Below are 72,089 nucleotides of genomic sequence, written 5' to 3' on the forward strand. Positions count from 1 at the left end.
CTTTTGGATGCTTAGCTGATTGGTTCACCCCTCATGTCATGACAACACACTTGAAGACTTTGAAACCCTTAGATGGATTCTTCTGACAGCCAATGGACCAATATTGATGTCACAAGGAAGCTAAATAGGTACTGCAGACCAGACCCCCCCACACTACAGACTGGAACAAAGAAGGCTTGTGACTTGATCCATTATGTGAAAGGAGTTTCAGGTTAGTAATTTGGGGGCGGATTGAGATAAGGTATTTTTTAATCCTTGGTATTTTTTAATCCTTGGAGATTGGCTTTATATAAATTAAAACACACTATGTAATCTTTAGAGCTACGTATGTAACACAGAGCAATTTCACTGATTGCAGAACTCCTTTCTCCCCCAAGATGGCAATGTTAGCTATACCTTGTTTGGATAGTGACTGGTTTTATGCAGGAGCATTCTAGAAGATGTACTTTAGAGAAGGATCTTAGCCACAGCCATCCCTAGGAAGCAACTACAATAGCCACGTACACATGAGAGCAGGAGGGGGTCAGATAAAAAGGAAAGACGGGGAAAGAGTGGGGCAGATGAGGGCGCACAACAACTGGAGAAGGAAGGGATAAGGAGTGCTCTGCTGTGTTTGGCTGTCATCACCCAGATCCGCCGAGGAGGCTGCCATCCCACCTGTTGCTAACATCAACCAACTACAGGAAAGGGGGCCCACCATTTATCATACCATCCATCATCAGGGACCACCAAGAAAGGAAATGATAGAGGGTTGCAAACCCACAATTAATCTGCCTCCTTACAGTCACTTACCCAATACCTTCTGCTGTGTGAATTGCCCATACCATTCTAAACAACCCAGTTGTCTGTTTGTTCTTCAGAGTGCTGACATTGTGCTCTCCATTGCCTCCAACTATTACAACTATCCATATCTTGGTGCCTGGCTGCTACTTTTGCCCTTGGGGTCACAATGCATGCTGAAATCTAAAGCTCCTACAAGCAAACCTGTGAGGTTAATTGTTCAGCCATTACTGTGTTCAAGCTGGTTGACTTTAACGTGCCAATATATTCTGTTATATTTTTATGACCTTAACCTGCCAATACAGTCTGATAATCTTTTTTAGAGTCGTGAGTCTATTTTCTGTGTGCCTGCTGAGGTTAACAGAAAGGTATACTGGTGGTGTCAGTGAGAATGAGGCCTCACATAAGGCTGGACAAGAGCAGAGGACCCAAATTACCAGCGACTCCTGCAGGGGTAGTGCTACATCTATAATAAGTAACTCAATTTATTTATTTCAAGTACTTCTATAGCGCTGTCAATTTACGCAGCATATTACATATACATTGTACATTCACATCAGTCCCTGCCCTAAAGGAGCTTACAATCTAAGGTACCTAACTCGCATTCATACATACACATACTTGGGGCAATTTAGACAGGAGCCAATTAACCTAGCAGCATGTCTTTGAAGTGTGAGAGGAAACCCACGTAGGCACAGGGAAAACATGCAAACTCCAGGCAGGTAGTGTTGTGGTTGGGATTCAAACCAGCGACGCTTTTGCTGCTAGGCGAAAGTGCTAACCACTACAAGCAGACTACAGGCGAAAGACTACACAAGGGGAGGAGTCCAGCGACGTAGGTCTACGTCGCTGGACAGGAACTAACCACTTTGCCCGCAGTAGAGCTCGAGTGAGCGGTCGGCAAGTGGTTAAAGAAAAGTTGGTGGTGAGAATAATGAATAAGATGAATTGGAATGATAAAAACATCACTTATCTATACAATCTTTTAAAGCAAGGAGCACAACAATCAAACATTCAAAAGCCTAATATAAAATCAGATAATTCCAATTTCAAGTGGCTGAAAAATTCGGATTTATGTTACGTGAGTTATAACAAAACTGGTGCTCCTCCTCCTATGGGGCTCTGCTTTGAAGACATGTTTTCAGAAAACGAGCTAATGCAAATGAGAACAAATATGTCTTGCCTTTCTTGGCAACTAGTCCATAGTACAGCAATACAGGTTAATATAATAAGCCCACTAGTGGAACTAGTTATGATTTCTAAAAAAAAAAGTATGTAAGCCCTAACTGTGAACTTTTTCTATTTTCTCCCTTTTATTCTGTTAAATATACCAATAAAAAAATGTTGTTAACTGGTGTTACTAACAGAATTACTAGAAAATAAAGGAGAACGAGCCTGACAAGTAAAACGAGTGCAGTTATAACATGGAAGTACTGGTAATAAAACAAAATATAATTTTTATTCTTGCGTTTAAATACACTTTTAACCTTTGGATCCTGCCAATCAGCTCTCATTCACAATTCATTACTGAGCGTCTTAGGTAAATTTGTATGGGTTTTAAAAGGAAGGAGAGACTGTGAGGTTGGTGAACCTAAACCAATAGTCTTTTATAGGTAAATATAACAAAGCCAATAAAATCCGAGAAGACAGATGATATTTGGGACACATGATGTTTATGAACCCCAGATTTGATATATAAAGCAAAGTTCCACACGTTTTTGTGTTTATTAAAGGCTAGCAGCTACAAAAGTTGTTATCTGCTGACTTTTAATAAACACACACTCACCTGTCTCACGATCCAGCGTTGCAGCTGGCGGTATACTCAGATCTCTCCCTCTTTTTGCCACGGCGCCGGCATCACTAGTGTGGACACCCTGGCTGTGACAGCTTGTGGCTTCACAGCCGGATGCGCACTCTGCATGTGTGAGTCGCGCTGCGTGTCCTGAGTGGACAGGCAATCTTCTGGGACCTGTCAGGTGTTCCATAAGATTGCAGGGAGGGAGGGGGAGAGGATAACTTCCTGTCAAATCTAGGTACCCGCTCCCCCCCCTAAAAAAATGACATGCTTAATGTGGCATGTCAGGGGGCCAGGAGGCCTTAAAGCGGAAGTTTCACTTTTGGGTGGAACTCTGCTTTAACTTCTGCTGTGATACTGAAGATGATCGTATGGCCATGGCAGCAGTTAATTACAGTGGGTACGGAAAGTATTCAGACCCCTTAAATTTTTCACTCTTTATTATATTGCAGCCATTTGCTAAAATCATTTAAGTTCATTCTTCTTCCTCCTGAATGTACACATAGCACCCCATACTGACAGAAAAACACAGAATTGTTGACATTGTTGCAGATTTATTAAAAAAAAAAAACTGAAATATCACATGGTCCTAAGTATTCAGACCCTTTGCTCAGTATTTAGTAGAAGCCCCCTTTTGATCTAATACAGCCAGGAGTCTTTTTGGGAAAGATGCAACAAGTCTTTCACACCTGGATTTGGGGATCCTCTGCCATTCCTCCTTGCAGATCCTCTCCAGTTCTGTCAGGTTGGATGGTAAACGTTTATTGGACAGCCATTTTTAGGTCTCCCCAGAGATGCTCAATTGGGTTTAAGTCAGGGCTCTGGCTGGGCCATTCAAGAACAGTCACGGAGTTGTTGTGAAGCCACTCCTTCATTATTTTAGCTGTGTGCTTAGGGTCATTGTCTTGTTGGAAGGTAAACCTTCGGCCCAGTCTGAGGTCCAGAGCACTCTGGAGAAGGTTTTTGTCCAGGATATCCCTGTACTTGGCCGCATTCATCTTTCCCTCGATTGCAACCAGTCGTCCTGTCCCTGCAGCTGAAAAACACCCCCACAGCATGATGCTGCCACCACCATGCTTCACTGTTGGGACTGTATTGGACAGGTGATGAGCAGTGCCTGGTTTTCTCCACACATACCGCTTAGAATTAAGGCCAAAAAGTTCTATTTTGGTCTCATTAGACCAGAGAATCTTATTTCTCACCATCTTGGAGTCCTTCAGGTGTTTTCTAGCAAACTCCATGCAGGCTTTCATGTGTCTTACACTGATGTAGCACCCTTGTCTTTATGCAAGGTTGCTGTTAAATTTAGTTTGCTGAGCCTTAACTAGCTTGGCTGTAATTATTCTGTGGTTATAATTGGACTTCCCTTCTAATCTGTTTGACTGCGTTTCTCCCTTCCGTCAGTAGGTGGCACTGTGGCCTCTGGCACTAGAGTGAGACTTACAGTTAAGCAAACTGTTAATGTCCAGGTGTCCCTCAACCAATCACAGTGTCACTACAGCATTGTGGGGGATCTTATAAAAAGGATGGGAGGTCCAATGATCGGTCTCTTCCCGCCCCTACCCCCCTTGGGGAAGGGTGTGTGCTGCTGTTGCTGCTGACTAGGCCTGAAGCCTGAGGCCTAGTCAGATACCTGGGATTCTGCTGAGGAGAGCCAGCGACCCACAAGGGAAAGATCATCCACAGACATCCAGTAACCTGTGTGAGTAACCTGCTTGTATCTTATGGAGGACAGCTGTCCAGACAGTACAGACCACCAAAAAGGGATTGGATCTGGTGGAGAGAAGTTGTCTCCCAGATCGATCTGAAGCTCATGGATGCCTAATAATTCTCAAGGTCTGCTATCCTGTACCGCTGTCTGAACAACCTGTCTTTTGCAATAGGAGTCTGCCTAATAGACTGTTCTTAAAGGGTGTCCTGGACCCTACCCCTCTCTCCCCCGGTTTATTCTTGTCCTGTTGAGAAGAAATAAACTATTCATTTACTTCAGCATAAAAGTGACTGGCGCCCAACCTTTATTTTACCTGCATCACTACCCACCATGCCTGACAATCCACACCCACAGGAGGTATGTAGCCCCTCTCTGCCTCTGAAGGTCATCACTAGGCCCTAGGGGGTCCTGGGGGGTCCGCTACACTGAGGAGAGGCTTCCGTCGGGCCACTCTGCCATAAAGCCCCAACTGGTGGAGGGCTGCAGTGATGGTTGACTTTCTACAACTTTCTCCCATCTCCTGACTGCATCTCTGGAGCTCAGCCACAGTGATCTTTGGTTTCTTCTTTACCTCTCTCACCAAGGCTCTTCTCCCCCGATAGCTCAGTTTGGCCGGACGGCCAGCTCTAGGAAGGGTTCTGGTCATCCCAAACGTCTTCCATTTGAGGATTATGGAGGCCACTGTGCTCTTAGGAACCTTAAGTGCAGCAGAAATATTTTTGTAACCTTGGCCAGATCTGTGCCTTGCCACAATTCTGTCTCTGAGCTCTTCAGGCAGTTCCTTTGACCTCATGATTCTCATTTGCTCTGACATGCATTGTGATCTGGAAGGTCTTATATAGACAGGTGTGTGGCTGTTACAAAACAGTGAAGCATGGTGGTGGCAGCATCATGCTGTGGGGGTGTTTTTCAGCTGCAGGGACAGGACGACTGGTTGCAATCGAGGGAAAGATGAATGCGGCAGGGACAGGGATATCCTGTACAAAAACCTTCTCCAGAGTGCTCTGGACCTCAGACTGGGCCGAAGGTTTACCTTCCAACAAGACAATGACCCTAAGCACACAGCTAAAATAATGAAGGAGTGGCTTCACAACAACTCCGTGACTGTTCTTGAATGGCCCAGCCAGAGCCCTGACTTAAACCCAATTGAGCATCTCTGGAGAGACCTAAAAATGGCTGTCCACCAACGTTTACCATCCAACCTGACGGAACTGGAGAGGATCTACAAGGAGGAATGGCAGAGGATCCCCAAATCCAGGTGTGAAAGACTTGTTGCATCTTTCCCAAAAAGACTCCTGGCTGTATTAGATCAAAAGGGGGCTTCTACTAAATACTGAGCAAAGGGTCTGAATACTTAGGACCATGTGATATTTCATTTTTTCTGCAACAATGTCAACAATTCTGTGTTTTTCTGTCAGTATGGGGTGCTATGTGTGCATTCATGAGGAAGAAGAATGAACCTAAATGTTTTTAGCAAATGGCTGCAATATAACAAAGAGTGAAAAATTTAAGGGGGTCTGAATACTTTCCGTACCCACTGTATATTTGGGGTCGGCCAGCTTGCCTAGGTAATCTAACATGTCGTTGTCCTGGGTCCCCTTAACGTGCTTCCCAAGTTTGGTGCCCCTTTCACTTATGGTTCGGGAACAGTGCCATTTCAATTTGACCAAGATTTCCCTTAGATGCCAGTGTTAAATGTTAAAAATGGGGAGCAGTGCCATGTCAAGCTGACCAAGATTTCCCATAGAGCTAGTGTATTTACATGCATTGAGAAGTGAAAAAAGGTATTGCTTCACTTTAATTACATTTTCGTTTTACATACAGTACATGCTCCGGTCCCATTGTGTACTTAAAAGTGGGGCATGCCTGTATTGTACTAATGGTGTTATTTATGCATATGTGTTAACATAGGAATTATATTGTTTTAGCACTATCACCAAAAATAAAAGTGGAAGAAAATCCGGAATTTTGAGGCATCACTAGAATAGGAATAGAGGAGAAATGCAGTCTTTTGATATGTGGATCTAAGTATGGCAATGATACAAAAATAGAAGCCAGGGTTGCACAGAAATATCAGCAAACAGCAAAAATCCATAAATGTGCAATGTTAACTGTCTAAGGGTAGATGTCTGTAGAGCGTAATCTTGCTGTCCTTATTGCTGGTATACCATCTTCTTGGCCAACATCCGTGCCATGTCTAGCTGCTGGAGCCAAGGTTTTTCTTTAAATTCACTAAAAAGAGTAAGTTGACATTGCATTACATGACTGTAAAAAAATAAAAACCATTGCATACTGAATGATAAATAGTTATTCCAATTCATTATTAACAAGCTTTATTTATACCTTCCACCTGTAAAGAGTATGTACTGGGCACTGGCCACTGGACACTGGGCACTTTAACCCCCTTCCTGCCCAGGACAATTTTCAGCTTTCAGCGCTGTCACATTTTGGGATGACAATTGCACGGTCATGCTACATTGTACCTATATGAAATTTTTATCATTTTGTTTAACACAAATAGAGTTTTCTTTTGGTGGTATTTATTCACCAGTGGGTTTTTCATTTTTTGCTAAATAAATGATAAAAAAAACCCAAAATCTTGGAAAAAAAAAGGTTTTCATAGTTCTAAAAATTTGCAAACGTTAATTTTTCTCCTTCACTTATGTGCGCTGATGAATTTGCACCGATGGGCACTGATGAGGTGGCACTAATAGACTGCACTGATAGGCAGCACTGGTAGGTGACACTGATGAGGAGGCACTAATAGACTGCACTGATAGGCAGCACTGATAGGTGACACTGATGAGGAGGCACTAATGGGCACTGATTGGCAGCACTGGAGGGCACTGTTGAGACTGCATTGAGAATCAGGACACTGTTAATCAGCGCCCTGATTATCAATGTAGATGTCCCTTTCACACAAGCCATTTATCAGCTCTCCTCTCCTCGCACTGTCAGCATGAAGAAAGGAATGCCGATAACTGGCTTGTGTTTACATTGTGATTAGCTGTGATTGGACACAGCTAATCATGTGGTAAAGGGTCTATGTGATTGGCCCTTTACCCCTATCTGTGATCAGCTGTGTCCTAAGGACACAATCATGGGAGGACATCATATGACACCCTCCCAGAACTAGACAACCACGCTCTAGCTGTCATTTCGCTATATTGCAGTCGGGAAGCAGTTAAAAACTGATCACAGGAGAACACACTGTGGTCAGTTCTCTAGCAGTCCCGGGAACTCCATCTGCTCTCCTTCAATAATGAGACCTGTCCTGGACCTCCCCCCTTCACAGCCTTTTACTGGAAAGATCAGTGTGCTGCTCCCCCCCCCCCCCCCTTTGCTCTTATGTAACTGAGAACAGAGGGAATGTGATCACCTATAAAAATGGGGGGGGGGGAAGTGTTTATAATAGTTTCTTTTTATATCTATACACAAATGTTTTCCATTTCATATCTATTTAAAACAGAATGGGCTACAATACCAAGCAAAAGACAGACAGCAACCGAATGGGCGGTTTTACAAGGTAAGAGTTTACATACGCTTGCAGAGCTGTTCATCCCAGTATTCTTTTTTGTAAATTTTTATTTGTGTATTTCTTCCAGATTTGCAGTTATCCAGATTGGGACAACTTCTTCGCTCTCTCTCTCTCTCTCTATATATATATATATATATATATATATATATATATATATATATATATACACTATCTCACAAAAGTGAGTACACCCCTCACATTTTTGTAAATATTTTATTATATCTTTTCATGTGACAACATTGAAGAAATGACACTTTGCTACAATGTAAAGTAGTGAGTGTACAGCTTGTATAACAGTGTAAATTTGCTGTCCCCTCAAAATAACTCAACACACAGCCATTAATGTGAAAAGCGCTAGCAGCAAAAGTGAGTACACCCCCAAGTGGAAATGTCCAAATTGGGCACAAATAGCCATTTTCCCTCCCAGATGTCATGTGACTTGCTAGTGTTACAGGGTCACAGGTGTGAATGAGGAGCAGGTGTGTTAAATTTGGTGTTATCGCTCTCACTCTCTCATACTGATCATGGAAGTTCAACATGGCACCTCATGGCAAAGAACTCTCTGAGGATCTGAAAAAAAGAATTGTTGCTCTACATAAAGATGGCCTAGGCCAGTGGTTCTCAATTCCGGTCCTCGGGACCCACTAACAGGCCAGATTTTAAGTATTACCTTGGGGGATGCAGACTAGAATACTGCAATCACTGAGCAGCAAATGAGATCACCTGTGATGTAATTTAGTTATCTTGCAAACCTGGCCTGTTGGTGGGTCCCGAGGACCGGAATTGAGAACCACTGGCCTAGGCTATAAGAAGATTACCAAGACCCTGAAACTGAGCTGCAGTACAGTGGCCAAGACCATATAGCAGTTTAACAGGACAGGTTCCACTCAGAACAGGCCTCGCCATGGTCGACCAAAGCAGTTGAGTGCACGTGCTCAGCAGAGGTTGTCTTTGGGAAATAGACGTATGAGTGCTGCCAGCATAGCTGCAGATGTTGAAGGGGTGGGGGGGGGGTCAACCTGTCAGTGCTCAGACCATACGCCGCACACTGCATCAAATTGGTCTGCATGGCTGTCGTCCCAGAAGGAAACCTCTTCTAAAGATGATGCACAAGAAAGCTAGCAAACAGTTTGCTGAAGACAAGCAGACTAAGAACATGGATTACTGGAACCATGTCCTGCGATCTGATGACACCAAGATAAACGTATTTGGTTCAGATGGTGTCAAGCGTGTGTGGCAACAACCAGGTGAGGAATACAAAGACAAATGTGTCTTGCCTACAGTCAAGCATGGTGGTGGGAGTGTCATGGTCTGCATGAGTGCTGCCGCCACTGGGGAGCTACAGTTCATTGAGGGAACCATGAATGCCAACATGTACTGTGACATACTGAAGCAGAGCATGATCTCCCCTCTAGGCCACAGGGCAGTATTCCAACATGATAACGACCCCAAACACACATACAAGATGACCATTGACTTGCTAACGAAGCTGATGGTAAAGGTGATGAACTGGCCAAGCATGTCTCAAGACCTAAACCCTATTGAGCATCTGTGGGAGATACTCAAACAGAAGGTGGAGGAGCGCAACATCTCTAACTCTAACATCCACCAGCTCCGTGATGTCATCATTGAGGAGTGGAAGAGGACTCCAGTGGCAACCTGTGAAGCTCTGGTGAACTCCATACCCAAGAGGATTAAGGCAGTGCTGGAAAATCATGGTGGCCACACAAAATATTGACACTTTGGGCCCAATTTTTACATTTTAACTTGGAGGTGTACTCACTTTTGTTGCCAGTGGTTTAGACATTAATGGCTGAGTTATTTTGAGGGGACAGCAAATTTACACTGTTATACAAGCTGTACACTCACTACTTTACATTGTAGCAAAGTGTAAATTCTTCAGTGTTGTCACATGAAAAGATATAATAAATAATGCCTCATACACACGTTCAGATAATCGGACGACTTATTGTTCGCATTTTGTTGCATGATACTAATATCGAATTCAACAATGCATATAAACGTAGGATTTTTTTCGTACGATTCTGGAAAAGCTTCCTGGTTGCTTAGCTACGTATCAGATGGTGCAAAACAAAAACAATGGCAGCCAGGCTTTTTCCGTGCTATTTTAGTGTTTCTGATCATGCGCGGTTTTTGTCGATCGATTTTTAGCAGACGCATACTGTACTGATTAAACGATTGTCGTTCGCTAGGCTATCGTATGACAGAAGTTTTCGTGTTTGTCCCTTCGGATTTTGTTGGATGAACTGTCGTGATCGGCTGTCGAAAGCTGTGTACTAACGATCAGATTATCGTGCGATCAAGTCGAAAGCGATTATTTTCGTACGATTATCTGAACGTGTGTATGAGGCATAAGTCTCTTGGAAGCCATCTTTCCTGCACTATGAACACAGCTGTAAAATGTACCTTCTAGGTGGACAATGTGCTTTGGGAGGTGGCATTGCTTGGGAGGACATTTTGAGCTGCAGGGATAGGCTAAGCCACAGGTACACAGAAAAAAAATAGAATGGGAGTGGAGTATTGGTTTAAAAACCTTCTGTAGTCGCAGCCAAAGTTGCAAAGATAAGAAAGATTTTAACATTGCATCCTATAGTACTCATATCACAAGGAAGACACAGAAAATCAGTGTATAAACTAATATTTCTGTCGCTGCGACTTGAGTCACAGCAATTAAGACAGCACCCATTGAAATGAATGTGTTTTGTCTTGCCATGCCACTTTCTATATTGCACGTCACAGCTAGTCACATGAGAAGTCGCAAGCACTGTGAACCAGAGTTAAAAACTAGACAATCGTGATTGATTAGCTTTATAATTCTCCAAAAGCAACTCTTATCATTATCAAAGAGTCTAGATGTATTTTATTTACTTCCACTAGATGGCCTAACTGTCCCCCCTCATAGTTAATGCTATCATGTGTTGCTTCAAGCACACTGAAGCAGCTGTACTGCCCTCATCAATTCAATAGAATATTTCAATTCACATTGAACACAGGGGGAAATAACCACTTAGCAGTGTACTAAGAAAAATGATCCATGGCAACCATTCCCTAACTGGCATTTATTGTTTTGCATTATTTAAATGTAATGCTTGCTTTAAGATAATTTACTTAAAAGTGTAGTTTCAACAAATATTGATACACTATATTGTTAAAAGTATTGGGACGTCCGCCTTTACACGCACATGAACTTTAATGGCATCCCAGTCTCAGTCCATAGGGTTCAATATTAAATTGTCACACCCTTTCCAGCCATAACAGTTTTTACTCCTCTGGGAAGGCTGTCCACAAAGTTTAGGAGTGTATCTATGGGAATGTTTGACCATTCTTCCAGAAGTGCATTTGTGAGGTCAGGCACTGATGTTGGACGAGAAGGCCTGGCTTGCAGTCTCCACTCTAAAGGGTGGGTCAACTCAATATTGAACCCTACAGACTTTTGCTGGCCATACACTAGCCTAAAAATCGTTCAAACTCGTTTTTGAATAATGAACACTCGGCCATGAGAGCAAACGATTTTTCCATTATGTAATGACAGAGTTTTGATCGATAAATAATTCATTGGACATAAATGATTCTGTTTTTCACTTTTCGCCACTTGTTTTTCACTTTTCTCACATTTCAGTTTATCGTGCGCTCTGTAGAATATTCCAAACTGTTCCTTTGATTTTCAGCTCTGAAAAAGTTAAAACCAATTTTCTATTTGTGCCCATTAACTGGACGAAAAATGAACAAATGGCAGATTTTCAAACAATTTTTCGGCTAGTGTATGGCCAACTTAAGACTGGGATGCATTTAAGTTCATGTGTATGTAAAGGCAGCTGTCCCAATACTTTTGACATTTCAGCCCTTCATGGTTACTGGTAAAGTACAGTACCCATAGACTCCAAATGTAGAGTTTATCCACTAGAAATGCCAACTGCCCTGACCATTACAAAGAGAATAGCCACACTCCCTTGGCTTTGGAGTTTGCCCCTTTGGAAAATTTCATTCTGACAGTCGGAATCAGCTGTCAAAAGTAGTGTACACACGATCCAAAAATGGTACGTTCCTTTCTCGGACCAAACGTTTTGTACGATTTTCAGATCGTGTGTACGAGGCTGAAGACAGGTAAAGACACAAAGGATAATTAGTTTTTTTAACCACTTCTGGAACGCCCATCGCAGTCTGGCCCTCCTGCACGAAACAACGTAGGTCTACGTCAGTCGTGCGCCTGCAGCTAAGGGGCGAGCGCGCGCCCCTGGCAGCGCACTCCCGCCCCCACTCGGCAGCGGGGACTCCGATGCATGGGGAAGGCGGCTCCGATTGCCGTCTGGCACCCGCAATCGTTCCCCGCTAAGAGAGAGGAACGGTCAACTGTTGTAAACACAACTGACCGTTCTTCTCTCTGGAATGATCATAGAGCTCCTGTGATCCTTCTATATAGGATCACAGGTCTCTATGATCATTTCACAAGTCTAACCCCCATACAGTTAGAAACATGCCCCTAGGTACACATTTAACCCCTTGATCACCCACAGTGTTAACCCCTTCCCTGCCAGTGTCACTACTACAGTAATAGTGCATATTTTTAGCACTGATTACTTTAGTAATATCACTGGTCCCCCCAAAAGTGTCAAAAATGTCAGTTAGGGGTCCGATCTGCATGGTGCGATTCAGTGCCGCACGATTTTAAAAAAGGGTCAGGGACTTCTTTTACTGCGTTTCTCGTGGCTGGGGCAGCTCATTGAAATGCGAGTCAAGGTCAGGCCCATGTATTTGCTTCACATTGACTAGGAAGTTTACATGGTAAATGTTTCATTTTTCCATTAGTTTAGGCATCTTATTGGCCAGGCAAAAGCACCTGTGATATCATGATTTCCCCTAATATGTGAAGCGGAAACAAAATAGGAGAGAGCTAGAGATATGCCAATAGATAAACTGGCACAAGAGTTTTCTGACTCTTTTTATGGTGTTAAGGTTAGGCTGTGAAATATAAACTTGTGATATTTCCACTTACTTAGCCTCCAAGAAAAGCCATACACAGTCTGATTACTACTTGTTATGTAAGCATCATTTCAGATTCTCTGGCAGTGAGATTTCATGTTTTCAAAAACTCTGAAACAGCAGTTCCACAGATTGTCTATCATGCTGGAGAATTTCAGAGATTGATATTTTCATGTTTTAATATAGAGATGGGCTCAGGCGTGTTCGGGGTCCCACCTGCCTGATCCCACCAGGAAGCCGAGACTGCACACGACTAATCACAGGCAGTGAGACATTTCCTGGTCTGTGCAGCTGCAGATGTGGAAATGTATCACTGCCTGTGATTAGCCATGTGCAGTGTCTGCTTTCTGGCGGGATCAGGCAGGTGGAATCCTGAACACGCCCAGGCCCATTCCTATTAGAGAAGTAACTGATCTGTTCAATGTGTTCCAAACAAAATATGCTTCAGTTCACAAAATATTCTGTCACATTCATCAATGTTCCTTGGGATAGCCTAGGCCAGTATTTCTCAACCATTTTTTTAGTTAAGGCACCCTTTAAAAGATTAGGTCATCATTGGGGACTTGTTACATGTTCCACCCGTTTTTAAAGTGGAACATGTAACATGTTCCCACTGCTGCAGCCTCTCCCTGCATCATTCATTCACAGAGTTCTGTGAATGGGAAAACTACAACTACCATCATCCCTTGCATCTGTCAGCTTGTAGTTCTCAATTAACTACCAGGGCACTGTTGTGTGCTCTAGGTAGTTCATTGATGGTTCCTGTCATTGTTTAACTCCCTGCCCCTACGAAATATGTTGATCACGGGTGCAATGCTTTAAAGGCTCTTAATAAACAAATAATTCATGCCCATTTTTTACCTGCAAAAAGTTGTGCATTTATTTGTTTTTTTTAAAGGTGAACTTATCCTTTAAATTATGCAAAATCTCAAGGTAACTTATTTTAAATGTAAAAAACTAAAATACTAAACCAAAAAAAAGTGATTTGTTACTCCACCTTTACAAACTGGCATTGACTATTATTCTAGCATTTGTCTTCTCCCTCAGTTTCTCTCCCTCTCTCTGCTAACGTGACCCCAGTGCTGACAACAAGGGACGGAGCAGGGGCAAACAAGGATGCTGTGCTGGTGCCTGAAGTCCTTATCAACCAATGATATTGGCTGTTAAGGTGCCAGTGGTTGACCCACATGGTGCCCAAGGTTGTAATGCTGCACCATAAAAACCTTTGACTTTGTGTAACAAAACAGCAGGCTTGATCCACTTGCTGGCTGGTTGACTATTTTTGGGACAATTTTTTTGTTTTTTTTGCCAAGACATCTCCGAAGAGCCCAGAAGGCACCCTGGTTGAAAACGGCTGGTCTAGGCTTAGGACACTTTTGACCAAATTGTGGCCCTTTGTTATTTTGCTGCAGTCATCTCTAGTAGCCTCATGAAACATGTTCCCAGACTCTCATTGTCTTCTGCAGCATGTCTCCAACCAAAGCTTAGCATTTTCTCTAACCATCATTTCCTCTACTATGTCTGCAGTTTTTTACAGTCCTCTCAAGCAGTCCAGGTCTTTGTTGATGGGCTTAGGTTGAGTCTCCTAATACCTCATAAATTGATAACCATTGGTCTGAGGGATGCCCAGCCATAAATATACTGCAAATGATGCATTTGACTATTGCTCATTAAAATAGCCATTGCAGATTTAATTTATGATTGTATATCAACATGTATAAGCATGGACAGATCACTCACTGCAACTGTCTTCGGAGAGATATCTACTAGGGATGATCGAACCGATGGTCGACCCGAACATTGGCTGTTCGAGGTTCGGCCTATTTCCGAACTTTTTGCTGAAAAAGTTCAGAATTCGGCAACCAGAACCGACCAAAATGCAATGGTACAGGAAATGGGCTTTAAAAGCCCGTGATTGGACCAGAACCATCAGCAAAAGCCAATTGAGGGGGCAGGAGAATGCTAGGAATGTGATTGGAGTGACTAGGGGGTCCATAGGCCAATCATTAGTGAATACGCCCCCCAGTATATAAGATAGCCCCTGCCAAATTCCTAGCATTGTAATACAGGGACGTGGAAGAGAGTGGAAGCAGTTCTGTGACTTCTGCTACAAAGTGTCATTTAGCAATTTTTAGTGTGAGGAAGGGGATATCTAGTGTAATTAGGGTGCTATTTTCCACTATAGTTAGATTTAATAATCTAGTTTCTGTAGAGAAAGTGTTAAGTGTAAGGGGACCGTAGTGTAGTGTAGGGTTAACTGACTCTGACTGCTATCCCTTCCATGTCAGGGTGACCGCTATAGAGAAAAGATTGTTTCTCTTAGGTCACTTACAGAACAGCGATATGGCTTCTCGCCTGTCTCCCTGCTTTTTGCTGCAGGCGTTTATAGGGCTTTTTTGAGGACATGTTTGGAGTCAGGCATTACATCTGAACTTCTGTGTAGGGGTATATATACATACACCCATGTATGTATATATACACATACACATATATAGGTGTGAAAGTAGCAGAACACTATGCTTGCGCCAATGAAATAATTAACAGGCATATGTTTCTGCTCCTATCACACCTATATGTGTGTATGTGTATAAATACATATAAGTGTGTGTGTATATATACCCCTATACAGAAGTTCAGATGTTTTGCCTGCCTCCAAAGACCCCAAAAAAATGCCCAAAAAAAACGCCAGCTGCAAAAACACACCTGGGCGTTTTTGTAACTGGTGTTTTTTTGGGCATTTTTTGGGCGTCTTTGGAGGCAGGCATAACATCTGAACTTCTGTGTAGGAGTATATATACATACACCCATGTATGTATATATACACATACACATATATAGGTGTGAAAATAGCAGAAACCTATGCTTGCGTTAATGAAATAATTAACACCAATATGGCTTCTCTCCTATCACACCTATATGTGTGTATGTGTATAAATACATATAGGTGTGTGTGTGTATATATACCCCTATACAGAAGTTCAGATGTTTTGCCTGCCTCCAAAGACCCACAAAAAATGCCCAAAAAAAAACGCCTGCAACAACACACCTGGGCATTTTTTTTGGTGCAGGCATTTTTTTGGGAATTTTTTGTGGGTTTTTGGAGGCAGGCAAAACATCTGAAATTCTGTATAGGGGTATATATACATACACCCATGTATGTATATATACACATACACATATATAGGTGTGAAAGTAGCAGAACACTATGCTTGCGCTAATGAAATAATTAACAGGCATATGTCTCCGCTCCTATCACACCTATATGTGTGTATGTGTATAAATACATATAAGTGTGTGTGTATATATACCCCTATACAGAAGTTCAGATGTTTTGCCTGCCTCCAAAGACCCCCAAAAAATGCCCAAAAAAAACGCCAGCTGCAAAAACACACCTGGGCATTTTTGTAGCTGGCGTTTTTTTGGGCATTTTTTGGGCGTCTTTGGAGGCAGGAGCGGAGACATATGCCTGTTAATTATTTCATTTGCGCAAGCATAGGTTTCTGCTACTTTCACACCTATATATGTGTATAAGTATATATACATAGATGGGTGTATGTATATATACCCCTACACAGAAGTTCTGATGTTATGCTTGCCTCCAAAGTCCTCCAAAAAATGCCCCAAAAAACGCTTGCTACAAAACCGGCAAGGTGTGAAAATAGCGGAGCCATATCCCTATTCTATATTAATTCTAATACAAACAAACTTTTTTTTCTGGTTCTGGACATGCTACAGAGCTAAAACTTCACAGGTACACTTTTTAGACCCCCCAGACACCAAACTAAATCCAAATCCAAAGAAATCTCATTTTTTTTTTCAATAATTTTTTCAATAATTGGCTCTCTATCAAAAATGACAATTTTTAAGAATTTTTTTTGTGTGATTAATAGTCCCTGGGGCATGACCCAGAACCCTAGGCACTTTTTAGGGGCATTTATTGGGTTTTAGGGCTTCAAAATGGTGTTTTTTGATTACCGAAGTTCGGGTCCCATTGATTTTAATGGGGTTCTGAAATCCGGGCCGAACTTTTGGGAAGTTCGGGTGTTCTGGTCGAAACCGAACTTTTGAAAAGTTTGATTATCCCTAATATCTACCCATATAAAATTGAATGACTTTTATATTTCAATGTTGCATAAAAAAATTAATTCACCATCCACAAAGTAAGTGACCTCATTAAATTCAAACAGGCAATTAAATTCAAGGAAGTAAGCTATGAAAATGTACAAACTTACTATATTTACCTGGCAAGACTTAAGAAATATATTGCATTTTGCCTTGGTGTCAGACCATGGTGCTTTGAAAAAGACTCTAAGGAAGAATTCAGAAGAAGGGTAGCATGTGGCATTGTTAAATTGCATGGGCGGTTAATGCTGCTGATGGGTGGAAGAGAAATTTGAGCCTTCCATGTGTTGTTATGTAGAATATCCAAAGAATCCCGCTCTCCTTCAAGTCTTTTCTCAGCCAGATTTTCTGCTGTTTTCATGACTGGAGGAAACCTGGATGGTGTTGGTGTCATAGGGTGGAGTTTTAAGACAACATTAGCAAAGTCTTGGCTTCTCTGAGTCTGACCATTGTTATGACTCCTGATATTTTTCCATTTGTGCTGATAAAGATTATGCAGACTTTTACTAGTCATCTTGGGTTCTGTAAAACCATCCACAACAAATGGGTCCCCAACACGTGTTTTAAATTGTGCATCCCCCCTCTTCACTTTGCATAATTTTTTCTGAGTCACAAAAAGCCATTTTTTGATCTTGACATAGATATTCATAGGAAGATAAATATTAGGGAAAGCGACAATTGACCACATCTTCATGATTAAATATAATACGCAGTCTTTGTGGCCCTGGTGGATACATGTCCTGAGAGGTGTCTGACCAAAAGGAGTCTTACATTCTAAACACAAAACATTACGTGCAACAAAGGCTTTGATCAAAAGTATTTGGCCTGCTTCAGCAGCTGCATGAATGGCACATTTGCCTATATCTGGGTGATCGGTCTCACAGCACCATTCTCTGTAAGGATGGACACCAATGGCTTCATCCGCTCTTACACTCTTCTTCTGAAGCCAGTCTGCCATTTTTAGATGGCCAAAATGTGCAGCTATGTAAAGGGCTACTCTCTGCTGATATCTGTGTGTGGAAAAACAAAGGCCAATGTTAATAATGTATTTGTAAATCTTACACAGTCAACTGAAAAGTTATATGTATGTTTCTGGCAGATGCCAGGCCTGCTTATACTTGTAGTGCCACTCTAAGCAAAAAAGGACGATATATATTGTCCTGTTGGTGCTCTGGAATGGGGTGTGGGCATTAAATATAACCATCCAGTGGTGTAGTATGTTTAGAAAAATCGCCACTCTCTAGGACTAAGCCCCAGCGAGTGGAGCAAAACATGTCAGAGGGCATGGCTTGTGGAGTGGTGTAAGGCTGGGGCTATCTCACACATGTTAACAACACAGACTGAACTGGAAGAAAGGCGACTTTTCCTAGCATGATAGATGTCACAGATATAAATCACCTAATAGTTCCATAAACCTCTTAGGTATCCAGGAGTTCTCGGTATTTGTGTTACCTGATCTGTCTGTACACCTGCCGTGGCCACCATGAGGGGATCCTGCACACTACTTTAGATGTTTGTTTCTGACAGGTCCAAGGTGGGCTTCCTAATCTCATTGCTCTTGGACAAGGCCTTGGCCTGGGTGAATCCCTTATGGGAGAACGATGATCCTGTGATACTCGATTACCCGAGTTTTGTTGCCTCCTTTCCTAGGGTATGCGATGTGCCTGCTTGCTCTACCTCTGCTGCTAAGCTGCTCCTGTCCATTCAACAGGGTATACAAACTTTTGCCGAGTATGCCATCAAATTTCGTACCCTGGCAGCAGAGGTGCTACGTTTTCTTTCCCACCCATTCCTTCCTCACCTCTAATGCCCCCTGGGGATGGTGAGTCTGGCTGTGAACCCATGCAGCTGGGGTTCACTCGCCTTTCCGAGGCTGAGCGGGCCTTTAGGAGGAGGGAAGGCCAGTGCCTGTATTGCGGTCATGGTGGGCATTTCCTAAAGTCTTGTCCTACCCGTCCCGGAAACGCTGGCACCTAAAGTCCTGTCGGGGGCAGATCTTAGGTGGTATTTCCTCGCCCCCGGTTTCCCGTAAAGATAAACCGCTAATCATAGTTGTCCTCTCCTGGGCAGCCGATTCGGTGGTTACTCAGGTGTTGGTAGACTATGGTGCTGGCGGTTACTTTATTGACAGTGCATTTGCTGCTGCGAATTCCATACCCTTGCAGCCCCGTGTTTCTCCACTAGTCATTGAGGCGATTAATGGCAGACCCCTGCAACGGGCACAGGTTACCCATGAAACTGTTCCGGTTGACATGGCCATAGGGGCTGTTCACAGGGAGTCGACCTGTTTCCAGGTTATATCGTCCTCGCACTACTCTGTTGTTTTGAGGTACCCTTGGGTTCAGCGTCGGTTGAGATCCTATCTTGGTCTCCACAGTGTGGCACTGTTTTTATTCATGGGCCTGTTAAGGTACTTTGTACCTCCTCGGATTCAGTGTGACCTACCGAATATCATGAGTATCAAGATGTATTTCACAAGGTGGGCGTTGGTACTCCCCTCATCGCCCGTACAATTGTACCATAGACTTGCAACCTGGTGCCATTCCCCCTCGTGGCAGAGTTTATCCTCTCTTGCGAAGAATAAGGCCATGGAGGAGTATGTGGTGGATGCGCTTGCCTTGGGGCACATTCGTAATTCAACTTCTCCAGTGGGTGGCGTTTTTTTCTTCGTAAAGAAGAAGGGGGGTGAGTTGAGACCTTGCATTGATTATAGGCAGCCTCAATTGCATCACGCTCAAGAATGCATACCCGATCCCGTTGGTTACTCAATTGTTCGACCGCCTCAAGAGAGCAACGGTCTTTACCAAGCTTGACCTAAGGGCCGCGTATAACCTGGTAAGGATCAAGGAGGGCGACGAGTGGAAGACTGCGTTTAATACCAGAACCAGGCATTACGAATATCTGGTGATGCCCTTTGGCTTGTGCAATACGCCCGCTGTCTTCCAGGAGTTCATCAATGATGTCTTTCATGATATATGTTGCAGCAATGCGTGGTAGTCTATTTGAATACCATCTTGATTTACTCGGACTCCATTGGATCACACTACCTGGATGTTAGACGGGTGGTGCAACGGTTACGTGAGAATAGGCTTTTCTGTAAGCTTGAGAAATGTGAATTCCACCTGACTCCTGTTGCCTTCTTGGGCTACATCATTTCTGCTGAAGGGTCCTCCTTGGACCCCCAGAAGGTTTCAGCTGTTCTACAATGGCCTCACCCTAGTGGTCTTTTTTCCATTCAGCGTTTCCTTGGTTTGCCAACTACTATCGGAAATTTATCAGGAACTTTTCCTCTTTGGCCAAACCTATCTCGGATCTGACCAAACAGGGCAGCCATTCCCACAATTGGACGCCTGCTGCCATCCAAGCTTTCGAAACCCTCAAGTCTGCTTTCGCTTCAGCTCCCATTCTTTCTCATCCCAACCCTGGTTTGCCCTTTATCCTAGAGGTGGATGCGTCTGACACGGGAGTAGGTGCCCTCCTGTCTCAGCGTCAAACTCCTGATGGACCCTTACTTTCTTGTGGGGTTTACTCCAAGAAGCTGTCTCCAGCTAAATACAATTACGAGACTGAAGACAGAGAACTCTTGGCCATTATCCTGGCTCTCAAGGAGTGGGGACCTTTGCTCCAGGGTTCTGTGGTTCCAGTTCGCATTCTCACTGATCATACGAATCTGACGTATCTCTCGGAAGCCAAAAGGCTCACACCTTGTCAGGTCAGATGGACCTTATTCTTGTCTCGTTTTAACTACGAGGTCTCCAATTTGCATGGCTTGAAGAATGTTAAAGCTGATGCCTTGTCTCGCCAGTATTCTGAGTTGTCCAGGGAGGACTCCGTGCCGACACCGGTCATACCTTCGGATTATATCTTGGCTGCCATCTGAACTATCCTCACCTCTCCTCTTGGGGAACAGATCTTGGCTGTCCAACCTGATGCTTCCACAAAGAAACCTCCTGGCAAATATTTTGTTCCTGAGGGGTTGCGCATCAGACTGTTGCGCACGCACCATGATTCCAAGACTGCTGTTCATCCTGGTAAGATAGACTATTTTTCATCAGTTCTGGTAGCCATCTCTCTGCTGTGATGTTGCTGCGTATGTGGCTGCTTGCTCGGTCTGTGCCTAGAAGAAATCTCTGCGACACCTTCCCTTGGGATTACTGAATCCCATTCCCAATGGGGAGCGTCCCTGGTCTCACCTAGCCATGGATTTTATTGTGGAACTTCCCGCGTCTGGAGGTTACACGGTTATCGTCATGGTTGTCGACTGGTTCTCCAAAATGTGCCACTGTGTTCAATTTAAGCGGCTGCCTACCACTCAGGAGCTTGCCTCGGTGTTTGCCAGGGAGGTTTTCTGCTTACACGGGTTGCCTAAAGAGATTGTTTCGTACCGTGGGAGCCAGTTTGTCTCCATGTCCTGGCACGCCTTTGCTTCCAGTTGGGTTTTCGACTCTCCTTCTCCTTGGCCTACCATCCCCAGTTAAATGTTGCCACTGAGCGTTCCAACCAAGCTCTGGAGCAATTCCTCCGTTGCTATATCTCTGACCATTGGGACAATTAGGTTGATCTGCTATCCTGGGCAGAGTTTGCCAGGAACTCTGCCATCAACTTGTCTTACGGAATGTCTCCATTCATCGCCAATTATGGGTTCCAACCCGCTGTGTTGTCCGAGTCGTTCTCGCCACAGGACATCCCAGCCATGGAGGATCATCTTTGTGCCTTCCGTTTCTCTAGGGTGCAGATTCAATAGTCTTTACGGGTCTCTGCACAGCGTCAGAAGCTCCAGGCAGACTGGATACATTTATCTGCTCCTTCATACCAGGTCGGAGAGAGGGTGTGGTTGTCGACCCATAATCTCAACCTTAGGGTGCCCACTCCTAAACTGGCACCCCATTTTTTATTGGGCCTTTTTGCATCCTCTATAAGGTGAACCCGGTGGCTTATGCCCTTGGTCTTCCACCTGGCATGCGTATCTCCAATATCTTTCCTATGTCACTTTTAAAGCCACTGGTCTGCAATCGCTATACTTCTTCACTCCCTTGCCCTCGTTCCATTCCTGTGGGCAATCATGGGGAGTATGAGGTTAGCAGCATCTTGGATTCTCGTCTGTTTCGAGATCAGGTTCAATACCTGGTGCACTGGAAGAGTTATGGTCCTGAGGAGAGCTCCTGGGTTCCCTCCACTGATGTTCATACTCCCGCCCTTCTCTGTGCCTACCATGCTCGCTTTCCTCAGGACCCGTTTTTTGCTCCGGGTAGGAGGGGCCGTTGAAGGGAGGGTACTGTCAAGATCTTACCTTGCTCTCCTGTTGGCAGCCATCTTGGACATGTGCAGACTGCTGTTTCTTATAAACTCTGTTTGCGTCATCATTTGCCTGCTGCCTGGGCTTCGCTCAGCAATGATGTTGCACACCTGACTATATATAACACCTGTTGGGTTTCAGTCCTTGCTCTTGTGTTTGTGCTCCAAGGTGCATCACTCCTAGCAGTTTTCTGTTCTCTGTGTTCCTCCGTGCATGACCTGGCTTGGATGACGACATTCCTGGCTCTCGACCCCGCATCGACAGACTACCCGCTTCTGGACTCGACCCCTGGCTTGGATGACTACTCGCTTCTGGACTTTACCCCGGCTGTTCCTGATTTCACTCCTCACTCTTGCTGTGCATTTATTTTTGTTTGCTCTAATAAACTGCTTTATTTTACTTGCATTATCGTGTGGTCTGGTTTTCTGGCACCCTGACATTAATTAGTTTGCATACTGTAGTAATGCAGATTACATATTGTTTAAATTGTTCCATTGTTTGTAGTTTTGTTTTCCCTTCTGCCACTAGGTGTCTGCATTATGAATATATATTTCTTTCCCAGCCAACCATTAGTAGTTTCCTGGGCCAGTGGTGCATGCTGGGTTAGAGTATAATTATTTGGGGTGAGCTGATGAAAGCTATTTCCTCCAGGCTCTGGCCTGGGAAGGGTGCATGTTATAAAGTTGCTCTTTCAAGTCTGTCTGCCTGAAGAGGCCATCATGAAATGGATCCTGGGCTTGCCACCCTGGGAAAGCCTGTAATTGAAGGGATCAAGCTGCATCTAAAGAGTGGTAAGCCAGGGCTAAAGTTCCAGATAAAGCTGGTGGATTCTCCTGAAGATACTGGAGATGAATAATAAAAGCATACTAACACTAGAGTGTTAGTAGTGAAGTGAGAGACTCTTTACTACACCACAGTATATGTAGTGTCAAAGCTCTGCTTTCACATAGAACTCATGTGAGTTATACTCTTTTTTTTTTTTCCCTGTACTGTAAGTGATAAAGCTATTCTCTGTTTTTATCTAAAGTGGCTGCCACCCAATTATTTACAAGCCCACAACTCCAGGTCAGGTCCCCCCTGTGAATTGAATGTCTGCTCTCTACATACCCCTGGATAGTAACATTTGCTACCGAGTAGGTGTAGAGGGACTAAACAAGCATAAACAACCCTTGGCTTCTTCGTATTTAACAGCTGGGCACCTTTACCAGTTTCTTTAATTGTCTGGTGGACGGAAACGTAACCATTTATATAAGTAATCTAAAATTGTAAATTTCTGTAAGACTGGCTATATGAAGAAGTCAGAAACCTCTTTGTGTTAATCACGTGGGTGTCAGAGACACTTAGTGGGAACTCATTTTAGCTGGAAATACCTAATACTGCAAAGACAAATGTGTTAGGTGCAAATACCTGTAACAAGCAGAAATGATCTTTAGTGTTCCAACATGTAATGAAATCAGATAAAGGACTTACAATGGGCTATTGCAAAGCACTGGTCTTATTCTCCCCTGGTGTACACATATACATGTACATACAGCATGCAAATCCTAAATAACTGGCCACAGAAAATAACAGTGCATCGCAAGCCACAGTAATCTGAATTTATCCAAGTAAAAAAGGGATAGTGCAGCCATGGGTCAAAATATAAATTTAATGCGTATGGCCTGGGGCCTAAGCTACTCATGACTCCTAGCAATTTTTTAATTATAAATGCACTGGAGAAATTGTAGAATCTAATTTTCTGCTAAGGGCAACATCACTATTTTCAATAGCCTTAATCTGCTTAACTGAGGTACACAACAAATATAATTAAAGTTGCTATCAATGAACCCCAAGGCCAGATTTACAATTAGGTTTAGTAGGCATCTCCTTTTAGGCACCAGAGGCGGCTTTCTGTCATCATCAAAAGAAATACAGTAATCTCTTCCAAATGTATTTACTTTTTGTGACTATATCCAAGGTCATGTTAGGACCAGTAAAATAAGAAAATGTTCTTTGCCCTGTTGGCGATTCTAGCAGAGTAGGGGATCACTAAGTGCCAAAGCTTGTGTGCTCACAGACCCAAGCAATGGAAATCAAGCCCTAATAAATCTCAAAGTAAGTGGTTCATATATACCTGAGGATGGTTTCATTCTTTGATAAGTACCGTTGAACATTTTGCTTGTGGCCCAGGACACAGGCTGCCAAAAGTTCCTTCCAGCCATCCCATACATCCAGTCTCAGCGCTGAACCTAAAATAATGCAAAACATACCAGTCTTTATTGCTGTGATATATAGAGAATAATTGCTCAGTTAGAGATGTGCACTGTTGTACACTGGATGAGCTTCTGCAACCAGCACTTGTGCATTTGAGTGCTACCTGTTTCAGATACGTAGGTGTTTTATGTACACATATGACAAATCCAAGTGCATCTCAAAAAATTGGAATATTACCAAAAAGTTAATTTATTTCAGTAATTCAATTCAAAAAGTGAAACGTATATATTAAATAAATTCATTACAGACAGAGTGATATATTTCAAGCATTTCTTTTTTTTTTTATTTTGATGATTATGGCTTACAGCTAGTGAAAACCCAAAATGAAGTATCTCAGAAAATTAGAATATTGTAAAAAAGTTCAATATTGTAGACTCATGGTGTCACACTCTAATCAGCGAATTAACTCAAAACACATGTAAAGGTTTCCTGAGCCTTTAAATGGTCTCTCATGGGTAAGTCTGCTCAATTGACAATTGTCCAGAAGACTGCCATTGACAACCTCCACAAGGAGAGTAAGTAACCAAAAGATCATTGCTAAACAAGCTGGTTGTTCACAGTGTGCTGTATCCAAGCATATTGAGTGGAAGGAAAGTTCAGTGGAAGGAAAAAGTGTGGTAGAAAAAGGTGCACAAGAAATAGGGATACCTGCAGCCTAGAGAGGATTGTGAAGCAAAGGCCCTCAAGAATTTGGCAGAGATTCACAAGGAGTGGACTAAGGCTGATGTCAGTGCTTCAAGATCCACCACACACAGACGTATCCAGGACATGGGCTACAACTGTCGCATTCCTTATGTCAAGCCACTTCTGAACCAGAGAGAACGCCAGAAGCGTCTTACCTTGGTTAAGCAGAAGGACTGGATTTTTGCTCAGTGGTCCAAAGTCCTCTTTTCGGAGGAAAGTAAATTTTGCATTTCATTTGGAAATCAAGGTCCCAGAGTCTGGAGGAAGAGGCACAGAATCCAAGTTGCACGAGATCCAGTGTGAAGTTTTCACAGTCAGTGATAATTTGAGGAGCCATATCATCTGCTGGTGTTGGTCAACTGTGTATCATCAAGTCTAAAGTCTGCGCATCCCTCTACCAGGAAATTCTAGAGCACTTCATGCTTCCCTCTGCGGACTAGCTTTTTGGAGATGCTGATTTAATTTCCAGCAGGACTTGGCACCTGTCTACACTGCCAAAAGTAAGAGAAGTAGTGGAACCGCACTCAGGTGAATGAAAACAATAAGGTCTCTTTATTCTTCAAAATCATAAGTAGACAGACACACGGCCGCTTACTCATAACCATGAGTAACCATTGATGGTTATGAGTAAGCGGCCGTGTGTGCCGTGAAACGCGTAAACCTGGACTACCTGTTCCCTGCACTGTCTGTCTACTTATGATTTTGAAGAATAAAGAGACCTTATTGTTTTCATTCACCTGAGTGCGGTTCCACTACTTCTCTTGCATCGCTCCGGACCACGGGTCTTGCCAGCACCAGGTCGGACTGACACACCTGAGCGGCTTTCCTCTTTTTGATTACACTGCCAAAAGTACCAATACCTGGTTTAATGATTATGGTATCACTGTGCTTGATTGGCCAAAAAACTCGCCTGACCTAAACCCCATAGAGAATCTGTGGGGTATTGTCAAGAGGAAGATGAGACACCAGACCCAGAAACTCTGATGAGCTGAAGGTTGCTATCAAAGCAACCTGGGCTTCCATAACTATTCAGCAGTGCCACAGGCTGATCGCCGCATTGATGCAGTAATTCCTGCAAAAGGAGCCCCGACCAACTATTGAGTGCATACTATACTGTGCATGGACATACTTTTTAGCAGGCCAACATTTCTGTATTAAATGCTTGAAATGTAATCTATGAGTTTCACTTTTTGAAATGACTTACTGAAATAACCTTTTCATGATATTCTAATTTATTGAGATGCACCTGTATATCTACTCTACATGCTGGTTTTTTTTTATAAAATGCGTTTGCAGCAAAAAGTCCAAGAGTGGTGCTGAAATACCTGTATTTGTAATATATAAACACTAGAGGTAGTGGTTACAAGCCCCTCTCTCTTTACCATTTTTTTCCCTACTGAAAGGGCACACCCAGTCAGTCTAGGCCTAGCAGAATGGCTATTTATGCACTCTGGCAGTATAGTTCCTGTATTTGATAGCTTAAGCTTTATTACTGGTCACTGCTGCACGTAAGGTGGCCTTGCTACTATTTATGCTAACCTGGACACCAAATAACATTGTATGCTTATGTAAAAACCACAAGGTGTGCAGGTAGGAAGGTTTATAATGCTTTTAAAATGATAAATTCATACAATATGTTTTTTTCACAGACCTAATGGTAGAAAATGTGGCCAACAGATGGGGCTACCAATAGACATTGAAGAGAGAGAAAATCGAAGGTGTGCTGTCTTAATTGGTGAATTGAAGCCCAGTAAAAGTATTCCGACACAAGATTTAGCCAATTTATTTATCATATTAACCACCATGATAGTATGCTGCAGATTTCCCCTGAGATTTGGGGTTAGTCTTACCTTTATTGATTAGGTTGAGGTCAAGGATCTATTCATAAAACGTTTGTTGAATGAATGTCAGAATTATCCATGCTGCACAAATTTTCCCCATATTTTCTCTCATACTAAGACTTCCTATCATTGTCAGCTTATGGTATTAACCACCATGATAATATGCTGTATATTATGCTGTATATTTCACCATTGGCCAAAATACATTTTAAAAGCAGAACTCCACCCAAATATAACAAGATAAAATGAATAGCCAATTTAAAGAAAAAAAAGAAAAATAACATAGCCAAGTTTTGCTTTAATATTCACCTACAATCTAGAATCTAGCTAAATTGTTCTAGATCTGCCTCAGCCTATGACAGTGAAAGGGCAAGCAGCAAAATGATGAGCTCATCTCTTTGTCACTCTGGCAAAATTAGCTCATTGGATTGATAGATTAAATCCTAAGGTACCTCATCCCTAATCATAATACAGGGGGTATCGAATGTTGGGGCATAGGTTGGGATTTTAAGGGTACCGTTTTAACAACCAATATATCACGAAGAAAGTGTATGATCTGCAATTTCTCTAAAAAGTGTATCTTTATTATATACAAACATTTCCCGACAATGGGATACACAAAATTAATAAATCAAACAAACATGGTACCAGACAATGTATAAAATATGCCATAGTAGCAAACATTACAGTGTCAGCATAAGGTCAAATCCTTAATTAGGTGGATGGACTCGTCAAAGGTCACTGCCGGCTTGGGTGACCATAGCCAGTATGTGGCCCTCTAATGAATCCAAACTCCACTACCCGACATGTTTCGCGGTGTGTACCGCTTCCTCAGGGGTACAAGGGATAGAGCTTTAACAGTGACCAAATAGATAACAAGGAGGTTCATTTACATTGGCATACAGGCCGAGGCATATGCGATGCTCCCAGGTGATGAGACTGATGTATCAAAACATCCGAGATATAGGTGCTGGATGCCAACTAACGTCCCCCTGGCGGGCATGGACGACCACAAAGGAAGGTAGCCTGGCCGCAATGTAGGCCAAAACTAGCATACTGGTCAGATGATGGAAAAACGACAACTTGGATCTAGGGACCAATACATTAACCCCGGAGAGGTGTCCCGTTGAATTCGGGTCTCCGGATGGCTTAGTGGGTATCTTCACTAGTCCATGTGTCAAGCCTCCATCATCTTAAGGATTTGACCTTATGCTGACACTGTAATGTTTGCTACTATGGCATATTTTATACATTGTCTGGTACCATGTTTGTTTGATTTATTAATTTTGTGTATCCCATTGTCGGGAAATGTTTGTATATAATAAAGATACACTTTTTAGAGAAATTGCAGATCATACACTTTCTTCGTGATATATTGGTTGTTAAAACAGTACCCTTAAAATCCCAACCTATGCCCCAACATTCGATACCCCCTGTCTTTGTCACTCTGCTTTATCTTCCTATCAGCATGCTTATTGTCAGAACATGTACTGGTGTGCTCATTGTACTGCTTTTTTTCTCTCAGACTGTAGCCATGATGTTCAGTGACCACAGGTGGTCAAACTTCAACAAGTTTCAACAAAGTCAGGTACTTTTGCTGCTTGCATTTTAAAAATAAAAATTTATTGATGATTACAGAGCTGCACACAATGTTGTCTTTTATATGTGCCTAGAGCAGGGGTCTCCAAACTTTTCAAACAAAGGGCCAATTTACTGTCCTTTAGACTTTAGGGGGCCGGATTGTAGCCAATGAGGGTAAAAAATGTCCCCTGCCCAGCATCAGTAAGAAGAAACATTGCCTCAGGGTTGGTGGCCAGTTAAATAGCACCTGTGGTCAGTAGGAGCATGAATGGTGCCCCAATATTGGTATTCCTGGGGGGAATAGTGCCCCATCATTGGTATTCCTGGGAGGAATAGTGTCCCGTCATTGGCATCCCTGGGAGGAATAGTGCCCCATCATTGGTGTTTCTGGGAGGAATAGTGTCTCACCATTGGTATGTCCTGCTATTGGTGTCAGTGGGAGAAACAGTGCCTCATATGAGTGGGAAGAATATTGCCCCAGGGGCCAGATAAATGCTAGCAAAGGGCTGCAGTTTGGAGACCACTGGCCTAAAGTTTAGCTTTAAAGGCATATTCCATTTTTAAGTAAAAATGCACTCATAGTAAAAGAATTTTGCATTTGGGCCCGCAAAGTACTGTAACCACAATCTGCAGATGCAATACAAATATTATTCCTCCAGCCCCAAGTTGGTACCAAGGTACTGGCCTTCAGTTATGGAGCTTAAGGAAGTATCAAGTGTGTAATAAGAGTACTGTATAGCACAAGTTCTAGTTACTAGTGATGCAGCATTTGTGTTCTGACATTTCTAGCACCAGATGCAAACAACCAAGCCAGTTTTCAGAATAACAAATAAAAGTTGTTGTAGGAGAGCGAAGAGGGGAACTTGACTAACTGCATTAGGTATAATAGAAATCCTTGTTTACCTATTTCCAGCTTGTAATCGCTCAGGGTGTTACAGTCATACATTTCTTTCCCTTCTAATGTCCTCAAGCAGAAAACACTGACTGGGAATCCACATTTCACAGACACTAAGGATTTCAGCTGTGAAACTGTTTCAGAAAGAAGATGAACATTTCCCATTATCGGGACCTTTTCTTGTGTCACTGCATTATGTACATATAGAGCCGGCTTTTCTTCTTCCTGAAATCATAACAAGATATATACATTTTTAAAGACTAATTTGAATAGCTTGAAATTAACATACATGGCAAAAAAACTGTTACAAATTTGATGATATGGGCCAGCGTTTGGTACTGCTTGTCAAATACCAACTTCATATTTTTTTTGTTTTATAGATTTTGATTAATAATAATATGGCCACATGAAGAATTACTGGTTTATTTGTATACAGGTATATCTCAAACAATTAAAATATCATCACAAAGTTAATTTATTTCAGTAATTCAATTCAAAAAAGTGAAACTCATATTAGATAGATTCATTACACACAGAGTGATATATTTCAAGCATTTACTTGTTTTAATTTTGATGATTATGGCTTACAGCTAGTGAAAACCCAAAATGAAGAAAATTAGAATATTGTAAAAAAAAAAAGTTCAGTATTGTAGACTCATGGTGTCACACTCTAATCAGCTAATTACTGTAAATCAAAATACCTGTAAAGGTTTCTGAGCCTTTAAATGGTCTCCCAGTCTGGTTCAGTAGGTTACACGATCATGGGGAAGACTGCTGACTTGACAGTTGTCCAGAAGACAGTCATTGACACCCTCCAAAAAGAGGGTAAGTAACAAAAGGTCTTGGCTAAAAATGCTGACTGTTCACAGAGTGCTGTATCCAAGCATATTAGTGGAAGGTTGGGTGGAAGGAAAAAGTGTGGTAGAAAAAGGTAGGTGCGCAAGCAACAGTGATAACCGCAGACTTGAGAGGATTGTAAAGCAAAGGCCATTTAGGAATTTGGGGGGTATTCACAAGATCATGGGGAAGACTGCTGACTTGACAGTTGTCCAGAAGACAGTCATTGACACCCTCCAAAAAGAGGGTAAGTAACAAAAGGTCTTGGCTAAAAATGCTGACTGTTCACAGAGTGCTGTATCCAAGCATATTAGTGGAAGGTTGGGTGGAAGGAAAAAGTGTGGTAGAAAAAGGTAGGTGCGCAAGCAACAGTGATAACCGCAGACTTGAGAGGATTGTAAAGCAAAGGCCATTTAGGAATTTGGGGGGTATTCACAAGAAGTGGACTAAGGCTGGTGTCAGTGCTTCAAGAGCCACCACTTACAGACCTATCTAGGACATGGGCTACAACTGTCGCATTCCTTGTGTCAGGCTACTCCTGAACCAGAAACAACTTTAGAAGCCTCTTACCTGGGCTAAGGAGAAAAATAACTGGACTGTTGCTCAGTGGTCCAAAGTCCTCTTTTCGGATGAAAGTAAATTTTGCATTTCATTTGGAAATCAAGGTCCCAGAGTCTGGAGGAATGTTGAAGAGGCACAGAATCCAAGTTGCATGAGGTCCAGTGTGAAGTTTCCACAGTCAGTGATGATTTAGGGAGCCATGTCATCTCCTGGTGTTGGTCCACTGTGTATTATTAAGTTCAAAGTCAGTGCAGCTCTCTACCAGAAAATTATAGAGCACTTTATGCTTTCCTCTGCTGACCAGCTTTATGGAGATGCTGATTTAAGTTTTCAGCAGGACTTGGCACCTGCCAACACTGCCAAAATTACCAATACCTGGTTTAATGATCATGGTATCACTGTGCTTGATTGGCCAAAAAACTCGCCTGACCTAAACCCCATAGAGAATCTGTGGGGTATTGTCAAGAGGAAGATGAGAGACACCAGACCCAACAATGCAGATGAGTTAAAAGGCTGCTGTCAAAGTAATCTAGGCTTCCATAACACCTCAACAGTGCTACAGACTGATTGCCTACATGCCACGTCGCATTGATGCAGTAATTCATTCAAAAGGAGCCCTGACCAAGTATTGAGTGCATACTATACTGTACATGGACAAACTTTTCAGTAAACCAACATTTCTGTATTAAAAATAATTTTTTATTGGTGTTATGTAATATTCCAATTTTCTGAGATACAGAATTTTGGGTTTTCACTAGTTGTAAGCCATAATCATCAAATATAAAAGAAATAAATGCTTGAAATATATCACTCTGTGTGTAATGAATCTATATAATATATGAACTTTTTAAATTTAATTACTGAAATAATTTTTTTTTTAAATTTTAAAATTTTTTGAGATGCACCTGTATATTGGGATAAGATGGACCAGGCATAGTGTACCTATCTAGAAGAAAGGAATTGTTAATATACTTAATAGAAGAAGAAGGAAGACCGGGCGCCGATCTAAGTGTAGCAATATAAAATTTAATAACAATTTAAAAGAGTACTACTCACAAGAGTATGGTAAAAACAGGCATCTCAACAGAGTGGAGGATTTTGGCAGAGTTCATCCAGGGGGTCCTACCGTGATCCTGGCGGAGCCGGTGCTATGGAGGATGAGCTGCAATCTCCTGGCAGGGGACGCGCTGATCGCTCGGTGGTGGTTTAGCAGCGTGGGTCCGTAGGTAGGAGGGCCGTGATGTCACTTCCTGGAGACACTGTGCAATCGAACGGCGACGCGTTGCGGAGCATGCGCTCCTTCTTCAGGCCGTGCAGGGGCCATTTTGGATATGGGCTTATATGCCAGTGGTTCGGGGAGCTTGGTTACGGTGGCTCAACAGGGACAATGTAAACCGATAGACCATACAGCAGCAAAGAGCCACAAAGATATGTGGGAGGCAGAGAACAGTAAGAGAGCTGGAAATAGACTGTTCAATGATAGAAAGTGCGAGTGAGAGGGAACAAGAACAACCTACAGATAATGTGTGACTAAGTGGGAGGACATGGAAGCCAATCCTGAATGAGCAAATGGTGCTCTAATGCCAAATAATAATAATAACAGTGATTATAAATAAAAATAAAAATAATAAAATTTAAAATTTAAAATTAAAATTTTTAATTTTATTATTTTTAATTTTATTTTTATTTTTATTTATAATTACTGTTATTATTATTATTTGGCATTAGAGCACCATTTGCTCATTCAGGATTGGCTTCCATGTCCTCCCACTTAGTCACACATTATCTGTAGGTTGTTCTTGTTCCCTCTCACTCGCTCTTTCTATCATTGAACAGTCTATTTCCAGCTCTCTTACTGTTCTCTGCCTCCCACATATCTTTGTGGCTCTTTGCTGCTGTATGGTCTATCGGTTTACATTGTCCCTGTTGAGCCACCGTAACCAAGCTCCCCGAACCACTGGCATATAAGCCCATATCCAAAATGGCCCCTGCACGGCCTGAAGAAGGAGCGCATGCTCCGCAACGCGTCGCCGTTCGATTGCACAGTGTCTCCAGGAAGTGACATCACGGCCCTCCTACCTACGGACCCACGCTGCTAAACCACCACCGAGCGATCAGCGCGTCCCCTGCCAGGAGATTGCAGCTCATCCTCCATAGCACCGGCTCCGCCAGGATCACGGAAGGACCCCCTGGATGAACTCTGCCAAAATCCTCCACTCTGTTGAGATGCCTGTTTTTACCATACTCTTGTGAGTAGTACTCTATTAAATTGTTATTAAATTTTATATTGCTACACTTAGATCTTCTTCTCTTGGATCTATACAGGGTAACTTCACCCTTCACTGGAGGCAGCCATCAAAGTGCATAGCAAATGCCACTGGACCTTGTTTTCATTGAAATCAACCTTGCCATATCTGCCCAATGCATAGATTACTGCAGCAGTTTTAACATTCTGATTGCGCCAATCTCTCCCTTTTCCTTAATATACTTAATAGCAGCCAATTTGGTTTAAACATTTATTTCCTAGTCTGCCTTTCATCAGCAGCTTTCAGAGCCAGGGTTGTGTCCCACTTAAAACCTTTCTCAGTCTATATTATTATCCAGAGAATGCGCTCTTATTGAAGATTTGAAAGGCCAAATCACCTGAGATGCATTTTTATTAGAGTTGCATTTTACCTTTCCTAATGTGTCTGTTTGCTACTACTCTATTTAGACTGAAATCTCTCGCAGGCACCGAGTTCCATAACTTCTTGTTAATAGGTCATGTATTATTCTTCCGTCACGCATTTTGCCCTTACTTTTAAACAGTGAGTTTGTAAATTGCTGTGTACACTGTAGTTCTGTATTTGTGAACTAGACACACAACTTTAGGAACATATGGGCTACAATCTGATAGCAGAGCACATTGGCCCCAACAGGAATGACACATTGCACAACAACTGTGGGGAAACACCATTTAGTTCCCCCTTGTGTGTTTCTGTTGCAGCTATGCTTGTCCCGGGCAGATGCAGCAGAAACACTGTTTATGACAGGGAGGGAGCAGATGCTAAAGGTTGGCCTAGGAGTTGGGGGGCAGTCTGGTTCCTGTAGCAGAGCTGTGATTGTCTGAGATGTAGATGTAGCCCACCTACTGGACCACAGAAAAGGAGGAAATCAGAACTGCAGTACAAGTAAGTACTGTCAGGAGTCCAGGGAGAAGAACAGAGATACCTGTGCAGGGAGGCAGCTGTTTCACAATACTGTATGACAGAGAGTCACTTAAAGTGGAGTTCCACCCTATTTTTATACTTACCTCCATCTTCTCGCTCCGGGTCACCTGAAAAAGAAATGGATAATCGCATATTTTTTTTTTTTTTACTTACCTCGTAGCGAAGAAAATATACTTACCTTACTTCCTTCTTCCTCCTTCCTCGGCCGCGGCCCGTCGTCACTTCCTGGCTCTGCAATGATTCCTGGGAGCTGGACGTCATAGCTCCCAGGAATCATTGCGCCTGCACCGGCCCCGGCGTCAGTTCCGGGTCACGCGCGTCATCCCCTTCTAAACAGCTTCTGGGCATGCCCAGAAGCTGTGGAGGGGTGACGCGCGCGACCCGGAAGTGACGTCGGGGCCGGCGCAGAGCATCGTGGGACCACAGAAGGCGGAAGAAGACGCCGAAGAGGACGCGCTGGCTTCAAGCTGCCCACATCTGAGATGGCAGCGCTGGACAAGACGTTTGCAAGGTAAGTATTTCGTCTTGCAGGTAAGTGCAACCCGGGACAGATCAGAGGCTAGCCATTGTGGAATGCACTAGCCCTGACTGTCCCGGGGGTATTAAAAAAAAAAAAAAAAAATCCAGGGTGGAACTCCGCTTTAATACTGACCGCTGCACACTGTACTCTATATCAATAATTGACCACTGAGCTCTGCATCATTTACTTTTGATCCCTGAACACTATAGTAAGTGAGGCACAGTTCAGAGGTCAGTAGTAAGAGTTCAGAGATCAGTAGTGACACAGAGTTCGGGGGGGTCAATAGTAAGTAATGCAGAGTACAAAGGTCAGTAGTAAGTGAGGCAGAGTTCAGAGGTCAGTTGTAAGTTAAACAGAGCTTAGCGGTCAGTAGTAAGTGACACAGAGCTCAAGGGTCAGTAGTAATTAGGGCAGAGTTCAGTAATACGCTAAGCAGATTTCAAGGGTCAGTAGTAATTAGGGCAGAGTTCAGAGGTCAGTAATAAGTGAAGCAGAGTTCAAGGGTCAGTAATAAGTGATGCAGAGTGTAGGGGTCACTAGTAAGTGACGCAGAGTGCAGGGGTCAGTAGTAAGTGATGCAGAGTTCAGGGGTCTGTAGTATGAGGGGCACAGTTGAGAGATCAGTAGTAGATGCTGCTGAGTTCAGATATTGGTAGTAAGAGGAGTTCAGGGTTCAGTAGTAAATTATAGAAATTTCAGGGGTCAGTAATGACCGATGGAGATGGAGAGGTCAGGGGGCCAGTAGTAAATGACACTGAGCTCAGGGTCAGAAGCAGGTCATGCTCAGTTCAGGAGTCAGTAGTAAATGATGCAGAGTTTAGAGGTCTGTAGTGACACAGAGGTCAGCACTAGGTGATGCTAAGTTCAGGGCCTGTCACTCCTGGCTGCCCTGCGGATTTTCGACATCTTTGGAACCTTCTCTGGTATCAAATTGAATTGGTCCAAGTCAGTTCTCTTTCCCCTTGATGAGGAATCAATAAGGCTGACGTGTCCATCCCCCCTATGATAGGTAGAGGAATTCAGGTACCTGGGGGTTCAAGTGGCTATATTGTTACTCAACTATTTTGATAGAAATCTTTTTCCCCTATTCTCAGCACTGAAGGTGCAATGCTCCTCCTGGGCCGGTCTCCCACTGAACCTTTTGGGGAGAATTAATCTCATCAAAATATAGATGCTAACTAAATTTAACTATATTTTTCGAAATTGCCCAGTTCAGATCCCCAATTCGTTTTTCGGGACATCGATAAGTTTGTGGGTTCCTTTATTTGGAATGGTGTAACTCCCTGATTGGCAAAAAACTCTCTGGCTCCCTACTAATCTGGAAGGATTAGCCCTTCCTAACTTTCAAATATATTTCTGGGCGGCGGTTTTAGTGTCAGTCCATTGATGGTTTGAAGAAACTAAATTTAATGCGGCGATATGCCTAGAGGCGGCCTTCCTGGGATCCTTATCTGACTTGCGTAACCTGGTAGATAGAGGGGCGAAGGCCTATAAGGTGGTACCGGGTCTGACTCGTGCTACATGGTGCCTCATTGGGCCCCCCCCCCCCAATTCTTCCCCTTGTCTACCCTTCCTCCCCCCTCCTTCCCTCCCTCTTTGGTACAACTTCGCTTTGTTCTCTTTATATGACACTACATTTTATTTTTACATTATCTATACTGGCTACACCCTTAGTGATATATTTGTGTTCTCACTTCTTTAGCTGTGCTCTTCTTCTATGTGTTTCATTAGTTTGACATGTCAGGCATTGTAACATGTCACTGTGTATAACTGTAACTGTATCTCCATTGTCTCAGATAAAGCACTCCTGGTTTTTTTTTGTTAAAAATGTTTTATTTAGAACATTTTTAAAATACTTAGTAAAAAAAGACCAAGAATAAAGATCAAATGCAATCCAGGTATATGGTACAGCGATTATTGCTCAACATGTTTCATCTGAAGATGGCTTCTTCAAGAGACTTTTTTAATTACTGTTCAAAATATTCACTGTAAATATAAAGAACACATTTAGAAATAAAATAATATAGGGACATGCAGTCCTGTTATTTATACATAGTTAATTTATTTACATCAAAATTACAATGGATAGCCATAAGAGACCCCTCTTACTACAAAACGTACTTTCGAAAAAAAGTCTCCTAAAGAAGCCATCTTTTGGCGAAACATGTTGAGCAATAATCGCTGTACCATATACCTGGATCACACGTGATCTTAATTCTTAGTCTTTTTTACTAAGTATTTTAAAAACTTTGTAAATTAAATTCAATATGAATTGTAAACCATGATGTAGTTCACTGTGTCTGTCATCTTAAAAATCCCCCAATTTTGCTCTTTCATATACTTTGGAATTTTTGGGATGTAGTGCATTACTCCCCAGATCTCTGGCTGACAAAAAAATCCCCTTTTCACTCTTTGATTCTATATTTCTGTGAGTTTGCATTTTGCTTTTTAATCGTAATATGCATTGATGCTGCACTTTTTTTTCTTTGGACCTTGCATTTATCTTGAGGACGTCAGGACCTTAGTCCGCTGGAACACAGGTAAAAAGACACTAGCAGTGCAGAGGAGCCTACAGGAGTGGATGATCGGGTAGGTAAATCTTCTTTTCCATGCCCCCTAAATCTAGGGTGAGCAGTTAAAGCGGAGTTCCGGCCACAGAATCTTTTTTTTTTTTTTTACTGTCCCCCAAACAGTTACCCTCCGACCTCTATATATCCACTAATATTGTTTATACATTGGAATAATAGTTTTGCAAGCATAAAATCTTACTTTATAAAATTTCTGCTGAGCTGGTTCGCCGAGTCCGCTGTGGGGAAATGTCTGCCCTGCTTCCTGATTGTAGTGGGCGGAGGCCGGTGAATCCAGCGCGAAATCTCGCGCATGCACAGTACTATGCGATCGGCATAGTATTTGTTTCCATAGGGACAGCAACGTGGAGGAAGTTGCCGCCCCTATAAAGCCTATTTAATAGTAGACCTATTTTATTATGGCGCCGTCCGCACTGCAAATGCAATCCCATAGATTATTTTCAGAACAAAGCTCTAAACTTTAAAATATCTGAAGGAAAATAAAAATAAGCCATAAAGGCCATATACACATAATGCATAATGATAATATGTGGGCTTTATAACACCCTGTCGCCTGACAAATAGGAGCTGGAAAACAAACTGGGATAAAAATAGACAAAACATTTTTATGAGAAAAGGAGAACATAATCTGTACAAATGGCCATTTTCCAAACTCCGACCAGGCCAAAAATAAAGCAAACTACATTTTCGATCAATAAAGAAAAATACCAGTCTATTTAATTACAGAGATCAATTATTCCTATTTTTAGTCAAGCCTGTGCTTTAGTTGTTCTGTTAACAGTAGAGAGAAAACCATGAAGTGCACGCACAAAACAGGAAATGCAGGGATGCAGAAAAATTGTCCATTAAGCAATGCACACAGCATCTTGCCGTTAAGAATTCATGAGACTTCCTTTTTTCTGTGGTGTTTTTTTTTATAGGTCATCAAAATAAAGCATGCTTATACACATTTTATTAGCTGCCAACATAACTTAAAAACAATACTCATTTGTGACCTCTTCAACTTCCATTCATTCACTTCTATATGTGGGCTTGTGTCATTGGGACAGTTTTCTCGCTCTAAAATAGAGAACGTTTTTTTATCTAGTAAAGCTGAACTCCAGAAAGATATAGAAACCACCAAATATTGCAGATCTGTATTATTAAGTGTATTTTTAATGCAAGCAGTACATGTGCCTGAAACTGACTCGATATCAGTCACATTCAGTTACTGTACAGTCTGTTCAGCAAAGCTCAAAGAGGGAAAGGGAGAAGCAACAGAAGGAGCCAGTTAGGTGTGCTGCAGTGCAAGGAGCTATGCTGATAGGAGGAGAGGGCAGAGTGACAGATCGTTGGTGTGCTGCTTCTATTTTCACTTTCCAGTTTCAAGTTAAGGGAAAGGAGGAGACCTGTGAGGTTGGGTTCACACTGCTGCAATCAAATTTTGCTTCGACTGTCAGTGCGATTATGTGATGCAACTTGGATGTGGTTCGCATATTCTATTGGGCCAGATGTGTGCTGGAATCCCTCTGCACTGCATTGATGTGAACAGACATCATTGAAAAACAATGTGATTTACATTTTCATGTGATTTGAGGTGCATCTGAAATCGCACTAGTGTGAACCAGGTCTAAAGCCTAGTACACAGGGGCCGAATGTCGGGCGGCATCGGCCAGTTCAATAGAAACCGTCTGACATTTGGCCTGTGTGTACAGCAGCCAGTACGACAGAAGCCTGGCCAATGGGCATGGCCAAAGGACATTTGACGGGTAGAATAGTTCTCTCATATGGGTTTAATCTGTGTATGTACCTGTTTGCTGAACTTTAGATAAAACGTATCACTGCAATGATTTCCATTCACAGTCATGTGCAGAGTTGTATAAAGTACTCGAAACCCATACTTGAGTAAAAGTACAAGTGCTCGATCAAAAAGTGACTTGAGTAGAAGTGGAAGTGCTCGATCAAAAAGTGACTTGAGTAGAAGTACTAAAGTATTCAACATTTTTGTACTTAAGTATTGCAAGTTGTTTTTTTTTAAATTTTACTACTCAAGCACTGAAAGTAAAAGTACCAGTAGTTTTGAAAAAAAAATTGCTACTCAAGTACTGAAAGTAAAAGTACAAGTACTGTGTTATGTAGTTATTAAAGAAAGAAGTTAGAAGTTTGAACATCATATTGTTTTTTATTATTTCAAATGCAGCTTTTATTTATACATACAGTAGCATTTATTTTCGTATGCGCTGATAATACACGTTTTGAGCTTCATGAAACCTGCCATCTACTGTTCTGGCAGTGGTAATTTTTATAATAGTAACGAGTAACTATGCAGCACAAAAAAAATATCGGAGTAGAAGTATTGAAATCATTGAAAAAATGTAGTGAAGTAAAAGTGGAAGTAGGAGAAAAAAATTCTACTCTAGGAAAGTACAGATACTGCCTTTCGGTACTTAAGTACAGTAGTGAAGTAGTTCTACTTAGTTACTATACATCTCTGGTCATGTGACCATGTGCATCAGTCCACTTACAATCCATTGTCACCACTACGCTCTTCTAAAAGCACACACATACCAGTTTGATAAACAGTTTTGAGGTTCCAGCTATTTATAATTGACTATGAACACAGATCATTTAACAAAACAATATTACAACAGCACCCTCTGTTCATTTCTACAGCTAGAAAAGATAATGGGCCCTGAAATGAGGCAAAAACATAAAAGATCTACAAAAATAGCACATTAAGCAGAATTCACAAAGGCCTAACATATTTGTTGGTGAAAAAAACCCACACTAAGATAAATATGAAGGTTGCCATTGCTGACCACCTTCTGAAAAAGCCTGTTGCCTGACTGTCTCTGACTTCGATAGTTGAGGTTGATGACCTGGATAATCATGCATTTCAGGAAAGTCAGAGAGAAGTTAGACTTTAGAGAGAAACAATTAAAGTTATTGGATCAGCATGACATCCAGAGACTAGTATTTACAAAAGGAAAGGTTTGCAATGGCAGCTTCAATTCCATTCTTCTTCATAGGGTTTTCCATTTCTGCCCATCCTCTCCTCATCCATTCTATGTCCCTTTTTTGTGTGTGTTGTTTTTCAACATGGTGCTTAAAAGCTGAAATCCAGAAAACTAAAAAGGTCCTCCACTGCAGTGGGATTTGTTTATTCCTAGGGGATCAAGAATAGCACTTTACCTTACCCAAGCCTCTGCTCCTGCAGGCTCCTTCATGCTGCTAGACCACTCCCTGAAGCCTCTTCCCCCCTGTGCTCCGGCAGTCTAAGTTCCTCTGATATCATCAAGACAGATGCTGGAACCATAGCCCTGCAATGGACAGGAGAACGCCAAGAGACAGTAGGAGAGCGCCCCCTGCCAGGGGAGCAGAGAACTGGGGTAAGTAAACATGCAGTTACTGTCCTCTGCACTAAACAAGCCTTAACCCATGCAAGGGAGAATTTTTAGGTTTCCTGAGGTCAACTTTAGGCCTCATGCACACTGACCATTTAAACAGCTGCTTCTAGGGGCGTCTGGCGTTTTTTTTTTTTTTTCCTGCCTCTAAACTCCCCTGCATGTTAGCCTTTGTGTCCATGCAAACATAGGCTTTAAGCAGTGTTTAGTGGCAGGAGCTTTTAGAGGCAGGAAAACAACCCCACTACTAGTGGGTCCAAGAGCAGCAGAGTTTGGGCAGAAAAAATGCTTGATGCTGCTAAACGTACCTAAACACTAGGCTTGTTTAGCACTTGAGCATTTATTCATTTAAATAGCCAGAATAAATTATTGTTCTGGCCAATTAAATTAAAAAATTAAGTTAACACCCAAGCTCTTGACACCCATAAATGCTCCTAAAAGCTTGTAAAAGCTGTAGACACTTTTACAAGCATCAGGCGTTTTTTCTGCCAAAATGCTTCTACCAGGAGGAGAGGCTTTGAAGAAAGTTTGCAAAATGTCCTGCGTGCGTGAAGCCTAAATCAACAAGAAATTGTAGATGTTATAGTTTTTCTTTATTTAGCTTTTAGTGAGTGAATAAACATCACTAACAAATAATGTATGCCCACACACATTATGAACGGCCAATCTTTACCTTAATAATACATTTAATAGTAGAACAAAGAGTAACGCCAGCATCTGCGAGGACCCACTCATCTCTCAGCACTCCTCCTGCATATGTCAGCTCCAGATATCGTCTCCCTTGTTTGTCATCTGACAGGTGGATGTGAAAAAAGTCCTACAAAACAAACATTCTGTTGACGTGAATCAGTTCTGAACAGTTGCGTGTATTTGTGGTAAATACGGTAGAGTTCAGCATAAATCAGATCAAAATGAGGACATCAACACCCACTTCATTCTGCAAACTTTGAAGATTTTATTCCATTAGAGTGTATCAAAATACAGCTAAATGCCCTAAGACTTTGAAAGCATTTCACACTTTTGCTGCCTAGCAACCAACTCTTTGTTAAATGGTTCTCATAGACTTTAGAAAATAGATTCAATTCATGATCCAAGCTGGTTGATTTTCTAAAGGCTTTTAAGTTGCTCGCATGGCAGAGGAATTTTCCCCAGCGCTTAGTGAATGAAGGGAAATTTCACTTTGCACAGAATACCCAATCACGAGCAAGGAAATTTAAAAATGCAACATTTGTGCTTGTACATGATTGGAGGATGGAAGTCAGCAGAGCTTCACCTTATTCACTAAGTTCTAGGAAAATGCTGTAAATCAACCATTTGTCTGTAGAGCAGCACACGGCAGTCCCAAGGGTTCCTAGTAATCAAAAAGTAAGGCTACAAAATCTTGCATGTGTAGCGCTACACCTAAAGGAGCCAATGGAAATTGCCCAGGTTCTGTTCCCAGTAGAGTGCCCTGCAGCCAGGAATACGTTCACAGTCACTCTTTGCCTCAATAACCAGTCTAGGGGTGCTCTTTTTGTTTTTTGAATAACTGGGATAGGGTTGAGGGAACAGAGTGGGATACTCCGAAAAGATAACTATGTACAAGTTTCTGTAAAGCTGAAGCAGAAGTCATTGCAATAGCAAACTGTAGACTTCACTTTGTAGTAGAGCAGGTAAAAAGCATGCTTCTTTTCTTCTTTCTTTAGAGCAACCAGAGCAGAGTCCCTTCACAGAGAACTAGATAGACTAAGCTCTTCAGGACACCAGCCGATGTTCCCTTTGGTCAAACACACAGCTGACTCTCTAACACAAGAGGGGTGGCAGCAGCCCAAAAGTCTCTAAGATCTCTCACAGCAATCTGTATTTACAAATGTGCATGGAAAGTTGGTTGCCTCCTTCCAACATCCACGCGACACCTTTCTCCTGTGATACCAGACTAAATCTTCAGACAAAAGCCCCTCAGTCAGCTCTCTGTAGCTTCAGAATGCAGGACCATGTCACTGACCTGAGGCCTCTAACAAACAGCAAACGCATGGCAGCGCTGCCCAAATGGCAGCAAGTCCTCTAGGCTGAACAAATGTAAAAACAAAATTACTGCGCTAACTCAAAAAGTGTAAAAAGCAGCTAACACCAATCACTAGACAAAGGAGTGATGAACAGTAAAACCAAGAGAAGATGTAAATGTGTAGCGCTAATGATAATGATAATGTCCGACAACATATAAAGTCCAATCAAAAAATTCCATAGAAATAAAAAACGTATAAATGGTGATGAAAAATAAATCCAACACGAAAAAATGATGTAAATTAGTTGTGCAGCAAATCCCCACACCAGTGAAGGTAGAAAATAGATTGCGCTCACCAAATGGATGGGACCCCAAATACCTTATAGTATAGGGGTCAAACAGGCTTGAAAGAGTGATGGAGTGTCCCCACAGGATTCACCGACCACGATGGACAACGTGTAGATCTCCAGCAGATATGATCAGTCAAAGACTCCACTTCCAAACAATGGATGGTGTATCAGAAAAAAAGGGGGACATATATAGCTTAATTTGTAATTTAAGTTGCGCTAAGTATGATCAATGGAGGTATAAAGTCCACAAAGTCCCAACAATAAATGAAGATAACAAAATCCTGGATATAATCCTGGACCGGACTCCCTTAAGGGTATGCGCTTACCAGATAAAGGTAAGAAAGAAGCAGATGCTCTCTTATGTCTTGTCACCTTGATAGAAGATCCAGGCCCACGTAAACTCAATGGTCATTGGATCATGAAAAAAATGTAAAAATACGCAATAGCGTAAAACCCAACAACTAGGTATATTACCACCACAGTGTGTAATGGAAGATTTGTGTGTGGAATGAACCACCACCACCAAGGATCACTGTAAACAGTGAACTAATGTAAATAAAAAGAATGATAAAGTGATAAATACCCCTTACCAGAGACAGATAAGGGTAAATGCAAACAAAACAATTGATGTGTTCCAGCTGAAGTTGCCTCTTACCAGACGACAATAATAGAAAGCACAAGTGAAGAAAAGCAATGATGAAGAAAGTGAGTGTTGAACCATCACCAGCTAGATCAGCCTCTTACCAAATGAAATATAAAACAAGTGTGTACAATTCAATCCAATGTGATAACAGGATTCAATGCCAGAAAGCACCAGTAGGGGTCGCCTCTTACCAGATCTATTAATCAGCCACGCCTGTATGATATCAATACTTTGGGGGTCCGACCATGGACTTGAAAGACTGGTCCTTGGAATTATCCAAAAGTTCACCAATCTTCGCAAGATCAGAGTCATGCAGCGGTGGCTTTGAGTTTAGTCCAGGATTTTGTCATCTTCATTTATTGTTGGGACTTTGTGGACTTTATACCTCCATTGATCATACTTAGCGCAACTTAAATTACAAATATTTCTTAGGGTGTGGTCACACTGGAAGTTGCTGCTGTTTTATTTACTTCCTTTAGTGCGGTTAATCCCCCTTTATATACCATATATAGCTTAATATTGCTAAAAACAATTTATTTTAAAAGTAGCTGATACACTTACAGACATCCGTGAAAGAATAGCGTATATAGTATAAAACAGCTGGGCTGACTAGGTCCTTCCTGGGATTGGCCAGGGCAATAAAATATTCATACTGCTGTTTGCATCTATGTTCCAGAGGATTCTACTGTTCTCCAGAGGAAACCAGAGGAAGCAGGCAAACCAGCAGCAGCTGAAATACTGAGCAGACCTAATGCCCCATACACACGTGCAGATTATCTGCAGACTTTTGTCTGCAGACTTACCAAAACCATATAATATGAGGTCAAACCTAAACACTTTCAATTTGTATGCAATCCGGCAGGCCCTTGCACTACATAGAAAAGGTAAGTCTGCAGACAAAAGTCTGCAGATAATCTGCACGTGTGTATGGGGCATAACACACATCACATGCAGCTGCATTAATTACAGTGAGACAAGCTAAATTTACCTAACAAGAAAAATGCATCTCCACTGAACACAGTGAGCCAGAACTAAGTATACCTAATTCTAGCGCCTATCTAGGAGGGTGTTACACATGGTCACTATTTTCCCTGGAATTGCAACTGCCTTCCTGAGGCTTCTCCACCTTTCTACACAGCTCCATACAGGGGCATTTGTTTAACTTCAGTGCTCCCCTTTAAGGGTGAAACTGGCCAAAAAGATATTGCGAACCAGATTTATTTAGTGTTGTTAGATCTGAACCTAAGTGTGAGCAAATATAATCTAAATAGGCAATAACTCTAAAAAGAGCCAGGCTCTAAAAAGAAGGCTTTTAAAAGAGCCAAGTGTACTCTTGCTTGAATTTTGGTGCCCTTTGTGTATCTGTCTAGTAATTCAGCAGGGAACAACTCCTGAACTTTGTCCCTGTGCAGGGGCTTCCTGTAATAAAATAACAGTCATTGTTGCTGTCACTCCATGTGCAGGGTGACTGGTCTTGTATACACCCCCCTTAAATTCTTACGTTTCTGCAAGCAGCCTGTAGTGGGTGGAACTGCTAGGTCCCTCCCACAATAATGTTTTCTGCAAAGGCTAAGCACAGAACAATATTGATGTCAACACCACATCATAAAGTAATATTTGGGCTTTCAAGGGCATTTAGTGTACATTAGAACTTTTATTTAAATATAATCCTAAACAACCACAAATTATATAAATCTACTAATGTCTGGAGTTCAACTTTAAAGGTGCTTACAGCCATCAGAGAACCTTTGCCATTTACGGTTGGATTGGGAAATGATTGTACATCTGCAGGCCACAGCTTACCAAAGCAAATATCTTCTACTCAAGCTTACTTAGGAGAAAGTGTACTGGCTGTGTTGGATTCTTCCTTGCCAATCATTATTACTGTTCCTCCTTTTCTTCTGCTTGTGCCACAATCACTCAGTTAAGAGATTGTTTCACAACCAGATGGTACATGCACAGCCAGATGCCGTCTAATGTCTGCTGGCTATTTATAGAGGCTACCCCCTATCTGCTCCACTTTGTTTTAATCCAGACATTTATAATCCACTATTCAGCAGATTTAGAGGAACAATCTCACCCAGAATATCCTGCCAACCACTGGCACAAACAAATGCCCAATGAAAGCTGATCTGTGTTCATGAAATTGCAAGAAAACCATGCCACTCCAAATTCCAAAATTCTCCCCAGCTGCAGGTAAACCCAGGTGCCGGCCAGAGAAGCCTGTCCTTGCTCCCTGTTCTATGTGCCAATGCAAAAAACAAAGGGTCATCTACCATTGGTGGGCAGCCCTTTGTTTCCTTTTCTGATCTATGATTGGTTGCAGAGTCACTATACTCACTGTATTGGTCTTTGGCATTTTCGATATAAGCTTTTCTAAAATGTCTCCATATTTGTTCTGTCCCATTGTATATCACTTGATACATAAAAAATACATGTTTTCGCATTCAGCAATATACTGCTTATCCTGCTATACCCTCATAGTAGCTAAATCTACATATAGTGTTTTTCTCTACATGTAAGCTCAAGTAGAGAAGTTTACCAAGAGAAGAACCTTACTGATTATCAGAAAACACCTTAACCTTGTTGTGAAGGATGCCCTTCTATGTCTGTCCGCATGTTTCCGCTCCCTGCTTAAAAGACTATATTGAGGATTAGTTTATATGTCTGTGACAAACTCCCCTCTTTTGAGTTGCCACGAATACCTGAAGAGGACTACTTGTCAGCCTCTTACCATGTGATTATGGTCCCATGTTGAAACACTTGTTTTTCCCCTGCTGTTGAATCCATACGTATGTGATCTGAACGCCATTCAGTAATAATGTGCGCTCAGATCTAAGCTATCTGGGGATATGTTGAATGTACCTGTTTTATGCAATAAGCTGCATAGTTATATAGTATCATGTATTTTGCTGTCCTTGGGAGATGAGTGGATCACTTCTCAATTGTCTCCAGGACAAAAGACTGTGTAGAACCAGTTTTGGGCAGACAAGCAATGTGTACTGCCAGGCCAAATAGACTTGTACTAACTTTGGAACCCATGGTCCGATTCGTGCCATTTTTTTAATATGTTGTTCCCCTAAATGGATTGATTGTGAATATGTATTTGTATAAAGATTGGATGTATAGTTATAAAGTTACAGCATGTGGGTAAAACTGCATTTTTCCTGCCTGTGATAATTATGTTAACCATTGTTTACCATAATTACATCACAGACAGAGGGGGGGGGGGGGGAATTTTATGTGGATTGTAACCTTTGTGTTGTTGGTTAATGTGTATTTGTTGTGGGTGTCTCCCTTGCATGGGGGCAGGGGATAAAATAAATTGTAGTTTGAAATGCCTGTGGTGGCTTCCAGTAAAGTGCGTTCCAGCAGTCAGCTTTGGCTCATGTGTGGAATTATTCAGCGATACCAGCGATTTCTTATTTGGCGAATTGGGGATTCTTCAACTATTGGGGATTAAGTAATTACAAGGCGGTGAGATACAGTGATACCGTCACACTTGTGTTTTTTTCTTTACTGAGTGAATTGCTTTACAATACACATCAGTACAGGAACATGTAGTTAGCTATTGTTTACTTCCTTTGAAAATGCTCCCTGTCCATCCCTGGCTTCCATTACTTACTGTATCTAGATGCACACATAAGAGGTCTTCAGTTGCCATGTGCAAATTGTGATCTTCTATGTGCTACTGTATAGAGAAGCTGTCAGGACAGCCGTTACCAGTGATAGCTTAGGCTCCAACCCAGTGCTGAAGGCACAAAACAGTTGGCTCATGGAAGACTCCAGCAATGGATTAAAGGATTACCTTTTATAGCTAAGATGAGCTGTGCTTTATGAAAATTTGGCTTGGTGTCCACCATAGTTAGCTATCCATTAAATCATTGTAACTTGTGTAACAGATAGTAATGTTACTGGTTGCAGAAGTCTTTTTCTGTCACAAGATGGCAGTAACAATTGTGCTTTATTTAGCCAGTACCTGGCATTAAGCAGTGGCACCATGGGAGATATAGTTTGGGGGAGGATCTGGACAGCTACCATGTTTGGGAAGCAACTAGATTGCCCAGGTGTACCTGAGAGCAGGAGGGGTCATATAAAAAGGAAAGCCCGGGAAAGAATGGGGTAGTTGGAGAACTCGCCAACTGGAGGGAGAGATGAAGAAGAAGTGCTGTGCTGTATTGTGCTTGCTGAGCTGTTCCTGTGCTGAGTTTAGCTGGACCCTGCCACATCCAGTGACCAGGAGGCTGGATCGGGCAGAGTTCGCTGCATAATTGGCTGTTCCAGTGCCCACTCTGACACGCTTGTTGGTGAACTAGGCCCCCATCCCCCAAATCTGCTGAGGAGTTGCCAAGAAGCTTGCCATCTCACCTGCTGCCAGCATCAGTAAACTACAGAAAAAAGGGGGCCCCACCTCCAGTCATCTAATCATCTGCCTTCAGAGAACTACAGAGAAAGGAAATCCGTTAGCAAATAACCTAAGTCATAGACCCCCATACCTGCTGTTGTATGAACTGCTCTGGCTGTTCAAGACTAGGCTCAATGGAGTTATCTGATCTGCTTCACAGGGTACTGCTATTATTCACTCCATTACATGTAATTACACCTGAAATGTCAGGATGGGAAAAGATATAGAGGCTAGTCTCGACTCTTTGTGCAATAACAAAGAGTTGGTCATACGACCAGGTACATTGATTTTTACCTCCAGCCTTTGGTGCAAATGATGCCCTCCTTTATTAAGGATATTCGACATGTTAATAATTTACTGTCAAGTTATGTACCCAAAGAGAGACTGTGGTTGGTGACAGGAGATGTTACCTCACTTTTTAAGTTTATCCTTCATGACCTTGGTTTAGCTGCAGTTAGGTTTTATTTAGAATGTGATTCTGGCCTACCTGTTAATCAGGTGTCTTTCATTATGGAATTTTTGAAATTTATTGGCTACGCTTAATTATTTTTACTTTGACAATCAGTTTTTTCGTCAGGATGGGGGTGTAACAATGGGGGCTAAATATGCCACCAGTCTTGCAAACCTCCTTATGGCCCGGTGGGAGGAGGATGTCATCTATGCCCAACAGAGACCCCAGGTGGTACTGTGGGCAAGGTATATAGATGACGTCCTCCCCCTATGGGATGGTGGAGGTCCGGAGCTGACACAATTCATGAGCTATCTGAATACTAACAACAGAGGGATACACCTGAATTATAAAGCAGATTAGGAGGCAATACATTTTTTAGACCTCACTATTTCCATTAGGGGTGATGAGTTTGTTACCGCAACATACTTTAAACCTACCGACAGGAATTCTTATATTCCTGTCGATAGTTGTCACCATGTGTATGAGGTTGAGGCACAATTGCACTGAGGTGAGTGAGTTTTTAACACAAGCCGAGGTTTTTACTCAGAGATTTGTGGAGAAGAGTTATGACCTTCCTTCTCTTCAGAATATTTTGCGTTAGGTTGCTCAAATGAATAGGGCAGATCTCTTGAAAAAAAAAAAAAAAAGAGAGATAAGATCTCACATATAGTTTCTTTTATCACCACCTTTTCTACCAAACATCAGAGCGTAAAATGCCTCATTCAAAAACATGGGCATATTTTGGGCAATGATCGTGTGTTAGGTACCATCTTACCTGACATCTTCCTTGTTTGGTTTCAGGGTTTAATCCTGAGATCGACTATTTGATAGATCTTTCAGATTCGAGTATCGAGGGCCATGTATTAAATTAAGTTTGTAATTTTTGACTTCATGGCAATTTTTGTGTCAATTCTTTGTCGCCTCGATTTGAGTAGATGGCGTTTTGATAGTTTGGCGACTCCATATGAAATACACTGGAGGTGAGGCCAGTAAGGATGGGATAACTTCCCTCTTTTAAGATGGCTGAACTTGCGTGGACTGCCCGAGGCTCAGACTGAGGCGTGGTTGCTGTTCATTTGAGAGTGGTGAGTCAACACGCCGCCCGTGCCCCAGGAGGACATCAGATTGTGACGAAGCGTGAGATTGAGCGGCATGCTGACTTTACCGCGTATTGTGATCCCAGGAGGATGGCGAGTGTGTACTAGCCAGCCAGCTATACTGTTTACATGCAGTTTCATGCCGCACAATTGTAAGTGCAATATTTTATATAGTCAATAAAGTTTAAAGCGGTTTTACACTATGGAGAGTTTTTTGTTATTTTTTTAGGGAATGTCACTATGCGAGAAGATCTGAAGTTGGACAATATGCTGCATAGCTCTCAAGGGAGACTGCATCCATAATCGTTTATCCATCTTGGAGGAATAAAAAGCCCTGCCTGAGTTTAACCTGTAAGTGTTACTAAACTCTCATCCAAGAGGTCCAGTTTATCTGGTAAAAAGGCATTCTTGATTCGGTGGGGGTCGCATCACTACTTTGGTGGCGGAGGGAGTAATTATCATGTGGAAGAAATTTTTTTGGACTTTTTCTTCATTTGTTATGCTGGCCATACACCTGCCGAAAAATCGTTCGAACATCTGTCATTTGGTCCAATCGTCCGTTTTTCGTCCAGTTAATGGGCACAAATAGAAAATCGTTTTCAACTTTTCAGAGCCGAAAAATCGAAGGAACAGTTTTGAAAATCTGCCAGCTGAACGATAAACGAACGATAAATTGAAAGGTTAATGTGTTTCTCTGCCGACCTGTTTGCACTAGGTATATGTGACAAACTGAACGAAAAATGGATTCATTTATGTCCATTGAACGATTTATCTGTCAAAATTTGGTCATTACATGATGGCACGCTCGTCTGCTCTCACGGCCGATTTTTCGTTATTTGAAAATGAGTTTGTCGGATATTTCGGCTAGTGTATGGCCAGCATTAATTTTACACTGGTGTCATATCACTGCTGTGAAAGGACTTTCTCTCCTTTGGTTCAATTTACACAGTTTATATTGTTTTGATGCACAATTTGTTGGTTCACTGTATATTTAGTGCAACTGTCAACTGTAGCATAGTGCAACTGTGTTTTAGTTTGACATGTAATTACTGCAACCAAGCACACTACTACATCGAACCACTGCAACCGTGCTCACGGTTACATATAACTACTGTTACTGTGTACACCCTAGCTACTGGCTGCTGCAACTGGGTTTGTCTCCTTCTATGTATTCATCTGCACCCAAAGAGTCCCCTCCTTCATTAAGATCAATCTCCTAGACACATTGCTACAATACCCAGTTCCTAGACTTACTCTCATTTCCCTGCACACCAATGTTCTTAAAAGGACCCCAACATAGCTGGCAGAATGACTACCACAAAGACTTAAGCTGGCCATACACTAGCTGAAATATCGGGCAAACTCATTTTTGAAAAAAAGAAAAATCAACCGAATTTTGAACGATAAATCATTCAATGGATATAAATGAATCAGTTTTTTGTTCAGATTGCACTTTTCACGTACAGTGGGGATCGAAAGTTTTGGCACCCCAGGCAAAAATTTGTATTAATGTGCATAAAGAAGCCAAGGAAAGATGGAAAAATCTCCAAAAGGCATCAAATTACAGATTAGACATTCTTATAATATGTCAACAAAAGTTAGATTTTATTTCCATCATTGACACTTTCAAAATTACAGAAAACAAAAAAATGGCATCTGCAAAAGTTTGGGCACCCTGCAGAATTTATAGCATGCACTGCCCCCTTTGCAAGGCTGAGACCTGCCAGGGTCATGGATTGTTCTCAATCATCATCTGGGAAGACCAGGTGATGTCAATCTCAAAGGTTTTTAAATGCCCAGACTCATCTGACCTTGCCCCAACAATCAGCACCATGGGATCTTCTGAGCAGTTGTCTAGAAAACTGAAACTGAAAATAGTTGAAGCTCACAAAGCTGGAGAAGGCTATAAGAAGATAGCAAAGCGTTTTCAGATGTCAATATCTTCTGTTCGGAATGTAATTAAGAAATGACAGTCATCAGAAACAGTGGAAGTTAAAGCAAGATCTGTAAGACCAAGAAAAATATCAGACAGAAAGAGCTTGCAGGATTGTGAGAAAAACAATTCAAAACCCACGTTTGACTGCATGATCCCTCCAGAAAGATCTGGCAGACACGGGAGTTGTGGTACACTATTCCACTATAAAGAGATACTTGTACAAATATGGTCTTCATGCAAATGAACATATAGACAAGCCTGATGCATTTTGGAAACAAGTTCTGTGGACCGATGAGATTAAAATTGAACTTTTTGGCCGGAATGAGCAAAGGTACGTTTGGAGAAGACAGGGCACAGAATTTAATGAAAAGAACCTCTGTCCAACTGTTAAGCATGGGGGTGGATCAATCATGCTTTGGGGTTGTATTGCAGCCAGTGGCACAGGGAACATCTCACGAGTAGGAGGAAAAATGGATTCAATAAAATTTAGCAAATTTTGGATGGTAACTTGATGCAATCTGTGGAAAAGCTAAAGTTAAAGAGAGAATGGCTTTTACAAATGGATAATGATCCTAAACACACCTCGAAATCCACGGGGGCTTACATCAAGAGGCGTAAACTGAAGGTTTTGCCATGGCCTTCACAATCCCCTGACCTCAACATAATTGAAAATCTATGGATAGACCTTAAAAGAGCAGTGCATGACAGACAGCCCAGAAATCTCAAAGAACTGGAAGACTTTTGTAAGGAAGAATGGGTAAAGATACCTAAAACAAGAATTGAAAGACTCTTGGCTGGCTACAAAAAGCGCTTACAAGCTGTGATACTTGCCAAAGGGGGCAGTACAAGATATTAACTCTGCAGAGTGCCCAAACTTTTGCAGACGCCATTTTTTTGTTTTCTGTTATTTTGAAAGTGTAAATGATGGAAATAAAATCTAACTTTTGTTGACATATTATAAGAATGTCTAATTTGTAATTTGATGCCTTTTGGAGATTTTTCCATCTTTCCTTGACTTCTTTATGCACATTAATGCAAACTAACTTTCGATCCCCACTGTATGCCTAGTGCAAACAAGTAGGCCGAGAAATACATTAACCTTTAAATTTATCGTTCGTTCGGCGGATTTTCAAAACTGTTCCTTCGATTTTTCGGCTCTGAATAGTTAAAAAACGATTTTCTATTTGTGCCCATTAACTGGACGGAAAAGGAACGATCGGACCAAATGACAGATTTTCAAACGATCTTTCGGCTAGTGTATGGCCAGCATTACTCAAAACCCTCTTTCTTGAGGGCAGATTTGTGTCTAAAGATGTATCTTGCAGGCCTATATTTAGCCCCTTTGTTTGAGAGCTCTCAAGCGACATAGTTGATCTATGTTGTTACACTTGTTTAGTCATTTGGGGCGATTTAGCTCATAAGGAGAGCTACTGTTTATGCCTTTGGGGTCACCGTATATGCTGGAGTCTGAAGCTCCCATAAGAGGACACATGAGATCAATTATACAGTCATTATTGTGTTCATGCTAATTGACTTGAATGTGCCAATATACTTTGTTATACGTTTACTAAATAAACCCTGTCAGTACAGCCTGTTTGTCTTTTATAGAGTTGTAAATCTAATTCCAATTCTAATTGTGTGCCTGCTGAGGTTTTTAGAAAGGTGTACTGGTGGTGTCAGTGAGGGTGATACCTCACATAGGGCTGGACCAAAATAGTGGACCCAAATTACCAGTGGTTCCTGGGGGGGTATCGCTTCACTTGTAATATTTTTAGCCATTTTTATCCATAAATGTATTCTACTCTGTGTGTAAAATAATACTACCCCTTCTAAGTTAATGAATATGTCATACCATATACATAGCCATAGCCAATGGTAGATTTAGGATAATTATGCCAGGACACTGCAGCAGATTGCATTCAGTCTCCTGCATTTAGAACCCCATCACTGTCGTAAAGTTAATGTGGTTTTCAGTGCAAATCTGAAAAAAAAAGCCTAAACATTTTAGGCAGTGTACCTTCCACAATAATTCAATATTTACAGATTACAAAATACAGTACCCATGCCTAATATTTATCTATATTTTGTGATCCAAAATCATACCTGTGTGTTTTTTTATTTTATAAAGTGTACATAAAAGCAAAATGTTTTTGTTCCTAGGTTTGGATACGGTAGGAAGAAGTAAACCCTTGTATTGGTGTCTGTCCCTGCTGGGAAGATTTGTCCTTCTATTTGTCCTGGTGACCACTGTCACAGAGACAGTTAGTGAGGGGAAATATAAACATTATTGGTTGTCATCATAGCAAGATGTGGGTGAAAATCTTCCAATAGTGACATTGGTTTATGTAACAACTCTCTAACACAGGAATTCTGTTCACTTGAGACACATTTCCTTTAATTTTCTGTTGCATCTCCACAACAGAATGTAAAATCTCCCCAAAGTTACATAGACTGCAAGTAATAACTGGCCTTGACCCTTCAAATACTCCATCCAAAACTAAAGCTGGCCATAGCAATCACTTGATTCTCCCATCAACACAGACTGTGGACAGGGGAATCCCACCCGCGAAGCCATTGTGTTCTCCTGAGGGGGGGTTAGCTGTCCCTACCGGGAGAACAAAGTGATTTCTGCTAGCAGGTATAACAACCGCTAGCAATATTCCTATGTAAAATCCAGCAGGCTGGTTGATCAATCAACTTGGGTACATTCAGCCTGCACATATATGGTATAGATCTTGGCTGCTTCCTGCTGAACCGACCGAGATTTGAGCCATTCATTGTCGGCTTAAGCAAAACATCAAAGAAAAATTCACAGCCCTTTTCTTCCTAGGAATCTACCAAACGCTGACACTGACAATATATAGATAAGCGATTACCTTGATCATCCGTTTGGCATCCTTTACAGTTTGTCCAGGAAGAATGTCGAAAGATTCACAGATACCTTCAAAAGCTATAAAGACCTTCATGTTAAGGTTGTGCAGATATTCGTGGTTGTTGTGCTGTCAGTGGATCTACACAGCTAACTTAGGTCTTTGCCATCGCATGACTTGATCTCTATCGCTATTACTGTCGGTTACAAAGAAGGGACAGGTACATTACTGAGGCTAATTCTTCTGCCAAACTGAAAAGGAATAATCTCCACCCAGCCTTAGACAAACCACAAACAAGACAAGTGCCTACAGGTTGGTCGCTATCTTAACGAACAACAGTGTAAGCACCTACACACACCAGCCTGGGTTTACTCTACATTTTATGTCAACAGACATTAATATTAATCTCGCTGCTCTGTAATACAGGGGTTTTAAGATACATAAAGTGTTTGCATTCTTTGTCTGACATTTGTTTGCAAACTCTAGACAAACATATATGACTCTGTAATCTCTATGTTGTTATAACAACAAAATCACAAGACATTGTAAATAGCAGTGAAGGGATAAGTAATATATAATAAAGGACATGGTACAATGTATTGTATAAAATTGGACCCGTGACATGTAGAAATCAGGATTCCCACATCCTGTGTGTTTTGGAAATATCAAAGAGGAAGTGTTCTAACCACAGTCCTGATCTAAAATGACCACGAAACATGAACCAAATGAAGTTTCTTTTAAAGGAGATGTTTGGGAATCCGTTTATGGTTACCTAGGTGGATGCAGCATCGGTCCAATGCAGCATCTGTCCTCCGGGGCCTCTGCAATGAGAACCGAGCAATCGAACATCACCGATCGCTCAGTTCTGACAGCTCCCCGAGCAGAGAGCTGCTGACTGTCAGTCACAGCTCTCTGCTCTGCCCTCTCCTTGCTCATTGGAGTGCTGAGCTGTGGAGGGCGGCCGGTGTAACATTAGAAAACCCTACCTCGTTAGAATTCCATACCCTCGTCACTTCCTGTTTACATAGATCATTGAACAGCTGGGCAGCATAGCAGTGCGCATGCCCACAGCAGCGGAAGGTAAGAAATTCTGACGAGGTAGTGTTATGTAACGTTAGACCACATCAGCTGTTGCCGAGGGTACATGAAATCATCTCCGCTGCCACATGAAATCATCTCCGCTCCTAACCCTGTGACTTCCCTGATCTCGGCTACTAAATGTAAAAGCGGCGGGTGTATGAAAATATCAATCACGGAGATCTCGGCTCCGTGATTTATATTTTCATAGACCCGCCGCCGCTTTTACATTTAGTAGCCGAGATAAGGGAAGTGACAGGGGTAGGAGCGGAGATGATTTCATGTTGCAGTGGCAACAGCTGATGTGGTGTAACGTTTTAAAACTCTACCCGTGAAAATTCCCTACTCTCCGGAGCTCTGAGCATGCGCACTAGTAAGCTGCTCAGCTGTTCAATGACGTAGGTGCACCGGAAATGACGAGGGTATGGTTTTTTCACGGAAACACCGGCTCAGGCTCTCAGTGGCTTCCTGAGAGGCTTAACCGGGTGTCGATCCAGACTCCATTGTTGCAAAGACGTGGTGCCTGTACCGACATCTGTGACGTCAGCAGAGGACAGACTTCAGACCGCTCTCTGCTGAAAATGGGTCACAGAAGTGCAGAACAAACTGCACTCCTGTGATCCATAGAAAAACAAGCTTAGGCTGTACATCTTCTTTAAAAAAAAATGTACTCTTTTAGGAAAATACCGAATTTGACTCCTATGTCTGAAAAGAGATAGATACCGTAAATCCTCATTGAAGCATCTCTTGAATACCGCCAGGGCATGCATTTCCAGTACAGTAAAACCTTGGATTGCGAGCATAATTCGTTCCGGAACCATGCTTGTAATCCAAAGCACACTAAAAAAATTATAGCATTGCGATAGGTTGCATAAAATGTCCATCCACAAATAGCCGCTTCCATAAGGGGATTAGAAGCAAAATCCAGCAGGAGCTACAAAGTATCAAAGAGAAGAGAGGCGCCTCTAAGTGTAGCAATATGGTTCCATTTAATGAAGGTACAACATTTAGCAATTCATGGTTGATGAATAAGACAGGCACATCTAAGTATGCAGGCATCCGGGGTAAAGCTTTCCGCATAGACTATCTTCTGCACCGCCAGCTGTCAGTCTGTAATCCTGACCGGGAAGACCACCCTGCAGTAAAGCGATCTGAAAGCGAGGGGCAGCATGGAAGGGATGACGTAGATGGCGGTGCGGAGGATGGTCTATGTGGACAGCTTTACCCCGGATGCCTGCATCCTTAGATGTGCCTGTTCCAATCATCAACCATGTGAGTTGCTAAATGTTGTACCTTCATTAAATGTAACCATATTGCTACACTTAGAGGCGCCTTTCTTCTCTTTTATACTTAGCTGTGACTTGAGGCTACTTGTATATCAAGACATCGCTTGTATATCAAGTCAAAATTTATTTGAAAATTTTGCTTGTCTTGCAAAGCGCTCTTAAACCAAGTTACTCTCAAACCAAGGTTTTACTGTATTTGTAATCAACAAGCCCCATCCCCTATATCACAATGGTTTGCCAGGGTGAAAGATATTCAGCAGATGGAACACCTCACTGCGGTCCTCAGGGACAAAACGGAGGAACACAATACATGCTGGCTATATTAGGACATGTTTAATTTTTTGGATGAATACTTAATCTATTCTTAATTAATGGAGGGTATTCAGTTCTGAGAGCTTGATTCCTTTTGCTATCAACCTCACTGTGGCCCCCCTCCTTTCCCCAACTCCCCACCCTTTTTTTCCCCCTTCATCTCGCCCCCTTTCTCTTGCTTTTACTTCTCTCCTTTTCTCCCCTTTTTAGACACCTAGTGTGTCCACTTTTCTGCCTGTAAACATTGGAAAATGCTTTTTGGTATGCATCGACCATACGGTATGACTGTTTTGAGAGCTGAGCAGGGTACCCCCTTTTATAGAGGGTCAACGCTTGCCCTTACCTGACAATATTTACGTGCCTGTAGGTGACCTGATCCTCTCACTATGTACATGCGAGTTAACTACGACCCTGCATTGTTAGTCACATTCTGTTACTGTATTGATACTTGGTATATTACATGGTTAGTGACTATTAACCTCTGTAATTTTCATTTCCATCATGTCACTGCTGATAATCTTCATCAGGAACATGCTGTCATGCCATACCACTGTGTTATCTTGCATATCTTTAAATAAGGCATTTAAAAAAAAAGGAAGAAAGAGAAAACAATACAGTTTATGGAGTCCCTTTTTCTCCAATTGCCAGGAAAATGCAGAATAATATAATGTTCCCATCTACTGTATGTGATAGAAATAACTTTACTGGGGTAACATTACAAAGTCATGTCTTCTAGGCAAAATTACAGCACTTATCACTTTTTGGACACTGTGCATGCCATATAATATAAAACATCAGCCTGAATCAGTTGGAATCAAAGTAGACATGGGGTTGATCTACTAAAGACAAATAGACTGTGCAGTTTGCATGGGCAGTTGCACTCATTTTCCGCAGGGCTAGTATACACTAAGGCTTAGAGAATATAGATATACAAATAAATAATTAATAAACCGATAAATCTGCACATATATTTCAGCTATTTAAAACCGCCCCCCCCCCCCTCCAAAAATTAAAGTCAGCAGCTACACATACTGTAGCTGCTGACTTTTACTATTAGGTCACTTACCTGTCCTGGAATCCAGCGATGTCGGCAACGCAGCTGATGTTTTGGCTGTCGGTTGCTCCTGCCGGTTCCCTACTGCACATGCATAAAGCGCGCTGTGCTCTCTGGCGGTTGGGGAAGGAGGAGGCGGGTGGGCGAACTGGTGACATATCTCTCAAGGTCCGACGGAAGTGGGGACAGGGCACCGGTCAAAAGGAGGTACCTGCTGCCAGGAATCAGATAAGCAGAAGTTCCACTCTGCTTTAATCACTTTAGGCAAACTAACCATTTAAAACAGTGCTTCAAAACTGTGGTCATCCAGGTGCAGTGCAGGTGCTGGAACTGCCAGCTGTCAATGACAGATGGATTCATCTCTTAGTCTAAGAGCTGAATTGATTAGACCCTGGAATCAGAATCAGAATCATGCTATAGTTGTGTAATGTGTCAAATATTCACCCAAGCCCCTAAAATGTCATTCAGCATTTTTACAGTTACAGACCTGAGAAGCAGAACTATTACAATTCCTGTGCGCGTAAACCAAATTTTTGTCTGCAAAAACCCATCTTGACAAATTTTACATTAACAATTGATGATTTTTTTCATCAGATTTTTTTTTTTATCCCTATGAATCACAATGTAACAACAAAATAACATCAAAGGGGAAAAAAGCAAAATAAACAAACAAAGACAGATCTTTGACTTTGGACTTTATCACTCTTTGTAGTTTAAAGTAGTTGTAAAGTCAGGAAGGTTTTTTATCTTAATGCATTCTATGCATTACGATCAAAAGCCTTCTGTGTGCAGCAGCCCCCCCAGCACCCCTAATACTTACCTGAGCCCCATCTCTATCCAGCGATGTCTACGACTGCCTCTGCCATCTCTCCCTCCTGTTCGGCTGAGACATAGCAGCAGCGCCATTGGCTCCCGCTGCTGTCAATCAAACTCAGTTAGCCAATCAGGAGAGAGAGGGGGGGGGGCTGGCCTGTGGCCTAGGTATCTGAAAGGACACAGGAAACTGCAGCCTAGCTCGGGTGCCCCCATAGCAAGCTGCTTGCTGTGGGGGCACTCAACAGGAGGGATGGGCCAGGAGCTCCAGCCAGAGCAAGCTGCTTGCTGTGGGAGCACTCAACAGGAGGGATGGGCCAGGAGCTCCAGCCAGGGACCCGAGAAGAGGAGGATCCAGGCTGCCCTGTGCAAAACGATTACACAGATGTGGTAAGTATAATATGTTTGTTATTTTAATACAAAAAAAAAAATGAGACTTTACAATCACTTTAAGGAGTTTCGTTTTAATGTTTTAGTCCTCTTGCACACTGCTGCCACATTACTAAGTATTTTCAAGCACACAGGAGGTTTTGTTTACTAATGTAAAAAAAACTTGTATTTTATGGTCCAGTGTGCAATTACCTTTGCGATGGATATAAATACGATTTGGATGTCTACTTTACCTTGGAGGGGTAATGTGTCTCTTTGGCTCCCCATATCATCTAAGATAGGGGGTGTTTGGACTTAAAATGTTACTAATGATCTGGTGGGCATAAATATGTCCTTATTCTGGCTGTACTGTTTTTATTTCATGTGTTTTGAAATACCCTGAAGTTATTGATTCTACCAAGATATAAATGTATATTAATAAAGACTCCAGCTAAGGTATTTATGATGGGGGGATCTGGCAGTATATCTGTTTGTTTTCTGGGTTCCCAAAGCTTCTGAATTTTATGGGCTTATGAGGACACATAGACTGAAGCGTGAATTCAGCTAATAGGCTTGAGAAGGTCTACATGTATCCTCTCAAGGAACTGAAAATAATGTTCTGGCCTGCAACAAGAGTTGTTCATTGCATATACTGAAAGGAGGAGGGGGAAAGTCACTGCAGCGATGTCTCTTATTCTGAAAAGATGGCATGGGCGAAACTTAGACCTAAAAAACATGGCATCTCAAAAAGTTTTCGTGTGCCTTGTATGCACAACCATTTTACAAACATTCTCCCAGCAGTATCCCACTCATCTTTACATTTTTAAAACTAGTCCTTCCTGCCCAGAGTACATATTTAATGATTAGCAGTGAAGCAAACTTATACATTGCCACTACTAAGTAAAGGAAAGTAAATTCACTTTAGAGGAGGCACCATAGGCTGGCTTTACTCACACCTACCAAATGACACCCACTCTAAAACATGTCCTGAGAAATATATTGTACTTCAGGTACAGTGAACTCCTTGCGATGTTTCTACAACTTTATTGGTCCACCTGTGGTAAATTCAGTTGATTGGACATGATTTGGAAAGGTATACACCTGTCTATATAAGGTCCCACAGGTAACAGTGCATGTCAGAGCACAAACCAAGCCATGAAGTCCAAGGAATGGTCTGTAGTCCTCTGAGACAGGATTGTATTGAAGCATAGATCTTGGGAAGGGTACAGAAAAATTTCTGCAACATTGAAGGTCCCAACGAGCACAGTAGCCTCCATCATCCATAAATGGAAGAAGTTTGGAACCACCAGGACTCTTCCTAACTGAGTGATCGGGGGAGAAGGGCCTTAGTCAGGGAGGTAACCAAGAACCTGATGGTCACTTAGACAGAACTCCAGCATTTCTGGAGAGAGGAGAACCTTCCAGAAGAACAACCATCTCTGCAGTACTCCACCAATTAGGCCTGTATGGTAGAGTCGCCAGACGGAAGCCACTCCTCAGTAAAAGATACATGACAGCCTGCCTAGAGTTTGCCAAAAGGCACCTTAAGGACTCTCAGATCATGGGAAACAAAATTCTCTGGTCTAATGAAACAAAGATTGAACTCTTTGGCCTAAATGGCAAGCATCATGTCTGGAGGAAACCAGGCACCGTTCATCACCTGGCCAATACTATCCCTACAGGGAAGCATGATGGTGGCAGCATCATGATGTGGGGATGTTTTTCAGCAGCAGGAACTGGGAGTCAGGATCGAGGGAAAGATGAATGCAGCAATGTACAAAGACATCCTTGATAAAAACCTGCTCCAGAGCGCTCTGGACCTCAGACTGGGATGAAGGTTCATCTTCCAACAGGACAACGACCCTAAGCACACAGCCAAGATAACAAAGGAGTGTCTACAGGACAACCCTGTGAATGTCCTTGAGTGGCCCAGCCAGAGACCAGACTTGAACCTGAATGAACATCTCTGGAGTGATCTGAAAATTGCTGTGCACTGACACTCCCCATCCAACCTGATGGAGCTTGAGAGGTCCTGCAAAGAAGAATAGGAGAAACTTCCCAAAAATAGGTGTGCCAAGCTGGGAGCACCATACTCAAAGAGACTTGGGGCTGTAATTGGTGCCAAAGGTGCTTCAACAAAGTATTGAGCAAAGGTTGTGAATACTTATGTACATGGGATGTTTTTTTATTTTTTTATTTTTAAGACATTTGCAAAGATTTCAAACTTCTTTCACGTTGTCATTATGGGATATTATTTGTAGAATTTTGAGGAAAATCATGAATTTAGTCCATTTTGGAATAAGGCTGTAACATAACAAAATGTGGAAAAAGTGAAGTGCTGTGAATACCTGTAAAGTCCAAATATCTGTATTCAATCTGCACTTTTTTGACAAGAAAAATAAAACTTTAACCAATACCATATAGTAGTAGAAATGTATTTTTTTTTCATAAAAGAGTTTAATAAAGTAATTGTAAAGTCCCGATTTTTTTTCTTTTAAAATAACCATGTCATACTTACCTGCCCTGTGTAATGGTTTTGCACAGGGTAGCCCTAATCTTTCTCTTCTCAAGTCCCTGGCTGGAGATTCTGGCCCCTCCCTCCTGTTGAGTGCCCCCACAGCAGGCAGCTTGCTATGGGGGCACCCAAGCCGAGCTGCAGCTCCGTATATCCATTCAGACATGGAGCTGCAGTTAGGCCCTGCCCCCTCTCTCTCCTGATTGGCTAACTGAGTTTGATTGACAGCAGCAGGAGCCAATGGCACCGCTGCTGTGTCTTAGTCAATGACGAGAGACAGTCCCAGATGGCTGAGGCATATGTGGACATCGCTAGACAGAAAGGGGGCTCAGGTAAGTATTAGGGGGGTGAGGGGGGCTACTGTACACAGTAGGATTTTTATCTTAATGCATAGAACCTTCTGACCTTACAACCCCTTTAACCTCTTAAGTTTAGGAAGGTTTTACCTCCTTTATGACCAGTGCATTTTTTGCTATTCAGCACTGCACTACTTTAACTGGCACAATTATGCAACACTGTACCCAAATTTATATAATTTTTTTCACACAAATGGAGCTTTCTTTTGGTGGTTTTTGATCAGCACTGGGTTTTTTATTTTTATTATATAAATTAAAAAAAGACCAAAATTTTGAAAAAAAAAAACAAAAAACAAAAAAAAAACAACATTTTTTACTTTCTGCTATAGGACATACCCAATAATTAAAAAAAAAATCGAATTATTTTCATAAATTTTGACCAAATTGTATTCTGCTACATGTCTTTGGTAAAATAAATCCAAATAAGTGTATATTGTTTGGTTTGCATGAAATTTTTAGCATCTACAAACGACGGTGTATATATACTGGAATTTTATTTATTTATTTTGTTACTAGTAATGGCATTAATTTATGCTTATAGTGGGACTGTGATAGTGTGGTGGACAATATGACACTAACTGACACTGAGTGCGAACTGACTATCTGACATTGACATCACCAGTGACACTAATACAGTGATCAGTGATAATACTATACACTGTATCTGTACTAATGACACTGACTGGGAATGGATTAACATCTAGGGGCAATCAAAGTGTTAACTGTGTGCCTAACAATGTGTAATGTATGCAATGTGTGCTGCTTTTACAAAGAGATGTGGTTGTCTTTTCTCCCTGCTTCGCAGGGAGAAAAGAACAGCAACATCACTGCTTCGTGTACAGGGCCCTGTGTTGTACTGTACTGAATGACAGCACAGATAAGGCTGCGGGTGCACACACCTGCCCCCCTACCCAGAAATGGCGGATCACATACATTTAAGTGATCCAGCGCAGAGCGGCCACCCTGCCGCAGTATTTTTACATGGGGTGGTCCACAAGCAGTTAAGAAATGGCGCACATATGGTGCGAATGTCCAAAGAGTTTGGCAGGAGGTCATACAAAAGATTCAGGAAATTACAGGAATGAGTATGCCTATAGACCAAGGAACTTACTTATTTCATAATACTAAATTTACAATAAAGCAATACAAGAAAATGGTGATACCTCGCTTACTAAATGCAGACAAAATATTTGATAAAAAAATATTGGCAAGTACCAGAGAGCCCAACATTAACCACTTACCCACTGCACTGGGCACTTAAACCCCCTTCCTAACCAGACCAATTTTCAGCTTTCAGTGCTCTCACATTTTGAATGACAATTACTCAGTCATGCAACACTGTACCCATATGAAATTTTCATCCTTTTTTTCACACAAACAGATTTTTTTTGGTGGTATTTAATCATTATTGGGTTTTTTAATTTTGTGCGCTATAAATAAAAAAATACCAAAAATTGTGTTGAAAAAATGCATTTTTCTTTGTTTCAGTTTTAAATTTTTGCAAATTTTGTAATTTTTCTTCAAAAATTTTGGCTAAAATTTATACTGCTACATATCTTTAGTAAAAATGACCCAAATTAGTATACATTTTTTGGTCTTTGTGAAGGTTATAGAGTCTTCAAGCTATGGTGCCAATCATTGAAAATTGATCACACCTAACGGCCTATCTCATTTCTTGAGACCCTAACAAGCCAGTAAAGTACTAATACACCCAAAATGACCCCTTTTTGGAAAGCAGACATCCCAAGGTATTTAGTAAGAGGCATGGGGAGTTTTTTTCCACAATTCTTTGCAAAATGAAGATTTTTATATATTTTATTTTTTTTTTTCACAAAATGGTCATATTACAAAGTTTTTTCTCACACACTTTATTGGCATACTTGCAACTACACAATACATTCTGCTACTCCTCCTGAGTATGGCGATACCACATGTATGGGACTTTTCCACAGCCTGACCACATACAGAAGCCCAACATCCAAGTAGCACCGTCAGGCGTTCTAGGAACAAAACTTACACATATAATTTCCTAACAACCTATCACAATTTTAAAGGCCCTGGAGCACCAGGACAATGGAAACGCCCAAAAAATGACCCCATTTTGGAAAGCAAACACCCCAACACATAATCTAGCAGGCATAATGCATCTTTTAAACGTGTCATTTTTTTTCCACACATTTTTGGAAGTGGAAAGAAAATGAAAACGCATTTTTTTTTACACAAAGATGTCCATTTATAAGATAGAACACATAGCATGTACATAGCAAAAATGGCACCCCAAAATACATTCTGCTACTCCTCCTGAGTAGGACGATACCACATGTGTGACACTTTTGCACAGCCTGACCACATACAGAGGCCCAACATGCAAGGAGCATCGTCATTTCCTGACTACCTATTACAGCTTTGTGAGGCACTGTAGGGCACTGATAAGCACTGCAGTGGCACTGACGTGGCATGGATGAGCACTGATGTGGCATGGATTTGGCACGGATGAGCAATGATGTGCCATGGATGTGGCACGGATGAGCACTGATGTGCCATGGATGTGGCACGGATGAGCACTGATGTGGCATGGATGTAGCACGGATGAGCACTGATGTGGCACGGATGTGGCATGGATGAGCACTGACATGGCATGAATGTGGCATGGATGAGCACTGATGTGGCACGGATGATCACTGATGTGGCATGGGGCACGTGTGAGCACTGAGGTGGCATTGATGTGTCACGGATGAGCACTGACGTGGCATTGATGTGTCACGGAGGAGCACTGACGTGGCATGGATGTAGCACGGATGAGCACTGATGTGGCATGGATGTGGCATGGATGAGCACTGACATGGTATGGATGTGGCACAGATGAGCACTGACATGGCATGGATGTGGCGTGGATGAGCACTGATGTGGTACGGGTGAGCACTGATGTGGCACGGATGTGGCATTGATGTGGCATAGATGAGCACTGACGTTGCATGGATGTGGCACGGATGAGCAATGACGTGGCATGGATGAGCACTGACATGGTATGGATGTGGCACAGATGAGCACTGACATGGCATGGATGTGGCGTGGATGAGCACTGATGTGGTACCGGTGAGCACTGATGTGGCACGGATGTGGCATTGATGTGGCATAGATGAGCACTGACGTGGCATGGATGTGGCACGGATGAGCACTGACATGGCATGGATGAGGAACAGATGACTACTGGCATGGCATGAATGTGGCACGGATGAGCACTGACATGGCATGGATGAGGAACAGATGAGCACTGATGTGGCATGGATGAGGTACAGATGAGCACTGATGTGGCATGGATGTGGCACGGATGAGCACTGACATGGCATGGATGTGGCACCAATGACCACTGACGTGGCATGGATATGGCACAGATGACTACTGACGTGGCATGGATGAGCACTGATGTGGCATGAATGTGGCATTGATGAGCACTGACATGGCATTAATGAGCACTGACATGGCATGGATGTGGCACAGATGAGCACTCGCGTGGCATGGATGAGCACTGATGTGGCATGGATGAGCACAGGTGTGGCATGGATGAGCTACAGGTGAGAACTGAGTTGGCATGGGTGGGCACAGATGCAGCATGGATGTGGCACCGATGGGCATGGATGTGGCATGGATGAGGCATGGATGTGGCACGGATGAGGCATGGATGTGGCATGGATGAGTCACAGATGGGCATAGTTGAGGTGTATAGGAGGCAGAGGAGGAGTGCAGCTAAGTTTCTCTCCTCTCCTCTCCTCGCATGCTGTACTGATCGTTGTGTACAGTGTGCGAGGAGAGAAGAGAAATAAACCGGAAATGCGCCGGTTTGTTGACAAGTGATCGCTTCCTCATTGGACGGAGCAATCACATGGTAAAGGGCCACTGTCATTGGTCCCTTACCACAATGCGTGACCCGGCGGGCATAGACACTTCCGTGTGATTCTGGTAGGACGTCATTGTACGCCTTCCCAGAATAAACCGACTGCGCTGTAGTCGTCATTCGGCTATGTCCTGGTCGGCAAGTGGTTAGACTTGGTTAAAAGGGTAGAATTTATCTATAATATGGAAGAATTGTATCATTAAGGAGAAGATAAGATGGATACATTCATAAATATCTGTATAGGCTGGATAGAGTTTAAGAGTACAAGGAAATACTGCGGGCTAGTGGGAGCTTGAGAAGAGAAGTATAAGGAATAGATGGAAAAGAACATAATGTAGGAGAAGAGGGAATGCAGGTGGGAGAGGAAAAATGGGAAGAATTTTCTGAAAGAGATTGTGAATAAAGTATTTATATTTTGTATAACTTGAAATTTAATAAAAGTTTAATAAATAAAAAAATACATTTAGTAAAAATGTGTAGCATTAAAAGTAAAAGAACAGCAATGAAATGTGAATACTGTGTTATAAATAGACAACACATTGAAATAAAGTCCAAAAAAGTGCTAAAGTGAAAGAAATGTGTATATATATATATATATATACATACAGTTGTGTTCAAAATTATTCAACCCCCCAATGCTGTAAAGGGTTTTCGGGAATTTAGTGTACATTTGTAATTGTATTCAGAATGAAATCCTACAAGAACTTCTTAAAGAACCATATGCAACTAAAATGACATCAATTGGTTTTGTAATACAGTAGTAAATGTTTCTTTTGTGAATTCTTCATTGACACAATTATTCAACCCCTTAAAGACTACCACTCTGAAGAACAGAGGTTCATTGAAGTGTTTTCAATCAGGTATTGAAAACACCTGTGGATGTCAGGGAGCAGCAATAAAGCCTAATAAGCACCAATTAGGCAGCTTTAAAATGACTGTGATACTCAGCTCCTTCTAGACATTTACTAGTGTGGTTACAAACATGGTGAAGTCAAGAGAATGGTCCAGGAAGACAAGAGAAGAGGTGATTACTCTTCACAGGAAGGGCAATGGCTATAAGAAGATTGCAAAGATGTTAAACATACCAAGAGACACCATAGGAAGCATCATTCGCAAATTCAAGGCAAAGGGCACTGTTGAAACGCTACCTGGTCGTTGCAGAAAGAAGATGCCGACTTCGACTGCTGTGCGCTACCTGAAGCGTAGAGTGGAGAAAAGTCCCCGTGTGACTGCTGAGGAACTGAGAAAAGATTTGTCAGATGTGGGTACTGAAGTTTCTGCTCAGACAATACGGCGCACACTGCGTAATGAAGGCCTCCATGCCAGAACTCCCAGGCACACCCCCTTGCTGTCTCCAAAGAATAAGAAGAGTCGACTGCAGTATGCCAAAAGTCATGTGGACAAACCACAGAAGTTTTGGGATAGTGTTCTGTGGACTGATGAATCAAAATTAGAACTGTTTGGGCCCATGGATCAACGCTATGTTTGGAGGAGGAAGAACAAGGCCTATGAAGAAAAGAACACCTTGCCTACTGTGAAACATGGCGGGGGTCAGTCATGCTTTGGGGCTGTTTTGCTTCTGCAGGTACAGGGAAGCTTCAGCGTGTGCAAGGTACCATGAATTCTCTTCAGTACCAGGAGATATTGGAAGACAATGCGATGCAGTCTGTCACAAACCTGAGGCTTGGGAGACGTTGGACCTTTCAACAGGACAATGATCCCAAGCATACCTCCAAGTCCACTAGAGCATGGTTGCAGATTAAAGGCTGGAACATTTTGGAGTGGCCATCACAGTCATCAGACATAAATCCGATTGAGAACCTCTGGTGGGACTTAAAGAAAGCAGTTGCAGTGCACAAGCCTAAGAATGTGACTGAACTGGAGGCTTTTGCCCATGACGAATGGGCGAAGATACCCGTAGATCGCTGCAAGACACTTGTGTCAAGCTATGCTTCACGTTTAAAAGCTGTTATAACTGTAAAAGGATGTTGTACTAAGTACTAAGATTGAATGTCACTTGGGGGTTGAATAAAACTGATAATGATGTGAGCACAGAAAAGACATTTTATATTTTATTATAAATGTTATGTTATATTTGTCTGACCTACACGTGCCTCTTTGATTTAATTGTAAGCAGGATGACTGAATGATCAAAATCAATGTCAAACTGGCCAAAACAATTAATTTCAGTGGGGGTTGAATAATTTTGAACTGTGTATATATATATATATATATATATATATATATATATAGTCCAATCTTGAATAAAAATCAACAAAAAACCAATATAGTGAAAATATTCACCGATCCTCCTCCAGGCTAATCAGGAAGCGCGTCCGATACACGGTTCCTAATTGGCCGCAAGACAAACCCCCTGCCATTGGCTGAGGAGGAGGCGGGAGCGGAAGGACTGGAGGAGATGCGCCGCCGGTCACCAGGACTGAGGAGAAGGCGTTCGCCGCCGCTGCTGCTCCAGGTAAGTAAGGGGGCACGCACACTGATCTCTGCATTGGGGGCATGTATGCTGGTCACTACATTGGGGGCACGCACGCTGATCTCTGCATTGGGGGCATGTATGCTGGTCACTACATTGGGGGCACGCACGCTGATCTCTGCATTGGGGGCATGTATGCTGGTCACTACATTGGGGGCACGCACGCTGATCTCTGCATTGGGGGCATGTATGCTGGTCACTACATTCGGGGCACGCATGCTGATCTCTGAATTGGGGGCATGTATGCTGGTCACTACATTGGGGGCACGCACGCTGATCTCTGCATTGGGGGCATGTATGCTGGTCCCTGCATTGGGGGCATGTATGCTGGTCACTGCATTGGGGGCATGTATGCTGGTCACTGCATTGTGGGCATGTATGCTGGTCACTGCTTTGGGGGCATGTACGCTGGTCCCTGCATTGGGGGCATGTATGCTGATCTCTGCATTGGGGTAATGGTATGCTGGTCACTGCATTGGGGGCATGTACGCTGGTCACTGCATTGGGGGCATGTACGCTGGTCACTACATTGGGGGCATGTACGCTGATCTCTGTATTGCGGGAATGGTATGCTGGTCACTGCATTGAAGGGGGCATGTATGCTGGTCTCTGCATTAGGGGCATGTACGCAGATCTTTGCATTGAAGGGGGCATGTACGCTGGTCACTGCATTGAAGGGGGCATGTACACTGGTCACTGCATTGAAAGGGGGCATGCTGGTCACTCTGCATTGAAAGGGGACACGCTGGTCACTGTGCATTGAAAGGGGGCACGCTGGTCACTGTGCATTAATAGGGGGCAGGCTGGTCACTGTACATTGAAAGGGGGCACGCTGGTCACTGTGTATTGAAATGGGGCACGCTGGTCACTCTGCATTGAAAGGGGGCACGCTGGTCTCTCTGCATTGAAAGGGGGCACACTATACCTTAAATACTGAAGGCCCCTTTCACACTTTTGCGACCTCAAAGTCACGCAAATTTTTACAGCGTTTTTTGCCGCAAAGCAATGCCTATTACATTTTTCTGTTTGCGCCCCCCCCCCCCCCCCAAAAAAAAAATTTTGAGCACCAGCCCCCACTGACACCAACATCAAAACCTCATCCCAACTGTGAAGTATGGTGGTGGGGGCATCATGGTTTGGGGCTGCTTTGCTGCGTCAGGGCCTGGACAGATTGCCATCATCGAAGGAAAAATGAATTCCCAAGTTTATCAAGACATTTTGCAATAGAACTTAAGGCCATCTGTCTACCAGCTGAAGCTCAACAGAAGATGGGTGTTGCAACAGGACAATGACCCAAAACATAGAGGTAAATCAACAACAGAATGGCTTAAACAGAAGAAAATACGACTTCTGAAGTGGACCAGTCGGAATCCTGACCTCAACCCGATTGAGATGCTGTGGCATGACCTCAAGAAAGCGATTCACACCAGACATCCCAAGAATATTGCTGAACTGAAAGAGTTCTGTAAAGAGGAATGGTCAAGAATTACTCCTGACCGTTGTGCACGTCTGATCTGCAACTACAGGAAACATTTGGTTGAAGTTATTGCTGCCAAAGGAGGTTCAACCAGTTAATAAATGCAAGGGTTCACATACTTTTTCCACCTGCACTGTGAATGTTTACATGGTGTGTTCAATAAAAACATGGTAACATTTCATTCTTTGTGTGTTATTAGTTTAAGCAGACTGTGATTGTCTATTGTTGGCACTTAGATGATGATGGTCAGATCACAATTTATGACCAATTTGTGCAGAAATCCATATCATTCCAAAGGGTTCACATACTTTTTCTTGCAGCTGTAAATGCACAGTCCCATGATAGGATCGGCAATATAAACGTATTGGTGAAAGCACAAAGTTCAGTGCAAATTTATGCAGAAAAAATTGGTGATTACTTGAAAAGTGAAGAAGTGATCGAGTACAGTGCTTCAGAATCATCCACCACACCCCTGTGAAATGGACACTCACCGGAAAAGCTTGTTGCAAATACAGCAGCATGTACTTAGTGTAGATTCACCATCTGTTGTGGGGAAGGCCGTTTTGCATCTTGCACCATCCAGATGTAGCTGTGGTAAATAAAGCTCACCGGGAGCCAGATGAGGTCTCCATAATGTTTTAATTATTGGATTTGTTTATTAAAAGGCAAAATAAAATGAATCATAAATCCATATGACAATGGGTGCCACTACTGACCCGGTATCGGACAGTGGCCTGATGTTAGCACTAGTGTCTCCTCCCCAATGCGCTTTGTCCAATAGGACGTTATCGAGGGGTCCTCTAGTGTCAGACATCAAACTAGTTTATATAGCCTCTCAAAACTGCTCAAATCACTGTGTTTACTTTAGAAAAATTGCAGACCGGAAGTGATCCATTGCCAATTTTGCGGGTGACAGGAAGTGACACGGTCACCATTATACCTATGTTCAAAGACACAGGAAATGCCAATAATGTCATTTTGTTGAAGATCAGGAAATGACCAAAGTTTTTCACTGAAACAACCACCAAAAGATAAGATTGTTGGTTTCCCCTAATGCAGGAAAAAGTGCATATCCTATCTAACAAATTCTCAAAAAAAAAAAAAAAAAAAGGCACAAAACCGTACAAGTCATAATACAGTAGAATACATTCAGCAGGTACAAAAACAGTGCCAGTGACAATGTCATGAAATATAATGCAGACAATTTTACATAGAGATCATGTAATCACCCGTCACAAGGATATGCAGATACAGCCAGAGGGAAGTGGTGGAAAATGGGAGAATGGGGAAGGAGGAGAAACACTAGAAGGCAAAAAATTTGTATAGTACAAAAGAATTCTAATCTTAAATAGGGAAAATTAAAGTATAGTGAAAGCAAATACTTTTTTTAATTGTGATCAAAATAGGGAAAGGGCAGATCCTCTCTCGAGTTTTTTTTTTTTTTGCTGATTGTGTCCCAGCGGGCATGATTTACCCCTGTATTTGTCTTGGTCACCATTTTCACTGGGGCTAAAAATGAGAGGAAATCCAAAAAAATATAAAAATAAAAAAGTTACACCTTTACATACACCTAAACAGGGGCAAAAAGATAGCCCTGGAGCAATTTACCAAACACTAGATTTTAAATTTGACAGACGATCTTACTGGCATTCCTGTATACACAAATTGAAAAATTATTTAACATGCAACTTTTCTAGGGAAATACAAATATTTAAATACAATAATGAAGTATGCACAATAGAACGATCAAGTAAACCAAGCTAAAGAGCAATAATGTGCAAAGTGTAGTAACCTTTAGCAACCCATCAGATTTTATATACTGAAGATTGGAAAACTAGGATTCTGATTATTTGTTAAATGTTCCTCTTACCCCTGCTGAAAAGATATTTTCTAGCATGCTATTTTTATTCCTATTACCAATCCATGAAAACTTCCCAGACTCATAAATATATTACTGCACACAATAAAAAAGTAAGATAAGAATTAGAAAATGTTTGCCATAACTCAATAAATCAGATGTTGCAGTGGTATGTTTACCACAGTAGGAACAAGTAGTTATTCTATTATGTGTTTATCTTAGTATAAGTATGCTTATCTCTATGGCTAGGAA

At 42.2% G+C, this 72,089-nt stretch overlaps 1 protein-coding gene across 2 annotated transcripts; it reads right to left on the minus strand.

Moving 5' to 3' along the window:
- Positions 1-6,161: 6,161 nt before the first annotated feature.
- On the minus strand, positions 6,162-54,490 carry ANKUB1 (ankyrin repeat and ubiquitin domain containing 1). Of its 2 annotated transcripts, none has more exons than XM_082249996.1 (6): positions 54,338-54,490; positions 41,269-41,412; positions 29,506-29,722; positions 24,387-24,471; positions 17,067-17,957; positions 6,162-6,518 (listed from the first exon to the last, which is right to left on the minus strand). In XM_082249996.1, exons 1-6 carry the CDS (start codon positions 54,425-54,427, stop codon positions 6,440-6,442), a joined length of 1,506 nt encoding a protein of 501 aa, XP_082106122.1. In that variant the 5' UTR covers positions 54,428-54,490; the 3' UTR covers positions 6,162-6,439. The 2 variants fall into 2 exon arrangements, with proteins under 2 accessions (XP_082106122.1, XP_082106121.1); XM_082249995.1 differs by having other exon boundaries at positions 24,357-24,471.
- Between the last annotated feature and the right edge of the window lie 17,599 nt (positions 54,491-72,089).

Source organism: Pelophylax lessonae, assembly GCF_965119305.1.
Source record: "Pelophylax lessonae genome assembly, chromosome: 3".
NCBI classification, from domain to species: domain Eukaryota; kingdom Metazoa; phylum Chordata; class Amphibia; order Anura; family Ranidae; genus Pelophylax; species Pelophylax lessonae.

Coding starts and splice junctions, on each gene's coding strand:
- ANKUB1 (XM_082249995.1), bottom strand. CDS start 54,427: ATGAAGGTCTTTATAGCTTTTGAAGGTATCTGTGAATCTTTCGACATT. Junction 41,413..54,337: donor ATGCCAAACGGATGATCAAG/GTAATCGCTTAT, acceptor TTTGTTTTGTAG/GACTTTTTTCACATCCACCT. Junction 6,519..17,066: donor TATTTCTTAAGTCTTGCCAG/GTAAATATAGTA, acceptor TACTCTTTTTAG/TGAATTTAAAGAAAAACCTT.